The 72,089-nt window shown below is 34.5% G+C and overlaps 3 protein-coding genes and 2 pseudogenes across 4 annotated transcripts; 3 read left to right on the forward strand and 2 right to left on the reverse strand.

The window, feature by feature from the left end:
- Positions 1–740: 740 nt before the first annotated feature.
- Positions 741–2,560, forward strand: LOC108663577 (uncharacterized). The gene is made up of 2 exons (XM_088807351.1): positions 741–1,562; positions 1,751–2,560. Exons 1-2 carry the CDS (start codon positions 741–743, stop codon positions 2,558–2,560), a joined length of 1,632 nt encoding a protein of 543 aa, XP_088663477.1.
- An 8,291-nt stretch (positions 2,561–10,851) lies between these two features.
- LOC108662394 (putative leucine-rich repeat receptor-like serine/threonine-protein kinase At2g24130) lies at positions 10,852–14,680 on the reverse strand (annotated as a pseudogene). Its single transcript, XR_016027109.1, has 2 exons — positions 11,912–14,680; positions 10,852–11,414 (listed from the first exon to the last, which is right to left on the reverse strand). The product of XR_016027109.1 is annotated as a putative leucine-rich repeat receptor-like serine/threonine-protein kinase At2g24130 (transcript).
- A 5,130-nt stretch (positions 14,681–19,810) lies between these two features.
- Positions 19,811–21,444, forward strand: LOC108662415 (uncharacterized; annotated as a pseudogene).
- Positions 21,445–35,992: 14,548 nt separating this feature from the next.
- On the reverse strand, positions 35,993–39,695 carry LOC18595473 (putative leucine-rich repeat receptor-like serine/threonine-protein kinase At2g24130). Its single transcript, XM_007023433.3, has 2 exons — positions 37,055–39,695; positions 35,993–36,509 (listed from the first exon to the last, which is right to left on the reverse strand). Exons 1-2 carry the CDS (start codon positions 39,603–39,605, stop codon positions 36,097–36,099), a joined length of 2,964 nt encoding a protein of 987 aa, XP_007023495.3. The 5' UTR covers positions 39,606–39,695; the 3' UTR covers positions 35,993–36,096.
- Positions 39,696–57,067: 17,372 nt separating this feature from the next.
- Positions 57,068–58,188, forward strand: LOC18595475 (uncharacterized). Its single transcript, XM_018122768.2, has 2 exons — positions 57,068–57,205; positions 57,416–58,188. The coding sequence occupies exons 1-2, from the start codon at positions 57,103–57,105 to the stop codon at positions 58,066–58,068; spliced, it is 756 nt and encodes a 251-aa protein (XP_017978257.2). The 5' UTR covers positions 57,068–57,102; the 3' UTR covers positions 58,069–58,188.
- Positions 58,189–72,089: the final 13,901 nt, after the last annotated feature.

Below are 72,089 nucleotides of genomic sequence, written 5' to 3' on the forward strand. Positions count from 1 at the left end.
TTTTGGTTGATTATAATTGAATTAAGTGATTTTAGTTAAGTTATATTGAAATATAGCAAAAATAAGCTAGAGATATAATTTTCTCCCATTGAAACTGACGCAGGAGCGTCAAGGATTGTATTTTATTAAATTTAGTTTTTGCTAATTTAGTTGATTTAGGATTTATTTTCTTTATTTTATTTAAATTAGGATTCTTTTCTTATTTTTATTTTAATACTTTTAAGAATTAGTATTTGATTAGGATAGTCATGTTCTATTTAGGAATAGAACACCTATTTTATTTAAATTTCTTATTAATTATTCTAATTGTATTAGACAACTAGGAGTAGAGTTTTATTAGGATTTGAGCCTATAATACTATAAATAGGACCCTTAGGCTTAGTTACGAGACATTCAGAATTGAGAGTTAATAAATAATATTTTCTTAAGCATGAGTGCTTATTTTTCTAGGCTCTTTTAAAGAGTAAGATGTTTTAATATCTTTGGCCTAGCCAACCAAAGTGGGATTTTGGCTATTTTTCACCTTAGTGGGGTTTTCAACCTCGCCACGATTGGTGTTTTTCATAACGCCTAGGCGTCTTTACAACGCTCGGCGTCAGTTTGGTATCAGAGCGGGAGGATTATTATTCGTTGCATAAGTTCAGATTCGCTGTCAAGTTTCGATACTCCCTGTACGAGTAATTTTATTTCTTTATAGTTATATCATCATCTTTTTTTTCTACATCACCAAAAAAAATAAAATGCCGCCAAGATGTCAAAATCGTCAAAGAGATGATCACGAGATTGAGATTGCAGAACTACGTCAGCAAATTCAAGAATTACAAGAGCAACTCGCAAGACGTGATGCTCAAATAAACAATAGCAACTCTAGTGATGAAGAGAATGACACCAACCCGTTTCATCAAAATTTTTCCTCTGATGAAGAAGTACCTATTCGTCGCCTGAGAACTACTGCTACCAGAGATTTGGGAATCAAAGTCGACATTCCTGAGTTTGAAGGAAGATTTCATCCTGATGACTTCCTTGACTGGCTCTACACAATAGAAAGAGTTTTTGAGCTCAAAGATATTCCCGATGAAAAACGTGTGAAGCTTGTGGCAATTAAATTAAAGAAATACGCTTCTATTTGGTGGGAAAATCTCAAAAGGCAACGAAAAAGAGAAGGCCGCAACAAGATCAGAACATGGGATAAGATGCGTCGAGAACTCAAGCGTAAGTTCCTTCCTGAGCATTATCGACAAGAATTTTTTATCAAATTTCATAACTTGAGGCAAAAAACAATGACGGTGGAAGAGTATACAATGGAGTTCGAGCAACTTCACATGAAATGCGATGTCCATGAGCCTGAAGAACAAACTGTAGCTCGTTATCTTAGGGGTCTTAATGTTGGAATTGCAGATGTTGTGCAACTACAACCATATTGGAACCTAAATGATGTCATCAGATTAGCATTAAAGGTTGAGAAACAACAATTACGAAAAAGCTCAATGAGTTCATCTAGACAGAAAGATTCCACTTCAAACCGTGGGAGACAGAGTTCGGCAACCATTCCACCTCCAAAGGTAAACTCTTCCAAACTCTAAATCATAAAGAGACTACTTTTACTCGTACTTCTAATGTCAACAAAAAGTGCTTCAAATGCCAAGGATTTGGACATATTGCTTCTGATTGTCCGAATCGAAGAATTATTTCCTTAGTAGAAGAAGAAGATTATCCGAATTGAGAAAAATTAGAACCAGTCTATGATGAGTATGATGACGAAGAGATAGAAGAAGTTTCTGCTGACCATGGAGAAGCTCTTATTGTTCGTCGTAAGCTTAACACTGCCATGATGACTAAAGATGAAAGTTGGCTTCGTCACAACATATTCTATACAAGGTGCACATCCCAAGGGAAGGTTTGTAATGTCATTATTGATAGTGGAAGCTGTGAAAATGTTATTGCCAACTACATGGTAGAAAAGTTGAAACTTCCAACCGAAGTACATCCTCATCCTTATAAGCTACAATGGCTGAGAAAAGGAAATGAAGTTAAGGTAACAAAGCGCTGTTGTGTTCAATTCTCTATTGGAAATAAGTATGAAGACAAAGTTTGGTGCGATGTTATTCCAATGGACGCATGTCACTTGTTGTTAGGACGCCCATGGCAATATGATCGTCGAGCTCACCATGATGGATACAAAAATACTTATTCCTTCATCAAGGATGGAGTAAAAATTATGCTGACTCCATTAAAGCCAGAAGACCGACCAAAGAGACAAGAGGAAGATAAAGCACTCATCACTGTGCCTAGCTTAAGCAAAGCTTATTGTGAGTCAAACCATTTATGTCTCTTATTAGTCTCTAAGGAGAATAAAGTGTCTTCATCCTTATCCAATGATGGTCAAACAAAATTGATCAACCAAAGTTTGGGAAACTTATCGAGAAGCTTTGTGGACAACCATGCCGTTAACAAGACTACAGTTAAGTATGATTTTCCTATCCCTCGATTGGATGACATGTTCATTGGCTCTAAAGTGTTTTTGAAGATGGATTTGAAGAAAAAAGATCAACAAATTTGAATACGACTTGGAGATGAATGGAAAACAACCTTCAAAACAATGGATGAATTGATCAAATGGTTGGTATGGACTATGACAATATATGGATCCAGACATCAATATGGGGTATGTCTAGGCCTACTCGTCAGAGTCGAGTTTTTCTGACCCGAGGAGAATGACGCAGGAGCGTCAAGGATTGTATTTTATTAAATTTAGTTTTTGCTAATTTAGTTGATTTAGGATTTATTTTCTTTATTTTATTTAAATTAAGATTCTTTTCTTATTTTTATTTTAATACTTTTAAGAATTAGTATTTGATTAGGATAGTCATGTTCTATTTAGGAATAGAACACCTATTTTATTTAAATTTCTTATTAATTATTCTAATTGTATTAGACAACTAGGAGTAGAGTTTTATTAGGATTTGGGCCTATAATACTATAAATAGGACCCTTAGGCTTAGTTACGAGACATTCAGAATTGAGAGTTAATAAATAATATTTTCTTAAGCAGGAGTGCTTATTTCTCTAGGCTCTTTTAAAGAGTAAGAGGTTTTAATATCTTTGGCCTAGCCAACCAAAGTGGGATTGTGGCTATTTTTCACCTTAGTGGGGTTTTCAACCTCGCCACGATTGGTGTTTTTCATAACGCCTAGGCGTCTTTACAACGCCCGGCTTCAGAAACCCATTATGCCAAATTTTCTAGGGGAATATTGGATGCTGATCTTGATGTTTATTTGAGGAATTATCATGAATAATGATGAATTATGAGCCTAAAAAAATAATGGGAATTTTTGGAGCAAAAATATAAATTTTTACCCACTAGGGGTATTTTCGTAATTTGCTATCGAGACTGATAATTTGCACCACACTGAGGGACATTAAGTCAATTTGGGTGCAATTGAGGTATAGAAACTGAAAAAAATTAATTTGGAGTTTAAACGAACGCATATATCGATTTATCGAGTAAAAGATCGAAATAGGCTAACACCGCATTTAGGCAAAAATTTAGACATTTTTGCATTCCATATCAAGCATTAGTAATCTAAATTAGTTTTATTTCAATTTAGTACCAATGTGGTGAATTTCTTGATTTTGTACTATGTTAAGGTGGTGAGTCCTCCGATAAAGACAAGGGAATTGCACCCGAGGACCAATAGTTTGAGTATTTCAAAAATCTCCACTCTAGACACGGTGAGTAACCTTACCATCATTTTAATTATCTAAAGTATGTTTTTATTCGGTTTTGGTGAATTTTATGAAAATGAGTTCAAATGGTAAATTTTTATGTTTTGTAAACAAAATGAGTTTAAATGAAAATATTTTATAAATTGTCTTAAAACGAAAGAACGATTTTGAAAATAGAGTAATTGGAGACCACTGATATGTTGTAAATTTAAAATTGAATTAATGGCTTATGTTATTATATTGACATGACTGACTGGGCTGTGTTTTTTATGAATTGTATGAATTGCTTTATTTTACCCTTGCAGGCTGGGTAGTAATATATTAGCCCTGTCATGCTGTCAAAATTTAATTGTATGGTGGGTTTGACCTGCTGCAGTGGGCTGGATTCTGTGGACTAGCCTATTAGAGGGGCACAGAATCCTGTTATATTTTTACCTCGGTTGGAGAGGCGAGTAGGGTAACTCCCGAGGTATAATTTTTAGAGTTCACTTCACGCCAAACCACCACGTGAAGGGGAACTCGGCCAACGCCAAGGAATGGCTATGTTTTCAAAATAAAAACATGACTTTCTAATATCCTTGGCGGACTCAGTTGGGATAGCCCTCGGCCAAGGTATCCCAGATAACTGAGTATGATAATAATTTTTGGCATGAGCCAAGCTTTTTAAGAAATTCATAAGCCATACTGATTACTTGCTTTAAATAAATTGATTTCATTTGATTGAAATAAGTTGAAGGATGATAAATCACAGTTTGATGAAATGTTTTAATAGTCTCATTTTACTCGACTTTAGATATTTTGAGTGATGTTTGTTTACTCACTGGGATTTTATAATCTCACCACCCTCATTTTCACCCATTTCAGGCTCAGAATAGATTGTAGATAACTGATATCGGCGATGATTACAGTTGAACTTGCCACATCCAAAGATTGTAGGTTCATTTCTTTTGATACTTTTGGTCATTCGTGGGCCCACGTGTCACTGTAAATTAAATTCTATACTTTGGTTATCTGTATTACGATATGTAAGAATTTATTTTGCTTTTACGCTATAAAAATTATTTATGCAGTGTTTTTAAAATATCATTTTATGTGAAAATTGAATGTTTTATTGAATATTTTTATTATATTATGACAGTCATAATTTCATTTTAAACGAATGTTTTAGACATTCAAAATTATTTTTGATTATGAAATATGTGTTTTCCACTTACATACTATATTTTTAGATGATTTTGAGATTTTTGAGATAAATGACTAAAATACCCCTATGAGACGAAAATTATTATTTTATTTGTTTAAGTTGGAAACAGTTTGAAATCTTTTAGAATGTGGTATTTGGAAACAATTACCCACAGGGGAAATGAGAGTTGATATTAAAGCCTTGCGGGGTTTCGGTTGACATTCCGGGTGATGAATGTCGATCAAGACGTCACGACGGTTGTCACGGGCTCGATAGGAGTTCCGGGTCGTGACAGAGTATATATTTACAAAATTTGGGAAATTCTTGAGGAACCTTGGTATCAAACATTAGCTCACTGTTACTTACAATCCCCTTCAGAATGGAACTGCAAAAAGAAAAAATAAAACTCTTATGGAAATGGCTAAATGCATGTTGTTTCAAATGACTTTACTTAGAAAATTATGGGCAAAAACAGTAAACACTGCTAATTATACTTTGAATTTGACTTATACGTAACCTCCAAGATTTTCTATGAAATGTGGTACAACCAAAAACCTTCAGTTTCTCATTTTAGAGTGTTTGGTTGTGTCTGTTTTGTTAAAATTGCAAATGAAAATAAATCCAAATTGGATGCCAAGTCACTGCAGGTTATTTTATTGGGCTACGATGATATTTCTAAAAGATATAGACTACTGGATGTCAAAATTGAGAAGTTTCTTATTGGTAAAGATGTTGTGTTTGATGAAGGACAAAAAGTGGAATTGGAAAAAAAGTACTGTTGAAGCTACAAATCAAGTCAGAGTTGCTGGTTAGATTGAACAATTTGAAGGTTATGAATCAGAGGATATAGAAGATGAAAATCTAATTGTACGAGATATAAGAACCTTGGTTGATGTTTATAGTAGGTGTAATGTAGCAGTCGTTGAACCTATTAGCTTTGTAGAAGCATACAAGCACAAAAACTAGAGGGAAGCCATGGATGCTGAAATCAATATGATCAAGGAGAATAAGACTTGGATCCTTGTTGACAAACTTGCTGTAGAATGTGATTGGTGTCAAATGGGTTTTCAAGACCAAATTGAATCTTAATGGATTAATAAACAAGTTTAAAGCAAGGTTGGCGGTTAAAGGGTGTGCACAAGTCTATGGCGTAGATTATCTTGAAACTTTTGCTCCAGTTGTCAAACATGACACTATAAGGATGTTTGTGCATTATTTGCCAAAGAAGGATGGAGAATCTATCACTTGGACATTAAATCAGCTTTTCTCAATGGTTTTTTGTCTGAGGATACACACATTGAGCAACTAGAGGGTTATAAAGAAAATGACTTAGAAGGAAAGGTATGCAAATTGATTAAGGCTCTGTATGAACTTAAACAGGATCCAAGAGCTTGGTATAAGAGAATGGATGAACACTTGAGAAGTCAAGGCTTTGATAGAAGCTTTAATGAACCTACTCTTTATGTCAAGAAATTAGATGTCTTAGTTATGCTTATTATAGCCTTTTATGTTGATGACATACTCATAACAGGGCTTGATCAGTCTTTTCCCAAGCATTCAAAGATCAGATGGTGAAGGTGTTTGAAATGACTAACCTAGGACAGATGACCTATTTCCTGGGAGTGGAATTTATATAAATGATCGACCAAATCATCTAACAAAATATGCCAAAGATTTGTTAAAAAGCTTCAAAATGAAGTTGCACCCGATCATTTGTCTCATTGGTTGGTGCATAATCCCTCTGCCTAAAGAGTAGGGTTCGAATCTTGTCACGACCCAAATTTCGAGCCATGACCGGTGCATGGGCCTACTGGACGTAGTCCACTAAGCCCAAGCAAGCCTACTTATATTACTTGTTTATCATTCCATCCCACGAGTTACTAAAGTCATAATTCAAAATCTCAATTCGAAATGATGAAAACCATTGCTAACTCGTACTGTCATTACTCATTAAAATATACACATATTGTCTACAGTATGTATTCTAATAATCAACATCAGATTTGTCTATACATGTCAAAAGGAGACTTAATGTCCAGCGGAGAAACTCGATGAATGTACAATTACTGAATGCTGAGACACCTACCAATAGTCGAGTCTACAAAGGCACCTCGACCTAGTTACCAACTGCCTCCTGATATGAAAACATGAAGTTGAAAACGGTGAGTATAAACCTAGTGAGTGAATAAGAAAGGGAACAAGCGATAGTAAGGAAGGATTTAAAAATCATGATGCACTTATTTCAAAACAATGCAATTTAATTTAGTGCTTATCACAACCCCTCGGGAATACCCCTACCATTAAATCACTTAATGTAAAGGGTCCATACTCAACTATGGTACCAAAGAAGTGGAAAAGAGCGTAGCAATCGATCAAGATACTAAGCGAAACAGAAATGTTTTTTGCTGTAGCGAGATTCAAGCCATAAAACACAAACTTTCTCGCTGCAGCGAGAACCATGTCTGGTGAAACCCTCGAAACCCAAGAGTTTCTCACTGCAGCGAGATTCATTCTCGCTGCAGCGATAAAAAGGGCACCAGCAAAAATTCCCCATTTCCTCAAGAAAAGGCCATCTTGTTGAAATGACAAAAACAACATAAAACATATATAATTTCCCAAAATTCAACATGTCAAGTTTCACATGCATTTCAATCATAGGCCATATTCATAAGCTTTTATTTCATAAACATAGATATACATGATTACATAGATAACCACCAATATCACCATCATCACACCCAAGTCATGTGCATCCCCCCACATTGTGCACAATCAGTGCCATCATGTACATCCCCCCACATTTTTCACAGTTAGTGCCATCATGTACATCCCCCCACATCGTGCACACGGGCACTATCATCATCCACCTCCCTCACCACGCCATCACCAGCATGTGCATCCCCCCACATCGTGCACACACACGGTTATAATCATCACACAATATCAACCATCATGCACAATATATATATCTATATATATATACCAACATAATGTAGTAATGCAAGAATCCATAACAACCACATGTCACAACATAAAGTCAATTATCAAAGGCTTGTTCCCAAGGCACTTGTTTTTAAGAAAAGTTGTATAAAATCATTCAAATGCTTTATACAAAACAATCATATTCCCAAAACGATTTTAAAATGCAGTTCACTCACCGGTCTTATTTGAGCCTTTAGCCGATCCTAACTTCCCTAATTGTCCAAATGGGATGATGGGGCTTCGTTGGAACCTATCATCACATTAGCATCATCAATTTGTTAATTCACATACTTATAAAGTCTAAAGCTTTCTCTTAGCTAGCTTTCAATTACCATTTAAATGGCTATCTATTTTCACTATCCTAATCACTCTAAAATGAGTGGATAACCTCAACTACAAACATTCACAATTCCCTAAAATATCTACCTGCACATGTTATCCATAATTTTCGTAATTAAAATAAATCATACTTATAGGTATATATTTATGAAAATTTTAAAATTGACACCCCCTACTCACCTTGGTAGCTTGAAACTTTGAAATTCTTTCCAATAAATTTTTCAAGCTATTATGAGAACTTTCTCTCTCTAAACACCTAGCTAGTGAGAGAAAGTATGAAAGTGAGATTTTTCAAGGGTTTTAAAGTGAGAGAGTGAAAGAGAATAAGGATTTCATGAAAAGGTGCACCGAGGCATGAAAATTGGAGCTAGAGAGAGAAAGTTATGAAGTTTCATACCATGCTTCCATGGAGGGGGAAACAAATGTGAGATGGAAGAAGGAAGAAGAAGAAGTTGCTGGAAGGAGAAGATATTTATAGCTCAAACTTATCCAATTCCTTTATAAATTACGAAAATGCCCTTTAGCAAGTTAACTTGTTCTTCTCCAATCCTTTGTGCAATCTTTTTATTCTTTTGACACTGGGATAAGGTCCACAGTGATCTAAACTACTCGAGTTTACGAAAACTTAAAATTTTTACTCAGGGTGCAAAATGACCATTTTACCCTTTTTGTTTCCACCGTTTTAATTTAGTCCTCCCAGCACTCATTTAACTCTAATTTCCTTATATTACCTTCTTTTACCCATGTACAAACAAAGTATGAAGTTTGTATACCAACGCGGTGTCTCCATAATATTTAAAATATTTATTTGCTCGCGCTATCTTTACTTAATAAAGACACGCGACCCCATTAACGTCATTTTTTCTCCAAAATTCTCTCATTCTTCTTCTCCCCCACTTAGATTGACCATATACTTATTCTTCATGAAAAATTTTGACACTGAATAAAATATTTTAATATTATTTTATTAATAAAATATTATTTTATTACAAAAATTTCCTCTTGTCTCCTTGGCACTCAAAATACCTTATTATGTCTCAATTGACTTCCGAATCACTTTTTATTCCACAAATTCTATTTCGATAAAAATATTATTATTTTATTATTATTTTTTCGCATGCGAAATATTTTATCCCAAACAATTCCTTAGGCCTACTTGGACCTTAATAACATTAAAAAACTACTTTTAGAGGCTCATCAAGGGAAATAACGAAATTATCCCTGATTCGTGTTATTGCATCTACTTCTAGTTACGGATCTCTAGAGGTTGAGGTCTCACAAATCCCCTCTTCCCCGATTATATATATAAAAAAAAAGGCTTCAAAATGAAGTCCTGTAAGTCAATGCCTACTCCTTTATCCTCTGGAAATAAATTGAAGAAAGAAGAAGGTGCTGCTGAAGCAAATGAACTAGTGTTCAAAAGCTTAATTAGATATCTCTTGTATAATTGGTCGACCAGATATTATGTTTGCAACCAGTTTACTTTCAAGGTTCATGCAAGCACCCTCTGAATGACATTATACAACAGCCAAAAGAATACTAAGGTATGTCAAAGGCATTGTATGTTTTGGCTTGAGATTTATGAAGATTGAAAGCTGTGAGTTGCAGGGATTTAGTGACAGTGACTGGGCTGATTCAGTTGAGGATTCTAAAAGCACTAGTGGGTTATGTTTCTCATTCGAGAGTGGACTGTTTTTTTGGAACTCTAAAAAGCAGGATGTTGTAACTCAATCAACTGTAGAACTTGAATACATAGCTACTGCAGTTGCTGCAAATCACAATAAGTGGCTTAGAAAAATTTCATCGGACTTGGGGCTCAAACATTTGGAAGGTACTACGCTAAATGTCGACAACAAATCTGCTATTGCTATAGCAAAAAACCCTGTTGAACATGGTCGAACCAAGCATATAAAGGTGAAATACCATGCCTTAAGGGAAGCAGTAAAAAAGAGTGAAATTGTTCTACAGTTTTGCGCAACAGAAGACTAAGTAGCAAATATCTTCACCAAAAGTCTAAATAGAGAGAGGTTTGAGTTTCTCACATCAAGTCTATGTATTTACCAGATTCCAGATCAAGAAGGAGTGTTGGATGATTGATCTGAAATCAGTAGAAGTTTGGCGGGGAGCAACTGAAGTTTAAAGGAAGATGAAGACTGAGGAACAAGAAACGTCAACGTTTTAACTGTACTCTTTTAGCAAGCTGGTGAAACGCAAGCAGGGGAAACTGGTATGCTTACTTCAATGGAATCTGTTTAGTTATACGACATTGCTATATGTAGTTTTCTAATGTTTCGTTTTAATGTGTCTTAACTACCTTGTTGTTTTACTTTCATTTCATTTACTTCTTGTGTCGTTTTGGTTATTGTAAGGCTTTTAAGCCACGTTTTTCTTAGTATTCTTGTAGCCGTTGCTAGAACTGAAATCTATATCTGGATTTCTGTGCTAAGCCAATGTTTTAGGAGGTTTTGCTACTCTCGAGGTTACATTTAAGAGCCCGAGTCATTTTCTGTTTATTTTGAGCTAATACATAAGCTGATGATAAATGATATAGAAATTACTTTTTGCCTATCTCTTAAAAACTTCTTTCTCTGTTCTTCGTATCTTTAATTTTTCCAGAAACATTTATTTTAGATTCAGATCTACCACAAGACTCACCTTGGGCTTCTTTAGATCTCTGCGGTTATTTTTCAAATTTTGTTCAATCATATGGATTGTAAATCTAGTTTATCTGCAAAATAAAACGAATTCCTAGAGACATCATTGAAAAGCCGTTAGTCATCACCTAGAGTGGAAGAAGAAATTCCTAGAGATGAGGCGAATGCCGCAGTAGTATCCCCACTACGGTATCTTTTAAGACGGTCCAGGTCATCAGCAGCATCAAGCATCGTAGGCCTAATAGAGCGAGTTTCCTGAGTGCGAAGAATACCCAATTCAATCATTTCTCTAATTGCAACTTCCCACATCCTTGTCACTTCAGGGGACTGATCTCTTGAAGCTCTGATCAAAGATGAGTCAACCACTTTTTCTACCCTTCCAGGGTAGTGACTCTTCACCCATCTGTGCAAGCTTAAACCAACAACAAACATTTCATCAGTTGGTCATGTTCTGGTCACCATCTCAAGAACTAAAACTCCAAAGCTCTATACATCTGCCCTGATAGATGTTTTGGATCCAAATCCATACTCTGCAGTATACAATTGAATGAGTTACATGTATTAGTTTGAATTTAAGGAACCATTTTTTTATAAAAAAGGAAAAAAGAGAACCTCCCTGAAAGGACTGAAACAATTTTCTACTTTTTAAAAAAGAAAGTACAATGTCTGCAATACCTCTGATACCGATATGTGAAACATGTAGAAAAATGATAATTGGACACGCTAACAACGCTTATGTATGGTGGAGTGTGCTATTTTGATGTTTTTCTTGTAGTTTTATGATGAAATGGTTTGAAATTTGGGATGAAGATATGATTTGTTTAGATTTCTAGAAATATAAACTTGGTTCATGCAGGAGAATAGAGATGATGATGCTTTGACCTTACACAAACTGATCTCGTTGACTATTTCTCAGTTTACCTTTTGTGAATATCACGTTAAGTTTTGAAAAAAAGATCATCTTCTGCCATTGTTTATTTTGGTTTATTCTAACGTCTAGTCTGGAGACAAAAGGAGGAATCAATACCTGGTGCAATGTAACCGATGGATCCATATAACATATTTGCAGTAGAATTTCCCATGTTTCAATAGCCCCAGCTCCATTACCAGCTCCTACTGTCATTACCACAATTGCAATCCCAATGTCCGAAACAAGTGCTGTTATGTCATCATTTAGAAGAACATTGCTGGGCTTTAGATCACAGTGTATGACTCTAACGGTAGAATGGTGATGCAGATAGGCCATCCCCTCAGCAATGTCACTGCAAATGCTCACTCCCTGAATTAGACTTAAATCTGAGGAGCCTGAACCCAAACCTGACTTAGAATGTGGATAGAGACGGCTCTCCAAGCTTCCATTCGCCATATAAGGAAGAACCAAAGCCTTGAAATCGGGTAAACTACATGCTGTTATAATCCGAATGAGGTTTCTGTGCCTAATCCTCTTCAGAACTTAACATTCTCTGTTGAAACTTTTTGTTGAATTTCCAGTCTGCAAATGTAACACCTTTACAGCAATGCTTGTCCCATCTTGAAGAACTCCTCTGTAAACACGTCCATAGCTACCTATTCCAATTAATTTGTGGTCATCAAATCCTCCAGTGGCCTCTGACAGTTCTCTATAAGTGATTCTGGAGAAGTTGTGCATAATTTCTGGTGTGGTGGCTTTCTTGATCTTGCAGTTTTCCTCGAAGAAACCATTAGTTAACACGGCGGATTCCAATCATAAAGCATACTGCAGATAAGAGCGCTGACACAACTATGACTATGATAAAAATAATCAAGAACATATGTGATCGAAACCAGTGTTTATTTCGAGGACAAATGGGTGTACTTGAAGGTGCTCCACATAGACGTGGATTGCCTAAAAATGACATAGTTGTTGCTGAATTGAAGATGCCACCAGAGGGAATCATTCCTTCAAAGTTGTTAAAAGAAAGATTCAGAAATGTGAGATTAATTTTGCTCAGCCTCTTTGGTATCATTCCAGATATTTTGTTGCTCGACACATCAAACGACTCGAGGTTCCTCAGATCACCTAGGGAATCTGGAAGCTGCCCTTCAAGAGCATTGTGAGAGAAATTTATCCTCTGCACTGACGTACAGCTTGATATCTGGGGGAAGATATTCCCACTAAGGTTGTTAGATGAAAGATCCATTTCTTCAACTTTGTCCAGCTTGATAATCTCAATTGGTAAAGGCCCTTCAAGAAGATTTTGTGAAAACTTTATAAATATTCTGATTTCACGTAGCTCTGATATTTCCCGAGGGATTCTCCCTGTTAATTTATTGCAGGACAGATCAAACCTGTACAGGCTTGTGCATTTTAGTAGTTTTGGTGGTATTGGTCCTGAAAGGAGGTTGTTATTGAGAAACAAAGAATTAAGTAGAGGCAAATCACCAAGGCTGCCCGGAATTTCTCCATGAAAGTTGTTGTTTGATAGATCGAGCAGACCAAGATGAAGGAGTTTCTCTAATTCTACTGGAATTGTAATGTTGAAAAAGTTGTGGGACAAAACAAGCTGTTCCAACTTCGACAATTGGCTGAACTCTTCTGAAATTGCCCCGTTTAGAAGATTGGATGTCAAATTCAGCATTGAAAGACTCGAAAGATTTCCTATTTCTGGAGGGATGGATCCGAAGATGCGATTTTCTTGCAATTCTAGACGCTGTAGAGTAGGATGGCCAATGGAGCTAGGCAATCTTCCTCCAAGGCCCATGCCAGCCAATTCAAGCTCCTTCAAATGAGTGCAATTTCGCAATGTAGCGAAGAACGGATAGAGATTGGTGTTGTTATCATGACTGATCATTTTGTTATATGATAAATGAAGAAAGAGAAGTGTAGGCAGGTTCGGTACTAAGTCCGAAGGTAGTTGCCCAGATAGAAGATTGTACTCCACATCTAGATTATACAGTGAAGTATTGGTTAAGGAGGCAGGAAGTTGTTCTGTAAATTGATTGTTGTATAAATTGAGGATCCATAAATTTGGACAATTTCCGATTTCTGCTGGAATTTGACCTGTGAAGAAGTTTAAAGAGAGATCTATAACTTTTAACTGAGTGCAGGTGGAGAAAAAAGAGGGCGGCAGGGGGCCTGTCAAGTTGTTCTTTTGAACAGAAAATAAAGTGAGGTTGGTCAGGAGGGCGAAACTGTTTGGTATCGGACCATTTAAGTTATTGCTATCTAGTATGAGATTACGGAGGTGTTGGAGGCAGGAAAGTTGATGTGGAATGGTGCCGAAGAAGTGATTTTCGAAAAGGTTTAAGACTCGAAGGCCAGTGAGATTCGAAATGAAGGGCGAAATCTTTCCCACAAGTCCAAAGCTAGACAGGTTGATTTGTGACACACGGTGGTGGCGCTTGTCACATGCGACACCAGTGAAGTTGCAAACAGGAACAGCCTTTTCCCAGTTGGAAAGTGTGGATTTTGGATCAAATATTAATGACATCTTGAATTCCAGAAGCGCAGCCTTGTCGTTGAGCAAAGAATGGTGGCGGTGATGATGATAAGCTGAATCCGCATTGCCAGATACAGACACCGAACGTCGGAGTAGAAGAATAAAAAATAATCGAATGAATGCCATGATGAATATATTGCCGCTGCCTAAAAGGGAAGTGCATAAGAAACTACCCTTTGTGAGAGTCACCTCTTTTTCTTCTCCTACCTTCATCTTGCTTCATAATAGTAACAACAATAATAATATAATAAAAGTTGGGGATTTGTGAAGTTGCAACAGAGAGAGAGAGAGAGAGAGAGAGAGAGAGAGAGAAGAGAGTATGATTTCTTTTGAAGTGGTTCACGTGGAGGTGGGAAGAGATTTTTAGTGAGGGAAATTTCAATAGGGATAATGATTTATAGGTGGACTAACATGCTTTTCCGAACTTTCTCGTTATAGCTGGTAGGGATTTGGAACATTGAGTAGATTTTCAACCCACGGGATAGCCATTGAAAGGGCAGAAAAAAATTGCTACAAATGTAATCGATTTGATTGCTTTCTTACTTTAGTAGGACATCAAGCAAATTAAATCTAAGCTAATGGAATATCATGTCATAGAAGCACTGGATATGCTTTCTTATTTTCAGTGGTGAATATAAGTTTTCCTTTGTCTCTTAAAAGGAAAAGGGTTGACATTTTTTAGTGATTAAAAGTGCAAATTACTTGATTAAATCCTTGTGAAACATGGGAAAAATTTTGCTGGGAATTGAGAATTTCCTTGTGTCCTTGCATCATTCAGCAGCAAAATCATGGGTTACTTTTAGTTTGGAGAACTTGCCAACCTCCTGTATTTACGGGGGGAAAATTGCTGCTTGCTAACTTATGCAGAAACAGTTTGGGATTATGCAACCAATTCTGTCTCAACAGTGAAATAACTGTTGTCCTCTTCATAATTAGCTTCAATCTTTAACAAACGACTTTTTGTAAACCATTTAAAGTAGTAGCATAAGTTTTAACCATGTTACTAATAGAATCTAGTGTTAAAAAGTCACAACAAAATCTTAATAGATTTTCTTTTTTAAAAGATAAAAATAAGAGGAAATTGTGAAAAATGACCTTCATAGTAAGGTGACTTCAAAAATGACCGTTTCTATAATTTTAACTGTTTTTAATCAATATTTGACACGACTTGACAAGAATACCCTTTAATCCAATTAATCCAAATGAAGACGCGTCTTAGTTTCTTTCTTTCTGCTCTCTCGGCATTCAGCTTAAAATTCCAAAATTAAATCTCGATTTAGATTTAGCTATCCTTTCGTCCAGCTCTCCAACGCCATCGAGGTCTATATCGACAGCCAACTTTCTCACGATCCCAAAATGCAGAGATGACATTAAGGTATTTGTTATGGGTTCTTGCATTTATTTAAGGTTATTCATAAAAGGAAAAAGTTGGTGGGTAAATTATATGAGTTTGGAAACTTAAATCTGGGTGGGGGTAGCGAAATCAATCAGTTTATAGGCGATGTGTGAATATTTGTTAGGCATTGAGTCACTGGATATTAGGGTGTGTGATTGGATATGAGGGTGTGTGACTGGATATTAGGAATCGTTACCTGTTTATTTGGCATTAGGTGCCTGAATATTTGTTGAGTATTGCGTGAGTTCTTTATAGGCATTACGTGACTGAATATATGTTGAGCGTTGCGTGACAAGTAATACATGACTGAATATTGTCTGACTGAATATTTGTTGAGTATTGCGTGAGTTCTTTATAGGCATTACGTGACTGAATATTTGGTAGCGTTGTGTGACAGGAGTTACGTGACTGAATATTACGTGACTGAATATTTGTTGAGCATTGTGTGACCTATTTGTAGGCATTGCGTGACTTTAGCTACCTAATGCTGAAGGTGATTCTCTACTGATTATCTTCAATAACCTAATAAGCTCTAATGTAATTCTTGAAGTTTATATATAATTTCAGACTTGTATAGTAGCAATAGTATTAGATTTTGGTTGGTCTACCATGATGCCTAAATTAAGAAAAAAAGAAGAAGAGAAAAGAGGAAACGATAACGAATTTCTTGGAAAAGATAAAAGAGATAACATTAAAATCCTTTTTGATTAGTGAAAAAGAGAGAAAACCTTTAAATTGCTTTTTATTAAGAATTTCTTGAAAAATGATGTTTGGCCTGACTTTTGCTTTTAAGAGGTAGATAAGATGAAAGGGCAGGTCGAACAGGTACTTAATAACCAATTCATCCCTCATTCATTGCACTAATGTGGTTGTAGAAAACGAAGAGTCAACTTTCATGCCTATAAATAAAGGGAACCATTAACCATTTGAATCAAATTCAATTATCTTAATCAATCTCAAATAATTGAAAAATGACCTCTAGAGATCCAAGAGTCGAGAAGGGGAAAGAGGCAGCCTCTGAAGAGGAGGAGGCGCCTTTGAGTGTGAGGGACCAGTTGCACATATTCCAACAGGAGATGCAAGTCCTCATCGACAACTTGATGCAAAAGACTTTTGACCTAGAGGCTGCCATCCTGAGCAACGAAAAGATTCTCTTCGAGATAGAGTTCAAAGTAGATGAACTTATGAAGAAATGAACTACGGTTCATTTTTTTTGTATCATCTCCTTGTATTTTCAGGGGGATCTTTTTAATAAAATTTGAATAAAATTTATAGCAATTTTTATTTTCATTGAGCACATATTTTGTTGAGTTATTTTCTTCGTTTAAATTATATTATGCTGAATTACTTCGTGAGTGGATGTTAGGCATTGGGTGACCTATTATTAGGTATTAAGAGAGTGGGTTATACGCGGTGCTTGAATTATGCAATGCATATATTCTGTTGAGACATTACGTGAGTGGTTTGTATGTATATGGAATAGAGTACCTATAGTGACGTGTTGTTATGTATTGCGTGACGTTGGGCCAGTACGTGACTGTTTAAGTTGGCATGACGTTAGTAGATATTAGACATCGATTGACTTATTTTTAGGTATTGTGAGACTGGTGGTGTGTGACTTGTGCAATTCACCTTTTGTTTAGAGGCTTATTATTCATTGAGTGACTTATTCTTAGGTGTTGCAAGCCTAACGGTGCGTGACTGACTTGTACAATTCATGTGTTATTTTGAGGCTTTTGTTCAGTAGTTTTTTAGGCAGTGCGTGACTGGTTTTTATATATTATGTTATTGTAGCGAGAGTGGTGGCGCGTGACTTGTGCAATTCATGTGTTGTTTTGAGGCTTTTGTTTAGTAGTTTTTAGATACTGCGTGACTTTTTTTTATATATTGCGTTACCTGTTGTAGCGAGAGTGGTGGCACGTGACTTGTGCAATTCATGTGTTGTTTTAAGGCTTTTGTTTAGTAGTTTTTAAGGTTTGTGTGACTGGTTTTTATATATTGCGTTACCTATTATAGTGAGAGTGGTGGCGCGTGACTTATGCAATTCATGTGTTATTTTGAGGCTTTTGTTCAGTAGTTTTTTAGGCTTGCGTGACTGGTTTTTATATATTGCGTTACCTGTTCTAGCGTGAGTGGTGGCGCATGGCTTATGCAATTCATGTGTTGTTTTGAGGCTTTTGTTCAGTAGTTTTTTAGGCTTACGTGATTGGTTTTTATATATTGCGTTACTTGTTCTAGCGTGAGTGTTGGCGCATGACTTGTGCAATTCATGTGTTGTTTTGAGGCTTTTGTTCATTAGGTTTTTAGGCTTGCGTGATTGGTTTTTATATATTACGTGACCTGTTGTTATGTATTGCGAGAGTGGTGGCACGTGACTTGTGCAATTTATGTGTTATTTTGAGGCTTTGTTCAGTAGTTTTTTAGGATTGCGTTACTGGTTTTTATATATTACGTGACCTGTTGTTATATATTGCAAGAGCAATGGCGCGTGACTTGTGCAATTCGCCTCTTGTTTAGGGGTGTTTGTTCACTAGTTATTAGGCATTGCATTAATGTGTATTAGACATTGTGACACTTAATTTTTGTAAAATTTCTACGGCAGGTCAAATGTGACTTAGGCATTGCAGAAGTGGTTTCTATGCATTGAGGGGCTATTTTTGATAAATTGATTGATCGTGACACTTATTTTCTGTTAAATTTTAGCTGCTTGCCAAATGTGAAGCTTATGATTACATACAGTGGTCATTGGGTCGATGACACTTACAAGGGTGGTGAGACACGAGTGAGGGGTGCTGAGAGTGATTTGTCATATTCGGGACTAGTGAAGCTGGTTGAAGAAGTTGTTTTGGTCAACTCACATAATAATGAAATTGAGCTACATGCATCGCTCAGCCATGCCGCAGGGGTTTCGCGTGCAGTTATCAGGATTGATGAAGATGTAGTGAGTATTTTGTGAGATGAGAGGGTAGTTGTTGTGTTTGTGACAGTTAAGGCAGGAAATGCAAACGATATTCCACATGAGCACGGTATCCAACATAGTAATCACCAAGAACATAATGTTAATTATTTTGACATACCACACCATGCATTTCCTAACAAACAACCATGGTAATCACGTTTGATGTATCCTCATGAGTTTTAGCAGCCCGGCGCACACATGAAGTGTCTACAAATGATGTCTGCACAATTCCGATCGGAATGTATATCAAACTAAATACTTGGTACTTTGCAACAAACACAGCTGTTGCTCGGAAATGCATTGGGTCCATTGTCATTAGCAAACGACACTATGATGGTTGTGAGTGATGACGATGCATCTGATCAGATTGAAGATGATGTTGAAGAGGACGACACGGCAGATCAGAACGATGAGTTAGGTTATGACTGTGAAGATGATTACGTTTGTGGATATGAAGACCATTCAGAGGACGACAGGTTGAGCAGATCGACATTCCTGATTACAATCATGCAAATGGTGGTACAGGTCATACCACAACTGTTGTGTTAGAAGAGATTGAGTTGGACAACCATGGCAGAATTGTTGAATTAGAAAATGTTGAGGGTGCAGACCCTATTTACTAGAATGCCATCGCACTTGAGAACGACATTTGTTTGCCTGATGATAGTGATCAAGAGAGGGTAAATATAGCGATATCTCGTCAAATGGATTATTCCCGGGCTAGATATGAAATCCTTCCAAATAGTTGGGAGTGAGGAATCCATATCAATGGACGACCACTTATATCGCGAAAAAGTGTTTCTATCGAAGGCTGAATTGAAACGAGTTTTGAGCATGTTGGCATTACAAGAGCATTTTGAGTTTAGAGTTAAAAAGTCATGTCACGCTCGTTTTGAGGTTGGTTATAAGGATAAGGCATGCAAGTTTGCTTTGCGTGCAACGAAGTTGCCTGAGGGAGAATATTGGCAACTTCGGATGTTGTAAAAGGTACACACGTGTACTGTCGATGGTTTGCAATGTGGGTACTGAACTGCGAGCGCTAGGGTAATTGGTGAGCTTATCTCCAATAAGGTGCAAGGAAATTGTGTAATCCCATTGAGACCAAAGGAAATAATGGAAGAGATGAATCGTAATTGGGGATTGCAATGCCTATATGGTAAGGCCTGGCAAGCGAAGGAGTACGTTAAAAGTTTTGTGTTCGGTCCACCGGAAGAGTCATTCCAACTCCTCCCCTCCTATTTCCATATGTTAGAACGTGAAAATCCTGATATTGTCACGTGTGTCACTACTGATGGGGAACAATGATTCAAATATTATTTTTGGGCATTCGGGTTATGTATTCGGTGGTTCAGTGCTGTAATGCAGCCTGTAATTGCTATCGATGCTACACATCTAAAAGGCAGATTCAAGGGTATTCTATTTGTGGCGGTATGCAAAGATACGAATGAGTAGATATATCCACTTGCATTTAGCATTGGCCACGTCGAAGACAAAAAGTCTTGGTCGTGGTTTCTTAACTAATTGCGTTGTGCGATTGGTTGTCTTGAAAATGCAATGTTCATTTATGATCAGCAGCTTGGCATTAGGAATGTAGTTGAGAAAGTGTACAAAGACGCTCATCACGGTTTATGCAATTACCACTTAAGGAAAAATGTTAAAAACAGGTTCAAGCGCGAAGATGTTGCAACAATTTTCACCATGGCCGCCAACTTCTATAGGGTCACCGATTTTGACAGACATATGAATCAGCTGAAACAACTTTGCAAACCTACTTATGACAACCTTATGAGATTAGGCCCTGAGAGATGGGCACGTGCACGGGCACAAGTAAGGCGATACAAGCTAATGACATCCAACACTGCGGAGTGTATTAACTTTTGCTTGAGGCATGCAAGAAAAATGCTAATAAAGGTGTTGATCTAGTGCATCAGAGGCATGTTTCAACGTTGGTTCCATGACCGGCACAATGAGGCATTGAATTTGACCATTCCTCTCAACCCTTGGGCTACTGATCTGTTGAACAAACGGTTCAATGAAGCATGTCACTTTTCCATACAAACAATCGATCGGGTGGAGTTTCAAGTTATAGGCGGGAGTAAGGACAGAGTGGTGAACCTCTCCACCAAGGAGTGTTCATGCGGTGAGTTTCAGTCTGATCTACTCCCCTGCACGCATGCCATGGCAACAATAAGGTATGAGCAATCATGTTTTGTTATATTGTGCATGATGAATTGAATTTTTACATTGTTCACCAATTGTGATTTCATTGCCTTGGCAGTAAGTGCAAACGTGCAGCCATTGAATTCTGCTCAGACTATTACAAGACTCGGTCTTGGGCGAAGGGATATGCAGTTCCCATTCGCCCGGTTGGGCATCTCAGTGAGTGGGACATCCCTGATGACGTTCAACAAATTGTCGTTTTGCCACCAAGTTGGCGAGGTCAAGCGGGAAAATCGAAGAGGAAAAGGATTGCATCAGTTGGGGAAGGCAGCGGACGACGTAGATTTTCACAATGCAAGAGCTATGGTCATAATAGACAAAATTGTCGGACTCAATTTGTAGCTCCACTGACAAACGGGGAAACATCATTTACTCAGCAGACGGCTCGACTACGTCGACCCAAAGCATGTGCAGTTTGTAGACAACCCAAGCACACACGAAATCACTATCCAATGTGGACTACAAATTCTGATAACGTTATAGGTGTCATACCTGAAGATAGTGGCCCTTCAGACGTCAGTTGTTAGGGATTGTTTCGAAAAAGGATGGGAAGAAGAAAAAGAAGATGCTGGAAGTGAGGAGAAAATGGTGGAAAAAATTAGATATTTATCCTATAGTTGACTACAGTTTCCATTATTTATGAAAATGCCATTGCATTGTTGGATCATCAAATTCCAATTACAGTACTTAGCCCATTTGTTGTATCATCAAATTCATTGTACTCCTTAATAATTTGTATTTCATTGTAAACCATTAAATAAAGCATAAAATATTTAATTTAATAATATTTACGTGATTGATTAGGCATCTTGCTTCATATTTTTGCCCAAAAAATGATGTATAATAATAGTAATAGTTGTTCTTAATGTCGACCGTTGTAATCAAAAAACATAAAGGGCATAAGATAGCTTCCAACTATTTTTTTCATATTCTAGTCTTCTCAATATTTATCGATAGCTGCCATTTCATCTTCCAACCATTCCAAACTTAGTTTAAGGGTGAAGGGAAGTTGAACCACTAAAGCTGAACCGTCCTGCACTATCTTAAACAATGGTCGCATCTTCGAGCAGACCCAATGTCCATGACAATGGCCACCAAAGTATGGGTGATGATGAATACTCTAGCCTACGATCAAGGAAGAAATGGAAACTAGATTTTTAACTGCCTGTCGCATCAATTGGTTTTTCAATTGAACTAGATAATGATTTGTGCTCTCCCTTACGGTTTAGGGATATATCACATGGTGGCAAGTATTGGGTAATAGAGAATAACATGACATCGTGCGAGAAAGTGGTAGATTGGGAAAGCTTAGAGGAAAACATATACCTTGAGGGTGACATATCTTCGTTTTTCGATATGGGTAAACTTAAGGGTCTAAGTACCTTTCCATATTTTGATTATAGCCCGACTCTTGTTAGGGAATTTTACTCCAGCATTCGCCAGAGTGAAAATGAATTTGAAAATCCTAGAGATTTTGACCCATTTGTTTTGAACATGTTTTTGGGAGGAATAGAGTTTACAGTGACTCCCTTTGATATTGGGAAGCTCCTAAAAACGGAGTATAGACACGAACAATACAGACCTCCACCATCATATGACCTGTCTCGCATGTGGGCCTAGGTGACAGGCAAAAGAGAACTATACACCACAGAGTCATGTTCTGCTCGTCATTTGAATTTTGCACCAGATAGGTTGGTACATAATTTTTTGGCATCCACATTACAAGGAAGGATCAGTTGTTTAAGACATGTTAGCACTGAAGATCTGTGGATGATGGAAACAATTGGAAGCGAGTTTGGCGTGAATATTGCAGAATATATGATCATGAGAATGAAAAAAGTTGCCATGCGGGAAGAGACGACCCTTCCATACGGGAACATCATATCGACTCTAGTTAAGAAGAAAGTGATATGGAGCAATAGGTATCTAGCTGATTGGACCAATCGCAAGCCTCGTAATCTCTCGTTTCGATGGCTCGTGAAAAGGGGATATGACTTGAGTCTTGATGAGCCATTGAACTCTGTTGAAGGCAGTCCAGTTCATCTTGCCCATGATACTCCATCCAAATAATTGTCTAGAGTTCCTGTTTCCAATGATGTGATGTATAATATGCTTTTGAGGATTGATGAGAAACTCAGTAATCAAATTGTTACAATGCAGGCATTGGAATTGAGGATACAGAATGTTGAGAATCTTCTAATGCAAAGAACAGATATAGCTATTCCGGTAGCAGAAGCGCGGCAAAATCAACTGTCCTCAGATGAGTTTCTCCGACATTAACCTCAGAGAAAAAGAAAGTCAATTGTTATTGGTTCTGGCTGAGTCAACCATACGAGATGAACATTCATATTTGAGAGTTGTGGCTTAATTGGATTATGGATACTGTAGTTTGTATTTCATAATTCACTTGTGATATTTTGTTTTCTTTAACTCGATATTTTGTTATGATGGTGCTTGGGGTTTAGTTATGGTTTGTTATTGTCGATGATAATTGGCTTACCCTTATTCGAAGAACATGACACAAAATAGGTGAGTCACATGATGCAAGATCAACTAGTCACGTGATCCCATATCATTTAGTCATGCGATTCAATAAGAATTCGTAACGCCACACCATATATATTACTCACGCGACTCCATATCAACTAGTAACGTAATTCCATAATATCCAGTCACGCGACTCCATTTTTCTACTCACACGATTTTAGAATAAATACTCATGCCATTCCATAATAACTAGTAACTCCACTCCATATATATTACTCACACGAGTCAATATCAACTAGTCACGCGATTCTACAAAAAAGTCATGTCACGCGCTTCCATATTAACTAGTAATGCGATCCATATTTACTATTAACGGGAGTCAATATCAAATACTCACGCGATTCTAAATCTTAACAGTTCACACGATCCATATTTACTACTAACGGGAGTCAATATCAAATATTCACGCGATTTTAAATCTTAACGATTCATGCTATCCATATTTACTACTCACACGTTTCCAAGTGGATTAGTAACGCGATTCCATATTAACAACTGACGTGATTCAAAATTTAATACTCGCGTGACTCCATAACAAATGCTCTCGCGAATCAATATCAACTGGTGACGCGATTCTATAGCAACTTCTTACAAACCTATGTCACGCAATGCAATTCAACATGTCATATAGGCTATAAAGTAAAGAAGCAAAAGGGGGTTAGCATATGCAAATGAATGATGTTTGACCTGGCTTTTGCTTTTAAGAGGTAGATAAGATGAAATGAAAGGCCAAACAGGTACTTAATAACCAATTCAGCCCCTCTTCATTGCACTGATGTGGTTGTAGAAAACGAAGAGTCATCATTCATGCCTATAAATAAAGGGAACCATTAACCATTTGAATCAAATTCAATTATCTTAATCAATCTTAGATAATTGAAAAATGACCTCCAGAGATCCAAGAGTCGAGAAGGGGAAAGAGGCAGCCTCCGAAGAAGATGAGGTGCCTTTGAGTTTGAGGGACTAGTTGCACATATTCTAGCAGAAAAGCAAATCTAAAACACAAGATGTGTCTCTGAAAGTGGATGGAACTTGTATGAAAGAGCAAACTAAACTGTCTGGTTGAGGAATGAAAAGTAAGATACACAAGATGTTCATATGGAAGAGAAAACCTTCAAGTCCAATGGTGGGGCCGTTGGAACTAGTTGGGGGACAATGGAGGTCCAAAACAACTAAACATGGGACTTGAAGGTTTTCTCTTCCATATGGACATCTTGTGTATCTTACTTTTCATTCCCCAACCAAACAGTTCAGTTTGCTGTTTCATACAAGTTTCATCCACTTTTAAAGCAGCTATCGATATATTCATAAGCTATCGATACTTAGGTAGGTCCAGAACAACTGAACGTTTATTGAAGCAGAAGGATGGGAAGAAGACGAAGAAGAAGCTGCTGGAAGTGAAGAAAAAGTGCTGAAAAAAATTAGATATTTATCCTATAGTTGACTATAGTTCTCGTAATGTACAAAAATGCCATTGCATAGTTGGAACATAAAATTCCAGTTAGATTACTTAGCCCATTTGTTGGATCATCAAATTCATTGTACTCCTTCATAATTTGTTTTTCATTGTAAACCATTAAATAAAGCACAAAATATTTAATTTAATAATATTTGAGTGATTGATTTTGGCATCCTGCTTCATATTTTTGCCCAAAAAATGATGTATAATAATAGTAATAGTTGTTCTTAATGTCGACCGTTGTAATCAAAAAACATAAAGGGCATAAGATAGCTTCCAACCGTTTCATTCATATTCCAGTCTTCTCAATATCTATCGATAGCTGTCGTTTCATCTTCCAACAGTTCCAAACTTAGTTTAAGGGTGAATAGAAGTTGAACCACTAAAGCTGAACCATCCTGCACTGTCTTAAGCAATGGTAACATCTTCTTAAATTCCCTCAACATGTGCTTTAACTTTCATCTAGTTGAGGGTTTAGGGTGTTTAACTCAATATTTTGTTATGATGGTGCTTGGGGTTGAGTTATGGTTTGATATTGTCGATGATAATTGGCTTACCCTTATTCGAAGAACAAGACACAGAATAGGTGAGTCACGCGATGCAAGTGCAACTAGTCACGAGTTGCAAGCTCAACTAGTCACGCGATTCAATAAGAATTCGTAACGCCACTCCATATATACTACTCACGCGACTCCATATCAAATGGTAACGCAATTCCGTAATATCCAATCACACGACTCCATTTTTCTACTCATGCGATTTTAGAATAAATACTCATGCCATTCCATAATAACTAGTAACGCCACTCCACATATATTACTCACGCAAGTCAATATAAACTAGTGACGTAATTGCACAAAAAGTCATGTCACGCGCTTCCATATTAAGTAGTAACGCCACTCCATATTTATTACTAACGAGAGTCAATATCAAATACTCACGCGATTCTAAATTTTAATGGCTTACGCGATCCATATTTACTACTCACACGACTCCAAGTGGATTAGTGACACGATTCCACATTAACTACTGATGTGATTAAAAATTTAGTACTCGCGAGACTCCATAACAAATACTTTCACCAATCAATATCAACTGGTGATGCGATTCCATCCACACCATTCACGCAATTCAATAGCAACTACTTACAACCCTATGTCACGCAATGCAATTCAACATGTCATATAGGCTATAAAGTAAATAAGCGAAGGGGGGTTGGCATATGCAAATGAATGAACGATGTCATGTAAATTGTGTAAAATACTAACAGACTTTACGATATGAATAAGAAAAAAACAATGTTGTTCTTATTGGACCGGTATGCTTATCACATGAATGAATACAAAGAATAATATGTAAATGATACAATGAATACAAAGAATAATATGTAAATGATACAACAAAGAATAATATGGAAATGATACAGAATAATGTTAATGTTAATTACAGAATGAAAAAGAATAAACAAATAAAAAAATTTAACAATTTGAGCTATTGGCAAAAATTTCAAGGGCAAACTTTGTTCGAATGCCCTCTATGGCGTTTGCCTTTAGCGTCTGATCCTTTGAGCCAATCAACCACTGCAACGAGGCTATAACCCAATCCCCACAACTGTGCAAATCTTGCTGTATCGGGGTCTTCTCATTTAACCTATATTTCATCCATGTCAAATCTCGATTTTGACAACGCAAGCTGACAAAGTACCCCGCTCGGTGGCATATAATGGGAATCAATGATGTTAGTGGACTCATCTGCTTATCACGCAAGCCAGAATTCAGTGCTTCTTTCTGACCGTACGATGAGTCCACTAACATCATAGTCCATTTCAGCAAGTTAACGTGCACTACCACCTAGTGGCCGTTGAAAAAGCACGGTACGAGAATTGCGTCAACCTTATGCCATGGCAAACCCCACGAAGGTGTCCCACCCCTTGCATACTCAAGCATATCGTCTGGCATAACCACCTTACTCGGCTTGAATGTTTTCTCGGTGTGGGAAGGTTGCATTTTTTCACTCAGTTGGAGCAAAATAAGCTGTCAATTACGTTATGCATAATAGTTAGATGCAATTAAGTAACCTTAAACCCCATACATTTGAATAATTACAACTCAGTAAAATATAATATACTTACATAAAATGTGGTGTCAACGATCAATATTCTCTGTTTGTAGTGTTGTGGATGGTGCTCGTGCGCCCGCTTACACAACACACTGATGCATGCATCAATCTGTTAGGTGTCCATCAACTCTGTTGGCATCTCCAATCATCGAAAAAAATCAGGACCCTCATGCCTTTCGATGCCCAGAATGTTAACCCTGCAAATTTAAAATAGAGTTATATTAAAATTATAGTATTGCGTACTGTTTAATAAATATCATAGAACCGTTAACCCTAATATGGTCTACTGTTTTCATTTTACCTAGCTTGGTCATTTTTCAAGAAGGACTCATATCTGTCCTTCAAATCATCCTTCGCTTTGCGCTGGACTAATAGTGGGTTAATGTACAGGCTTCGAAGGTATTTGCTGGCCAAGATCACACGTGCATTTTCGGGCTCACGTGGAGGTGGAGCCTCAGCAGAAGGTTTGATCTCACCATGCGGGGGGGCTTCTGCTGGAGTTGGGACAGGAGCAGGATGCACGAAAGTTGTAGTTCCATTACTCGCAGGATGAGGTACCTTTTCGACCTCAAACGGAGGAGGTGGAGCCTCGGGAGAAAGTGTGGGTTGAGAATGCTGGGCTGCCTCTACCGAAGATGGGATATGAGCAGGATGATGTTCAATCGGGTTACCGGGAAGTGAGCTTCGACCCTAAACGATCAAAAAAATCAAACACATTAGAACAATGTATGCATAATACATGTTATAAGTCACGCGATGAATAACATAAAACCTCATACCTCAAAACGGTAGATCAGCTGACCAACAATCCGATCCATCAGCCCTTGTAGTGAGTGCTGGATATGCTCATGCAGTGACTGCATCTGCATCTGCATCGCCCGCTAGATCTCCAACTGCATTGACTACTGGATCTCCAACTGCATTGACTACTGGATCTCCAACTACATTGACTGCATCTGCATTTGCATATTCGTCTGCAATGACTAGAGGTCTTTCTTCCACTGTGTCTGCATCTTTTGTAGCTCTCCCTTAATGCTCGTAGTCATTTGCAGATGCAGCGCCCGGTTGAGCTGTTCAACATGAGGGGTAGCACTTGAAGTAGGAGGAGGGGCAACAATAGAAGCATAAGGAGGTGCAGTAGGAGTAGCAGCATGATGACTAGCAGGAGATGCACCATGAAAAGTTGTAAGAGGAGAATGAGGTGCCTCAGCAGCACCAAACTCGGAATGGACCTTCTAGTCCGTGGTACGTCTCCGCTTAACGGCTCATCATATTGGACTTTTCTCTTTGCGGTTTATTATTTTCCTCCTTTGTTGGGGATCGAATTATGGGCGACCCTCCAACTTCCATAATGGAATGTATTGCTACCCCTTAGAGATATTGACCTCAATGTCAGCCTAGTATGCAGTCAACATCTTTTCTGCTGTTGGCTCCAACGTCCTCACTGCCCACAACTGCACCAAAACATACATTGCCATTAGGTATAACCATTGCTACCCTATGACAATAAAAATAAAAATTAATAAAATAAAAAATATGGTTTCTTTACTCACCCTGCCCTCTCTCTCCAAACTTGCAATATTGGCGTGGAAGCCTGAAGGCCTCTCGTCACATTGCTATTTAAGCATTTTTGGCCAAACCTGTCCGGACTGTAGCTGCCTTTCGAACAAGCTTCTGATTTCAAGTATTGCTTCCAACGCCCAAAACTACTCATCAATTGTGTAACATTTTTACTCACCTCATAAATTCTTATGCGAAAAGAATAATGATAATGATAAACATTAGGCTATGGCAGACTACCTGAAACGCCCATATGAATCCGTAGAGGTGGTAGCGTTTCTTTTCTGCTTCGCCAGCAATAAGAGGTTTGAAACCCCTTAGCAAGTAATCCACGGTCAGACTCCACACATATGTGCCCCGTGGGAATGCATTCCACTCGTCGATGTTCTCGACCAGTGACAACAACCATGGAACCATAGATTGTCTATAGTCTTGACCGAATAAAACATTGGTTGCGATCAAGACAAGGGCCATCTTGCTCGCGTCTCCCTCCTACTGAAATTGGCCTCCTTTGAACGTATCTAAAACTTGTTGGATCTTCACCTCATTCCTTGGTCCCCAATATCTTAAGTGAATACCTCCAAGAAGGGCCTTGTACCGATTGACAATGAGGGCTAGTAAAGGACCAAACTTCAGTCCTGTCACCAGATAGAACTCCCTCTTAGAAAAGTGGGACTTCGTTTTCCCTATTGCGAACCATAACTCTGCCTCCGTGGCGTCAAGTTCATTGATTCTGTGCAGCATTAGATTGTGCACTAGACTGGCGCAGAATAAACTCTTGTCTACTTTGACATCTATCATGTGCCCAAAGCATGTTCTCTTAAAGTTTTTCAGCTTGTTCACTTGACACAACATCTCACGTATCACGTGCAGACGCGACCACTTACAATAAATGTTAAAGCCTGCATTGAACCCCCACCGGTGCCTCGGTACACAAAGCAAGGACTCCATGTTTTCCTGCTCTGTTCCTGTGTTGGCCATCTGCAACATAAAATAGATAACATTCCCATTTTAGTCATGTCAATACTATCATTGTAAATTAACAAAAAAACTAGAGGAATTTTTTAGAAATAGCCTTCCTCATAAGCTCACTTAAAAAATAACCCTAACAATATTTTTAACTATTTTTAAACATCCCTGAAACAGAATAATTAATCCGAGTGTGGAGCATGGATTATTAAGTAAATCAACATATACACATTAAAGCATTACAGTTGACTCAAAATAATACAGAATGAACCCATGTAGATAAATTTCATACAGTTATGACATTCATGCAATTTCCTACAACAATAGTCACGCAATGCCTAATCAATTAGTCACGTAATTACTAACATTAAATCACGCAATGATTTATAAACAAGTCACGCAATTCTAAGAACAACTAATCGAATCACGCATACACTAACTGACGCCATGCCTGAATAATATTCACGCAATAACATAGAAACCAGTCACGCAATGACCTATCAATCAGTCACGCTAAGTTAAACCCTTTTTCAATGACGCAACCCCAACGTGACCCCATGCCAAAATCCACTCAGGCAAAAGGTGCCAACCACCTAAGCACGCCCTCATTCACGCAATATCTAAACCCTCAACCAAATTCCTAACACATACATATCAACTAGTCACGCATGGTCGGTCACCTTTCCACCCCAACAACACCAACAATACCACCTTTATGTTTATATTCAAAAATTTCAAACAACAAAAATATCAATATGAACGTGCAATATGTATAGGTTTATGCTCAAAAACCTTAGCCCTAAATATGAATAATAACCATTCTGTCAAAAACCTCCACATGGTTCAAAATAAAATAAAAAAACTCATAAAAAAATATTATACTTTTCTGAATGTAATGTCAACTTCCTCACACTGCTCAATATGTGAACTACTTTTGTGCGAATAATAACCACTCCAAAAGGCTCCTACCATTGCCAAAATGCTCGAAAGTTGAACTGTCGAGGAATGCTTTTGCAGACTTGCTTCCAAGGATATGTACGGTCTCTAGATGAAAACTGAAGAGTTGTAGTCCATATCAAGGACATGCTTGACCAGTTAATAGGTTTCGGGTTGAGGCGCGGAGCTTAGCGAATGGGTCGGTTTCATTAAGGACAATTTTGTCCAATTTTTTTTTTCTCTTGACTAAAATCAGTTAAAATTATAAGAAGAATCATTCTCAAAAACACCTTATGCTTGAGGCCTATTTATGAAAAGTACCCTAAAAATAACGTTTTTCAATTCGAACTTAAAATTTTCTTTTCTGGTATTCCAGCTGGATGGATGTTCTTGTTGTTTGGCTGATGGCAGTATCTGAACGCGTTTTTATTTGGCAGCTTCACGCACCGGGGAGTTTTCCTGTTTTTGTCTATGGGTAATTGAATATAACCTGTGAATGAATTGCTTTTGATGTACAGAGGATTTTTGTTTTGTTGTGTTCTGTTGGCTAAATCGTCTGAATGTTTGAAACAGATTATGCTAACCTCTGTGATGTGTTGGAGGGTTTGTAAATTTTGGCTTGCTGGGGTTTGCAGGTTGCTCTAGTCCCTGCACATGTTTCTCTTTCTGTGTTCTGCAGGTCTTTTTTCTTGGTGGATGGAGATTAACTTTCTCCTGCTGACTGTATTTTGTTCCTTCTCTAATGATATGAAATGCTTCAACTCTTTAAAAAAAATGAACTTAAAAATTTCACATCACAATCTCAATCTATCTTGACTTACTTTTGTTAAATTTAAATCAATAAACTATTTGAAAGTTACATTTAGCATTCAAATTATATATATAGAGGCATAGACAACATAAAAAAGCGGGCCTAGGATTGGATCACCCTTTTTGCTTAAATATGTGAATGTAATACTAGTTTCTGTTGCAGCTGTTCGGATAGGCAGGGCTTGGTTGAATCAATGTTTATATAATTTCTATGGTAGCTTTGCGAGGTGCTGTAGATGGGATAGAGCTGAGAGTGTTGTTGTTTATTGGATGAGAAACTCATCTTGCGGGAAGCGGAACCAGTCTTAGCGGAAGGAGTTCATATGGCCAGCCAGCGTGCAATCGCTAAACACGGGTTTGATACCTTATTTGGCTTGATGTCTGAATGATCAATTTAGGACAATTATGTGAGATCTTTATGTTTGGTTATCCCTACATCCAAGCTTTTCTTACTTAGGGGTCTTTTTATTATATTTTCTAGCCATTTTATTGTATTTTCTTTATAATAATAAAAATCCAAAATATTTGTTTTTGACAGTTAACAATAAAATTACGTATTTCTCAAAAAAAAAAATATGAATGTCATAATTATGAAAAAAAGTTTAACAAATTTGTGGATCATGATTTGATCAATTAATTTAATACTTTTTATTCTTTTTTCGCTATTACTTTTGAATGTACTCATCATTAGTGAAAAGGTTTCATAAGAAAAAAAGTATCTGGGATTTTTTTAAAGAGGCTGTCCACCTATTATTACTAATTATTTTCATATTGGATGGATCATAAAAAATTTCAAAAAAGGTCTTTTTTTCATGATTTTATTTTATTAGTTTTTGTTTTAGATACTTTAACTTGAGTTTCATTTTGAACAAAATATATTAAAGTCTTCAAATTTGTTAATTTCAAATGCAATCAATATTTATTTGTCTTTTCACATTTTTATTGGCTTAATTTTAAATATATATATATATATATATATATATATATTTATATAGTAAATTGGTGCATGAGTATCGCTTTAGTTATGTACATGTGTACAATCTTCGCAAATATTGTGACTCAATATATACCTTTGTATTAAATGAAAATTAATTTAGTTACTTTAAATAGACAAAACATGTTTTGGCATATTAGAAAAATAGTTATTTCGATATTCAACAAAAAGAAGTAATTAAAAGTCTAAGCAATAATGTTTGTTTTTAAATTTAGAAAATGGTAACAGTAATGATGATTTCATATAAAATAATTTTTTTGCAATCTTTTTAACCTTTTTTTGACCAATCCAAAGTATATTACTGTTTTTTTTTTCTATTGCTTTCTTCGTTGGAATGATGTTGATAAAGGAATGGCATACATTCATTGAGTAACGCCATTGCTGGTGCTGCTGCTATCATAATGTTGGAACAGAACAGACACACATGACACTTGAAGAGCACTAAATTCTTGCATTTCATGAATAGTCAGTTTCAATTTGAATCACTTCCCTGATTTTTGTAAACTGTTTCCCTTTACCTCCCATCAAGCAATTCCATGAAGAATTGGGTGATTTGCAGCTCTTGAAATAGATTTGCCATATCTTACTGATATAGCTCTATATGCTAGAACATCAAGCTAATTGTGTACATAACTCTTGCACTTCTTTATAATGTCAAACCTTTTAATTCTCAGAAAAAGTCTATATTCTGTTTTTCAGTTGTCACATAAAGCATGTTCTAGAAAACCCTGATGACATTTCAGAAGGAATTTGACTACGAAAGCTTCAAGGTTGGCATTCAGTAACAAGACACAATCTTCAAGAACAAATAATGAAGTCAAGTATCGTTGACAGTGTGAGATGACTTCTACACTTGCAAACGTGATTATTGCAAAGCAACGACCCGTTGATCAAGACATGTTGTTGATGAAAGGTGCCATGCCATTACATTTGAAAAGTAGAATTGGAGGTTGTGTCATAGATCACAATTTCTGTCGCTTGTCTCTTTACTTGTTGAAGTGTCTGTCTTCTTCCTGCCTTGTATTATTCTTAATTCATTCTTGCTTTGCTATAATCATTAAGATGCTATAACAGAGGAAGAATAATCATAATATTCGCACTTGATGCTTGTAGAATGTAGTTATTTTGAGAATAATTTATAAGCGGCATACAATTAGACACAGGACTTCTTGTTCCCTCATGCTCCCTTTTGTTTCACCATTAATTCATTTTTTTCATTGAGACAATAGGTATCAGCCGCCTCAATTGTTGATAACTTCCAGAAAGGGTCACTGTCATGGAATGCCATCCACCACTAACATTCTTACTATAGAATCAGAGGTGTGCTCCTATCCAGATTATATATAATTTATTCTAAGTCTTGGTGGGAAGTCCACTTACAAAGTTGTCACACGATAACATGTTCTTCATTTCCAAGATCTGAATTAAAAACAAAGGAATATCAATAGGAGAGAGGATAAAGACTCACCTTTTGCTTCTTTGGATCTCTGCGGTTATGTTTGAAATTTTGCTCAACCTATGGATTGTAACTGTAGTTTATCTGCGAAATCAAACGTGAACATATCCTTCTGATATCAGTTTAAGTCTTATTGAATGTAACTAAGTTGCTTCCTCATGCCTTCTATAAGCCTCTGGATTGGTTTGGACATTACTCTTTGGTCTTTCGAAACATCTCTGAAGTCTGTGATGTATGGATTACTTGACTTAAATCTTAAGAAACTCACATGCTTAGTTTTTTTGCTGATTATTTTTAGGATATCCACTCAATCATATAGATTGTGCCTGAAGAAAAAGAGAGTGAAGCTATACTTCTGAAGCTATTTCCAAAAATTTGGCACCGGTGTTTGCACCTTCAATTTCCATTTTATTATTAGCCTTTCTCACTTAACAAGGCCTATAATGTACAATACTATAGTTAACTTGATAAACTCATTTCAAAAATAACTTTTAATATAAAGTTAATTGTTTTTACTCAACTTTTACCATGACTTGATAAAAATGCTCTTAAAACCATTTCAAACAAATTAAATGTTTCAAATTTTTTTCTCTTGCCATCCTTTTGCTGTGCTTCCCATTCTTCTCTCTCGCCATCTAATTCTCTCTAATTTTATCACTATCACCATCTCTCTCTGTCTATCTCTCGCTATCTTATCATATCGTCGTTGATCTACAAATCAAAGGGTATGACATGGCAAGTAACAATATGTTTTTGGATTTATTGGTTTACATTCATAAAACCTTCTCTTTGTCTATCTTTTGCCATCTTGTCATATCATCGTCGATCTATAAACCAAAAAGCATGACATGGTGAGTAACAATATATTCTTGGGTTTATTGGTGTTGAGTTTTTTAGTGATTCAAGTCTGGTAGAACAAGCTTTGGTGTGCAACAAATTGATTCATGCCTTAACGTGTAACATCAGTAGGAAGAAAGAAGCTTTGGTGTGTAATATCTTATGTTCAAGCTTTGGCCTTGGCATTTAATATCAGGTGAAGCCTTGGCCTTGACGTGTAACATCTACCGTTGAAGCTTTGGTGTGTAACATCTGTTTAGGCTTGCAGTGTCGTTTTGTTTTTCTTTTCTGTTATTTTTAACTGCTGTAAATTCATCTACAAATTGGTATTTTTTGATATTTTGTAGTTATATATCTATCTATCTAAATGAAAAATTCTAAATGAAGGTGAAAGAAAGTGTTTTCCTCCAAAGTTGTTAATCTCTTACTCTGTTCATTTTCTTCTTTTTCTAAAAATTTTCAAAGTACATATTTTTTTTCTAAATTTTCTTGAAAAATCAACTATTGGTTTACATTCACAAAACCCAAAAGTTGATAGGTTGAAGTTATAGTTGAGATGAAATCTATAAGTTAGAAAACTGCACAGAGTTGTTACATGCCATGTCTGTAGGTAACAACTCTAATGTACTAGGTGTGCAACAAATCTATTGAATATTGCATAGTGTGTAACAATATATTTTGTACATGTCTACATGTAACAACATTTTTTTTAAATAACATTTACTAAATTTTTTTAAAACATGACGTGTAAAAATAATATTTTTTAAACATGGTGTGCAACTTGCTAGTTTGTATTTCACTACAACATAATCTCTTACAGTTATAACGTGTAACAACTTTTTTTTTTCTAAGTGTAACAATATTTTTTTGAACATGGCGTGTAATAACAACATTTTTTTTAAAGGTGTAACTTGATCTCTATTTTTATATTTTACTATAGCATAAATACTTGGATTTAAACTTCTTCACGATATAGATAAAGTTTAAAATAAAAAAGAAATTTGATACGGAAAAGAAGAAGTATTGAAAAGTTATTCAAAGTCAACATTAAGCTGGGATAAAATAGATTTGGAGAAAAATATCTTATCCAAAATTTTTAAATTTGGATAATTAGATTTTGGAGTTATTTTATTTGTTACATTTCTTGTAATCTTAAAAAAAAATAATGTGTAATGACTATTTTTTTTCAACATAACATGTAATAACATTTTCTTTCAACACGTGCATTTGAATATGAAAAAGATATATGAGAGGCAACTTTATTAAAAAATCTTTTTTCTTAACTAAAAATAATTAAAATTAAAAAAAAGTTATTTTCAAAAATATTTTATCTTTTAAGGCTAAAATAATCGCCCCAAAAATCTATAGTTGTGTTGTAGCCGTTAGATAGTATTCTCAAACCATCTTTGATCACCCTTCTGATTGATTCCATTTGAAACTTTCCAAAATAGCAACAGTAAAATGTGGTCTATGTACAACAAATTGAAAAGCTATTAGTCATCACTTAGAGTGGAAGAAGAAATTCCTAGAGATGAGGCGAATGTCACAGTAGTATCCCCATTAAGGTATCTTTTAAGGCGGTCTAGGTCATCAGCAACGTCAAGCATGGTAGGCCTAGTAAAGGGAGTTTCCTGAGTGCAAAGAATACCCAATTCAATCAATTCTGCAATTGCAACTTCCCACATCCTTGTCACTTCAGGGGACTGATCCCTTGAAGCTCTGATCAAAGATAAGTCAACCACTTTTTCTACTCTTCCAGGGTAGTGACTCTTCACCCATCTGTGCAGGTTTAAACCACCAACGAACATTTCATCAGTTGGTCGTTTTCTGGTCACCATCTCAAGAACTAAAACTCCAAAGCTGTATACATCTCCTCTGATAGATGTATTGCATCCAAATCCATACTCTGCAGTATACAATTGAATGAGTTACATGTATCAGCTTGAATTTAAGGAACCATTTTTTTAAAAAAAAAAAAGGAAAAAGAAAACCTCCCCAAAAAGACTGAAACAGTTTTCTACTTAAAAAAAAAAAGGTACAATGTGTACAATACCTCTGGTACTGATATGTGAAACATGTAGAGAAATGATAATTTGACATGCGAACAAGGCTTACGTACGGTGGAGTGTGCTATTTTAATGTTTTTCTTGTAGTTTTATGATGAAATGGTCTGAAATTTGGGATGAAGATATGAATTGTTTAGATTCCAAGAAATGACTTAAAATTGGTTCATGTAGGAGATTAGAGATGATGATGCTTTCACCGTAAACAAACTGATCTCGTGGACGGAGAAGAAAAAAAAACTGATCTCGTTGACTATTTCGCAGTTTGCCTTTCGTGAATATCAAGTTAAGTTTTTTTAAAAAAATCTTCTTCTTCTTCAGCTTCTGCCATTGTTTATTTTGGTTTATTCTAACATCAAGTCTAGATACAAAAAGGAGGAATCAATACCTGGTGCAATGTAACCGATGGATCCATATAACATATTTGCAGTAGATGTTCCCATGTTCTCTACAGTCCCAGCTCCGTTACCAGCTCCTACTGTCATAACCAGCCTTGCAATCCCAAAGTCCGAAACAAGTGCTGTCATGTCATCATTTAGAAGAACATTGCTGGGCTTTAGATCACAGTGTATGACTCTAACCGGAGAATGGTGATGCAGATAGGCCATCCCTTCTGCAATGTCACTGCAAATGCTCACTCTCTGAATTAGACTCAAATCCGAGGAGCCTGAACCCAAACCTGACTCAGAATGTGGATAGAGACGGCTCTCCAAGCTTCCATTTGCCATATAAGGAAGAACCAAAGCCTTGAAATCAGGTAAACTACATGCTGTTATAATCCGAATGAGGTTTCTGTGCCTAATCCTCTTCAGAACTTGGCATTCTCTATTGAAACTTTTGGTTGAATTTCCAGTCTGCAAATGTAACACCTTTACAGCAATGCTTGTCCCATCTTGAAGAACTCCTCTGTAAACACGTCCATAGCTACCGGTTCCAATTAATTTGTGGTCATCAAATCCTCCAGTGGCCTCTGACAGTTCTCTGTAAGTGATTCTGGGGAAGTTGTGCATTATTTCTGGTGTTGGTGGCTTGCTTGATCTTTCAGTTTTCCTCGAAGAAACCATTAGTTTAACACGGCGGATTCCAATCATAAAGCATACTGCAGATAAAAGCACTGACACAACTATGACTATGATAAAAATCAGGAACATACGTGATCGAAACCAGTGTTTATTTCGAGGGCAAATGGGTGTACTTGAAGCTGCTCCACATAGACGAGGATTGCCTAAAAATGACATATTTGTAGCTGAATTGAAGATGCCACCAGAGGGAATCATTCCTTCAAAGTTGTTAAAAGAAAGATTCAGAAATGTGAGATTAATGTTGCTCAGGCTCTTTGGTATCATTCCAGATATTTTGTTGCTTGACACATCAAACGACTCGAGGTTCCTCAGATCACCTAGAGAATCTGGAAGCTGCCCTTCAAGAGCATTGTGTGAGAAATCTATCCTCTGCACTGCCGTACAGCTTGATATCTGGGGGAAGATATTCCCACTGAGGTTGTTCGATGAAAGATCCATTTCTTGAACTTTGTCCAGCTTGCTGATCTCAATTGGTAAAGGCCCTTCAAGAAGATTGTGTGAAAAATTTATAAATATTCTGATTTCACGTAGCTCTGATATTTCCCGAGGGATTCTCCCTGTTAATTTATTGTAGGACAGATCAAACCTGTACAGGTTTGTGCATTTTAGTAGTTTTGGTGGTATTGATCCTGAAAGGAGGTTGTTATTGAGAAACAAAGAATTAAGCAGAGGCAAATCACCTAGGCTGCCCGGAATTTCTCCATGAAAGTTGTTGTTTGATAGATCGAGCAGACCAAGATGGAGTTTCGCTAATTCTACTGGAATTGTGATGTTGAAAAAGTTGTGGGACAAAACAAGCTGTTCCAACATTGACAATCGACCGATCTCTTCTGAAATTGTCCCGTTTAGAAGATTGGATGTCAAATTCAGCATTGAAAGACTCGAAAGATTTCCTATTTCTGGAGGTATGGATCCGAAGATGCGATTTTCTTGCAATTCTAGACGCTGTAGAGTAGGATGGCCAATGGAGCTAGGCAATCTTCCTCCAAGGCCCATGCCAGCCAATTCAAGCTCCTTCAAATGAGTGCAATTTCGCAATGTAGCGAAGAACGGATAGAGATTGGTGTTGTTATCATGACTGGTCATTTTGTTATATGATAAATGAAGAAAGAGAAGCTTAGGCAGCTTCCGCACTAAATCCGAAGGCACTTCCCCTGAAAGAAGATTGTACTCCACATCTAGATTATACAGTGAAGCATTGGTTAAGGAGGCAGGAAGTTGTCCTGTAAATTGATTGTTGTATAAATTGAGGGTCCATAAATTTGCACAATTTCCGATTTCTGCTGGAATTTGACCTGTGAAGAAGTTGAAAGAGAGATCTATATTTTTTAACTGAGTCCAGTTGGAGAAAAAAGAGGGCGGCAGGGGACCTGTCAAACTGTTATTTTGAACAGAAAATAAAGTGAGGTTGGTCAAGAGGGCGAAACTGTTTGGTATTGGACCATTTAAGTTATTGCTATCTAGCATGAGAGTACGGAGGTGTTGGAGGGAGGAAAGTTGTGGCGGAATGGTGCCGAAGAAGTGATTTTCAAAAAGGTTTAAGACTCGAAGGCCAGTGAGATTTGAAATGAAGGGCGAAATCTTTCCCACAAGTCCAAAGCTACACAGGTTGATTTGTGACACACGGTGGTAGCGCTTGTCACATGTGACACCAGTGAAGTTGCAAACAGGAACAGCCTTTTCCCAGTTAGAAAGCGTGGACTTTGGATCAAATATTGACCTCTTGAATTCCAGAAGTGCAGCCTTGTCGTTGAGCAAAGAATGGTGGCGGTGATGATGGTAAGCTGAATCCGCATTGCTAGATACAGACACCAAATGTCGGAGTAGAAGAATAAAAAATAATCGAATGAATGCCATGATGAATATATTGCCGCTGCCTACCAGGCAAGTGCATAAGAAACTTCCCTTTGTAAGAGTCACCTTCTCTTTCTTCTCCTACCTTCATCTTGCTTCATAATAGTAACAAAAATAATAATATAATAAAAGTTGGGGATTGGTGAAGTTGCAACCAAGAGAGAGAGAAGGGAGTATGATTTCTTTTGAAGTGGTTCAAGCGAAGGTGGAAAGAGATTTTTAGTGAGGGAAATTTCAATGGGGACAATGATTTGTAGGTGGACTAGCATGCTTTTCTGAACTTTCTCATTATAGCTGGTAGGGATTTGGAACATTGAGTAGATTTTCAACCCAAGGGATAGCCATTGAAAGGGCAGAAAAAAATTGCTACAAATGGAATCGATTTGATTGCTTTCATTATTGAGTAGGACATCAAGCAACTTAAATCTAAGCTAATGGAATATCATGTCATGGAAGCACTGGATATGCATAAGAGAGAGGGGCAGAGAGTTGACATTTTTTTCTGAATGTTTACTGTAGCTGCAACTTCTAGTAATGTTTCAGGGTCCACAGTTGACATTTTAGTGTTGTTTGTGTGGTGCTGCAGATGATATTTCAGTGGTGCATATAAATTTTCCTTTGGTCTCTTGAAAGGAAAAGAGTTGACATGTTTTTCAGTGATTAAAAAGTGCAAATTACTAGGATTAAATCCTTGTGAAACATGGGAAAAATTTTGCTGGGAATTTGAGAAGTTCCTTGTGTCCAGTGTCCTTGCATCATTCTGCGGCAAAATCATTGGTTGCTTTCAGTTTGGAGAACTTGCCAACCTCCTGTATTTACGGGGGTAAAATTGCTGCTTGCTAACTTGAGCAGAAATAGTTTGGGATTATGCAACCAATTCTGTCTCAACAGTGAAATAACTGTTGTCCTCTTCATATTTAGCTTCAAATCTTTAATTGATGACCTTTTGTAAACTAAACATAAGTTTTAAAAAATCACAACAAAATCTTATTTTTTATTTTTAAATAAAAACTAAAGTATATGAATTTGAACTTCTCATCACAATCTCAATCTATCTTGACTTTACCTAAATTTAAATCAATAAATTATTTAAATAGCATTCAAATTATATATATTATAGAGGTATAGACAACCTACAAAAGCAGGCCTAGGATTGGATCACCCTTTTGCTTAAAGGGAGAAGATAACCTACTGATAACTATAGTAAAATTTCTATAAATTAATACTTTTGGAATCATAAAATTTCTTTATTTATTTACTTTTAATATCTTCCTTATCTTTCTTTCTTCTTTTTTCCCCCACTTTTGTCGCTTAAGGGTTTTTTCATCATCACTGTGCCTAATACAGGTAACCAATTAAGTCAATTTGAGCCTTCTGATTTCCTTTTTGGTTTGTTTGATTAAGTTAAGGATGACATGCGCTTGCGAATCAATGGGTTTGTTTTGAAAATGCAAAGGTGGCGAAGGTGGCTGAAATACTGGCGGAGTATGGGACAAAGCCCCATGAATATGCACCTATTGTCAACGCTCTTAGGAAAAGGCCTCAGGCTTGGTTTGATTTCATGATGAAATAAGTCTTGTTGTGTTTTGTCAAAATTATGAAGAGTATGAAAGCAAAGCAAGTGAAAGAGTGTTTATTGGAATAACAGAAGTTGGATTTTTTGATATTCATTGACTTAGTTTTTAATACATAGCAAACTTAACTAGTAAGCTTAGATCAGTATAAGGCACAAGAATACATACTAATCATTAAATAAGTCATTCATTAGATGCATAGCTATCATAATATGATAAGAATCAAGCTGTTTTAACACAAAATGGTCACATATGACCTTAATAGCATGTTTGGTTGGAGGAATGGCTAAGCCATTCCCCCTCTATTCCTAAAGAACATATATTCTTTTGTTTGGTTCTTACATGCTTCAAGGAATAGCCATTGCTCTTGAATGGCTTTTCCTCAAAATAAGTTAAAACTAAGGAATAGCTAAAACCAACACCCCCCATGGTATTAGCTATTCCTTAGTTAAGGAATAACCTCAAAAAATTATAAAGACTAAAATGTCTTTTATAAGTTTAAAAAATTACATATTATATATTATAAAAAATAATATTTGAATTTTAAAAATTAATGAAAATTATTAATATTTGAACCATAATAATGTTTAAATTATAAATAAAATATTAGTATTTTAAAACATTAATGATTAAATTATATATAAAATATTAATATTTAAATTATCAATTATTAATATTATTATAAAAAAGAAAAAAGTTTAAATGATCAATTATATATTATGAAAAATAACATTTTAATTTTAAAAATTAATTAAAATTATTTATATTTTAATCATAATAAATAAAATATTAATATTTTCAAATGTTAATGATTAAATTATAAAAAAAATATTAATATTTAAATGATTAATTATTAATATTATTATGAAAAGAAAAAAGTTTAAATTTATAATAATATATTATAAATATATATTTTAAAATTAAAAATTGATTAAAAGTATTAATATTTTAATCATAATATCATCTAAATTATAAATAAAATATTAATATTTAACTGATCAATTATTAGGATTTCAAATTAATTATAAATTATTAATGTTTAAAAATAAAATAAAATAAAATAAAAAATCATAATAACATTTAAATTATCAATTAAATATTAATATTTGAAAATATTAATTATTAAATTATAATTAAAAGATTAATATTTAAATTATAAATTATAAATATTTTAAATAATTAATCATAATAATATTTAAATTAAATAAATTATTAATGATTAAATTATAAATAAATATTAATATTTAAATTATTAATTATTAATATTTTAATTAAATTCTAGATTATTAATATTTAAAAAATCTAATAAAAATAAATAGTCATATAAATAATAAACGGTATTTTTTTCTTTTTATTTTTTATTCCTTTTTTATTCCAAAGTTATTGTTATCAACCAAACACTATAATAAGTCATAATAATTATTTTTGTCTTATTTCATTTGTCATAGCAAACAAAATAATAACTATTTTATTCTATTCTTATATAATAACCATTTTATTCTATTTCTGTCTATTCCGTCAACAAAACGTAACCTAAGGTTAATAGCATGCACTGATATGGTTTTCAATGCAAGTCCTATTTCAACAAATCCATTCTCAATCCTTATTATTAGGTCAAAACACACATTAAAATACTTACAAATCTTGGTGCGGGCCTTCACTGGCTGAGCCAGAAAATGAAACAAGTGTTTTGTTTCCTGAGAATGAACACAGAGTCAACATTACTAGACTTTGACAAATTTGAATGGCTCCACTGTCACTCCGCAAAATCAAAATAACGCGCCAAATTTGCGTTTGAAATAAAAAGCTGGTTTCCCTTTTCCATATGGAGACGAAGCCCATGTGATCCGGAGGCAAGGGTGGTGGCATTCAACTTGGGCCTTAATATTCAAACAAAACAAAATCTTTTCTTCGTTACAAAGATTTCAACATTGTTCTTACATAGATTTATTTCTTGGGGCACTTGTCAGATATTGATCCAATCCTAAAATATTCATTCTTCATCTCCATTGGTTTATTGAAAAGTAAAGGCAGCTGCTTAGTTTTGAGGACCTTTGTTCCTGTCTAAGTACTATATGTCATTGTAATTAAAGCAAAATTATTATATAATGGAAAGATATACTTGGGTATTTACAATAAAGCAGTATCTCTGCATATTTGACTAAAAAGTTAATTGTAACAATGTGAATAGTAGAAACAGTTAAACTATCACTATCTTTTTTTTTTTATGTTTCCTTTTGGGGGGTTTGCATGAATTGTTGCCATCTTTATCATCCAGGCTGCTTTCGCAATCACTCCATGGCCTTTGCATGCGCAAGTTGTGTGTTTAACTGATACGATGGTTACAACATATTGGGGTTGCCTGCCATTCAAGCAACGATGATTAAGAATAAGCGAGTAGTTGTCTGATTCTGGAGTGAGATTCATTCACTACCCGTCAAGCTTCCCTGTCCCCCATCGTTTTAACAAAATCGACATACATACATATATAGGCAACAATTGAAAAACACTGCTGGTAAATGCAGGTTTGAGCTGGGATTAGAGAAGCCAGAAACCAAGAAGAGCATTACAGACCGCATTCACCATTGCTATTGCTAGAAACCAAGAAGAGCATTACAGACCGCATTCACCATTGCTATTGCTAGAAACCAAGAAGAGCATTACAGAGTGCATTCACCGTTGCTATTGCTTACATTTGGGTGGATTGGTGCCACACCTTCCTTATATGTTCTTTCCAAGAGCTAGGGATGCTGTGGCTGCATTAGTGATCCTAGCGGCATTCCTGTTCTTCTGCTAAGCCAAGGGTTACTTCACCGGCAACAAACCCGTAAAAAGTGCTTTCCAAACTGCTTTCATTGGTGCCATTACATCTGCTGCTAGTTTTGGCATGGCTAAGGTTGTCCATCCATAGGTCATACCCGTAAAAAATTAAATTAATTTCAACACTTACATTAACAATAATATTAATTATATATTTTTATTTGTTTTTATATTATGAAATTCGTAATTGATTAAATGTTTTATATTTAAGACTTTATTGATGATTTTATCATAATATAATATTTTGAATATATTGTTTAATTCTTTATTGAACTCAAAATTTGTAGCTTTAACAACTGGGGGTTGGGATCAAGTGATGTGAGGCTCACAGTAGTCTCCAGAGATGGCTATAAAGTGTCAATGGGTGTGCACATAAGAGTTTTGTTTGAGAAAAATAGGTTCTTTGCTGAGAAGTTGAGTCAAAGGAGAAAAAAAAGGAGTTTATCAGACAGTGGAAATCAGTGAATGTGATGATGTGGAGGTTTATGTGGAAATGGTGGTTTTGACGTATTGTGATGATTTGAAGAAGAGGTTGGTTGGTGAAGATGTTAACAAAGTGTTGGTTTTGCTGAAGGTATTATTCATTTTAATTCTAATTTATTTTGCTTCACTGTAAGTTTTTAGTTGATGTTAATTACAAAGTTTGGTTAATTAGTGGTTTTCGGATTTATATTTTTTTATGTTCAATGAGTTAAAAGAATAATATTTGAGAATCTTTACAAATGTTCACAGGATCTATAGTACAGATCAAATGTTTATGGTACTATTTGTTGATTGTTTTGTTTAACCAAATGCTTGTAAGTCTGTTTTAATTTATTTTAGTTCATGCAAATTCCTTGGAGTTATAGCTTGTTGCTTAAGTTTTTATTACTTTGGGGACTATGGTAGATGAGTTGTTTTCACCAAGATCAAATGCTATGGGATTTAGTTATGATTGATAGTGGTCAAACTTTATCACTGATAAGTTTGAAATAGATGTCTGTTTTTTGGCCAAATTTTTCCTCTCAATTGTAGCAGAAGAGAATTATAAAAATATTCTGTAATTTGTACTTTACATTGTTTGCCATGCTCTTAACCCCAGCTTAATTAAGATTAAGGCATGTTTAGATGTTGAATTTTGTTATTTTGTATGTCAAAAATTAACTCAAAAAGTAGGGTTTAGGGTTTACCTCCATGCCTTTTAATTTTCTAGAAGTTAACTGATACATTCCATTTTCTTTGCAGGTTGCTATTGAGTTCCCTTATCTATATGTAGAATCAATAATTTACTTTTCAATTTTCTACTCTATGGCCTCATTTGGGTGGACTGCTTTGAAATTTATTTGTTACATATTCTTTATGTATTTAACTCTGTTGTAGTATTGATAATTCTATTTTATAGAATTATTTTATTCTAATTTTGTTATTAAATATTAGTTAAGTTTTCAATTTTTAATTATAATTTATTTATTTTTAGTTGTTTTTATAATTAGTTTATTTTTAAGTGAGTTATTTTAATTTTATGTTATTCCTTTTAATTTGGTTATTATTTATTAGTTTTTATATTTTTTGAAGGATTAAAAGTGATTGGACTTAATTTTTGAAAGTAAAGTGGTGAAAGACTTAGAATCTACTTGCATATATTTCAGTATTTTAGTCATATCTAGAGCTACAGAACTCCAAATGATGCGATTCTTAGACCATTGGAAAGCTAAGAGATAGAGCTACAACGTTTATAAAGATTAATTTACCCAATTCTGCCTCTAAGATAGATAAAATTGAGTTGGACAATGGCTGGACTTATTGTGCCGGGAATGAAAAATTGTAAAGATTGACAATTGATTTTTTGGGCCTCTCATTACACTTTTAAGTCGAATGAAACCCTAGGTCAGCTTAAAAAACTTTAAGTTAAGCTTATTAGTAAAAATAAGATATGCTTAACAGCATTAGGAAAAGAACTTTTTGGAGATTCAAGAAGCTAGAAGTTGAGGCTAAAACTTGGAGATCAAGGCGGCAAATATTGTTTTATTTTCTTCCTTAGCTTTTATTGTTCTTGTTACTTGCAATGGTTGAATTTTATACAATGTTATTTTATTTTGCAATTATGAGGAGCTAATTTTCTTTTTTTGGGATTGCAATTGAACTCACATCTAATCTAAGTTTTTAATCTCTTTCTTACTTATTTTTAATGGGATTTGAATTGTTTATTCTAATTTGTTCTTAATGCTTTTAATTGCTTGGCCACCAATTAAATTGATCTAAGAACCTAAACAAACTTGGGAAATGGAGTTTAGAGTAGACTAAAATTGGGATAACATATGATTATATTAATTGATTTGTGTATAAGATAGGGATATACTTATAAGCCATATGTAGCCAGATTAGAGCCTGAACTTAATGAGTTTGTTTTAATTTCAATTCACATAGAGATATAGTGTTTTGGTTAAAATAGATATGTTTATAAGATGAGTCGGGAGACCTTTATAAATAATTTAGGACTCTAGGTTAGCAATTCAACCCATTAAAATAAGTTAAGGAAGAGAGGTAAGATTTAGATGAAGTGTGAGGGATATTGTAATCCTAAGCTTGTTTGATTTGATATTTTCTTTAGTTATTATTATTTTTTATTTTTCTTGTTGGTTTAAATTTTAGTTAATTAGTTTAGTTGATCAATTAATTTTGAGTGTTTGAATAAGATTAAGTTATTCTAATTTTAGTACTTAGTAAAACTTTAAATCAATTCTCTGAGGGATTGATACTCTGCTTGCTTATATACTATCTATTCGATATGTATACTTGCGTAGTAGGATTTTAACTAACATGTATTTCACCTTTTGTACTGTTTTCTTTACTCTTCATCTTACCTAATTTGCTACATGTTCTCCATTCATGAACACTCATTTAGAGTTTTTGAGAGATAAATATGGATGTCAAGAATGTTAATGATCAATGTTCTATTCTTATGAGACGTAGAGATGTTTTCTTACATTCAATTGTTGGATTTGATGGCGAATTAAAGACTTTGTGTCAACATTTTGTTGATGTCATTGTTCCATGTGATGTTTATGATTCACAGTTCATGATTTGAGTTGTTTATTAAAATTTATACATCCGTTGCATAACGCGGGATTATATCTGGTTACTTTTGAATATACTCATCATTATTGCTTCAGAAGAAAAAAGTATCTTCGATTTTTTTAAGGAGGCTGCCCACCTATTACTAATTATTTTTAAATTGGATGGATCGTAAAAAATCTCAAAAAAATTATTTTTTTTCATGATTTTCTTGTATAAGTTTTTGTTTTAGATGCTCAACTTGAGCTTCATTTTGAACAAAATATATTCAAGAATTCAAATTTATTATTCCTAATGCATCAATATTTACTTGTCTTTTCACAATCTTATTGGCTTAATTTCAATAAATATATATTTATATAGTAAATTGGTGCATATGTATTGCTTTAATTATATACATATTTGTACAATCTTCACAAATATTGTAACTCAATATATGCCTTTGTATTAAATGAAAATTAATATAGTTTCTTTACATAGAAAAAACATGTTTTGGCATATTAGAAAAAGAGCTACTTCAATATTCAACAAAAAGAAATAATTAAATGTCTAACCAATAATATTCTTGTAATTAAATTAAGAATATGATAATAGTAATGATGATCTCATCTAAAATATTTTTTCTGTGAGCTTTTTATTTTTATTTTTACCAACCTAAAGTACATTACTGCATTTTTCTATTGCTTTCTCCATTGGAACATCATAAGGGAATGGCATACATTGATTACATACTTGTTGCAACACTATCTCTTTCTTTATCAAAAGAACCTTCTATAGATTTGAATATACTTTGTATTAAAATTTTAAAATTCTTTTAATAAATGTGATATTTTCTTGATTTTAATATCAAAAAAATAAAAAATATCAAAACTAAATATGAAATGTAAAAAAAAAAAGAGTAATAAGTTTCAAAGAAATAAAAGAAAACATAATTTAAAAGAGATTGACAAAAAAAATGAATGAATAGAGTATATGAAAGTGGTGTATGTGAGTGTTGGTGAAACACAAAAAAGGGGATATGCAAGAAAGAAAGTTGGAGTACGTTTGGAAGTTTTTAACTACAAGTGAAACTAAATAAATAATTTAAAAGATGAAATCAATTTTATTAGAAAAAGAGAAAATCTTGTATTATATAAAACTATCTTGTTACAAAAGTAAATGTTATATATATCTATATATATAACTCAAATTAACTAACAATATCATAGTATAACTCTTGACTAGATATTATATTCTAACTAGGTAATAGCATTGTATTACAACTTTAAATATTCTATACAATTATCTTAACGTTTCTCCTCAAACTCAAGGTAGGCTTCTACATGCTAACTTGAATTTGGAAACTAAGTTTTAAAATCGACTAGGAAGATAAATCTTAGTAAAGATATCAGTAGCCTGATTTAAAGAGGTCAAGGAAGCAAGATGAATAGTCCCCTGCATTACATGATGATGCACAAAATGACAATCAATATTAATAAGCTCCTTGCACTTATGAAACACATCGTTGTGAGAAATTTGTATAGCATTATAGTTGTCACAGTGAATGATAGTGGTAGAAGTCTAGGTAATGCCCATATCTTTTAATAATCGAAGAAACCAAAATAACTCTAAGTAGTATTTGCAGAGCATGATATTCCAATTCAGTGCTTGAATGGGTTGTTATAGTTTGTTTCTTTGTTTTGCGAAGAAACTAGAGAATTACCCAAAAAGAAACAATAACTTGTAGTTGAACGACAATCTATAAGATGACATGCCCAGTCAACATTAGAAGACCCAAATAAAATTAGAGAAAAGTGTGCAGATTAGTGAAGTCCAACAAATAGTGTGCCTTTAATATAGCACAAATACATAGAAATACTTAAAAATGAGATGATCAAGGAGCTGTTATAAATTTGCTAACTAAATGGACAACATAAGCAATATTAGGTCGAGTCACTATGAGACGGATAAAACTCCCAACTAGTTGACAATATAAAGTAGGATCAATAAGAGGAGTACTATATATTGGAGTAAGTTAGCATTATGCTCCAAAGGAGTGGAGGCAATCCTATTATTAGCAATACTAGCTCAAGAAAGCAACTTTTTCTTCAAAGAACCTATCATCAAACTTATTTCTTCAAAGAGCCTATCATTTTTTTTTTCAAAGTTATTTCCATCATAAGTCCCGTAATCAACTTTTTCTTCATTTTCTTTGTATTCATTTCACCTGGCTGAAGAATTTGAAGCACTCTACGATCCACCTATGAAGCACCCTACTAGAACTTAGACAGAAAATGTTATATTATCAATTAGCCAAAGATGACAGTCTAAGTGAAGAATGTAGTGAAGTTGCAAAATAAATAAGAGACTTGTCTATGCCTCACAAGACCCTTTTTGATCTTATAAATTTGTTAAGAAATGCAATTCTGAAGATCATATTTGTTTTCTTAGGATTAATGAGCAAACAAATTGTTCGAGGTCTTTTAAGAAAGTGTTGCATTTGATAGATACCATTACCGATTGCTCAAATTACAATAGCATAAAGCAATCCCTTAGTTTTGTACTATATATTGCATTTTGATGGGTGCTTGATTTCTTTGTAGTGTATAATTCAAAGAAATACATTTTCAAATAATATTAGAAAGCAAAGGGTTGTTGACCTTGTCATGTGTTACTAAAAATGGTGGTCTAATAAATTGAAAATAAAAAGCATCATAAAGGGACATCTTTATATATATATATATATATATATATATATATATATATATATATATATATATATTGCCTACTTTTTCAAGACATAATATAGAGAGGAAAGCCACCAAAAGTATGAGCAAAGCAATTGTCGATTCACAACTTGTGGTTTCAATAATTGCTTGCGATTTCAATAAGGTGAGTGGTTGCTTTGATAGTGACTAAAACAACTGCTCTAATACTATGTTAGAAAAAGAGAAAATCTTGTATTATATGAAACTATCTTGTTATAAAAGTAAAAAAAAAAAAAAAATATATATATATATATATATATATATATATATATATATATATATATATATATATAAAGCTAATCCTATTCATAATCTAACTCAAATTAACTACAGTATTGTTTTATAACTTTTAACTAAATATTGTATTCTAATTAGGTAAAAAGTACTGCATTACAACTCTAACATTCTATATAATTATCTTAACACTCCCCTCAAACTAGACCACTTTGAGTTTGAAAACTAAATCTTGAAATCGATTAGGAAGATAAGTCTTGGTAAAGATATTAGTAGTCTGATTTGAGCAAGTCGCAAAAGCAACATGAATAGTCCCTTGTTTTACATGATGACACACAAAATGACAATCAATATGAATATGTTTGGTGTGCTTAAAAAACACATCATTGTGAGAAATATGTATAGCACATGGTTGTCACAGTGGAGGAAAGTGACAGATGTTTGGGCAATTCCCATATCTTTTAATAATCGACAAAGCCAAAGCAACTTTAAAGTAGTATACGCAAAAGCACAATATTCAGATTCGGTGCTTGAACGGGCTATTACAGTTTGTTTCTTGCTTCATTGAGAAATTAAAGAATCACTCAAAAAGAAATAATAAGTTATAGTTGAATGACAATCTGTAGGATCACCTGCCCAATCAACCTCAGAATACCCAAATAAAATTAGAGAAAAGTGTGCAGAGAAGTGAAATCCATGAAATAATGTGCCTTTGATATAGCGCAAAATACGTAAAACTGCTGAAAAATGAAATGATCGAGGAGTAGCCATAAATTAGCAAACTAAATTAACAGCATAAGCAATATTAGGTTGAGTCATTGTAAGATAAAGCAAACTCTCAACTAGTTGATGATATAAAGTAGGATCGGTAAGAGGACTACCATTTATTGGAGTAAGTTTAACATTATGTTTTAAAAGTGTGGAGATAGTCATACCATCAATAATACCAACTCGAGAAAACACCTTTTTCTTCAAAAAGCTTATCATCAATCTTTTTTCTTCAAAAAATCTATCATTTTTTTTAGAGCTCTTTCCATCATAAGTCGCGTAAGTAACTTTTTCTTCATTTTCTTTGTATTCATTTCACCTGGCTAAAAAATTTGAACCACTCTATGATCCACCTATGAAACACCTTGCGAGAAATTAGACAAAACATGTTATATTATCATGTAGGAAAAGATGATAGTCCAAGTGAAAAATGTTATGAAATTGCAAAAAAATAAGACATATGCCAATGCCTTATAAGAACCCTTTCGATCTTCCACTTTGAATGGGGTTAGATTAGCCCAGACTAGTTTCCACACATTATTGTACCTTCAATATCTTACCGTTATTAGTTTGCAAAAGGATTTCAAAGTATAGATGCTGCTAAGTGTTGGTTTCCAAATAACTTCATCTTCTAGATGTTGACTGATATGGTATTTCTTGATGATGTCTATGAGTAGCTACCACTATTCTTGTTCCCAAGCAAAAGATTCTCTCCTCAATCTAATATCTCACAACCATTCATTATTATGTCATCTCCCGAAATCTTTGATTCTACCCTTCTTGTTGATAGTAAGAGCGTACATCCTTGATACCCTCATTTAAAGTCTTAGACTGTCAACCCTAAAATCTCTTTAGAACTTCACCTACAATAAGACCAACATTTGAAGTAACTTGAAGAAAATATTTGTTAGTCGGGGAAAGGGGAACAGTGATATTAAACCTCATTTTGGAACATCTTCTACTATTATGTTCCATGGGAAGAAGGTTACTTAGGTCGCTGTCGTTTTTGCACACAATCACTTTCCTCCACAAGTTATTTTTCTCTTTACTAAATCTTCAGATCCACGTGTTAAGAAGTGCACAATTCTTCACCTTAAGATCAATAATTCCTACCTGACCATTATCTCTATAGTTACACACGGTCCCCCAATCAACAAAGTGAAATTTCCTTTTGGTAGCGATGCCACTCCATAAAAACCTTCTCTGAATCTTATCAATTTCATTATTCACAGTGGTAGGTATTTTAAAAAGTGGCATGAAAAAAATAGGAAAGCTAGATAGAACGAATCGAAGTAAAGTGATTCTGCCTCCTAGGGACAAAGCCTTTGACTTCCATCTTGACAATCTTGCCTCAAATCTCTCTATCATTAGTTTTTAGATTTTACATGACTGCTAGTTAGCGCTTAGCGAAAGTCCAAGATACTCCATCAAGAGTTCTCCCACTTTACAGTTGATTAAGGTAGCCCAGTTCTCCATTAAATCACTATCCACCCTAACTCCACTTAAACTACTCTTGTGAAAATTGATTTTGAGTCCGAAAATCACTTGGAAGTAACGGAGAATCCTCCAAACGTTTAAAAGTTCCTCAATATCTGGTTTGCAAAAAATGAGAGTATCATCTGCAAACTGCAAGTGAAAAATGGCTAGGTTGCTCCCTTTTATGCTAATCCCACTATATATCCTAATCTCTTCTGCCTTTCGCATCAATATGCTAAAAACCTCCCCAACCATGTCAAAAGAAAAAAAAAGGGCGAAAATGGACAACTCTGTCTTAGCCTTCTCTGCAATTTAAAAGGTACTGTAAGGACCTGTTGACTGGAACCGAGGCCGAGGCAGTAGAGATGCATACCTTAATTCACTTCTTCCATTTTTCCCTAAAGCTTAGCTTTTCCATTGCAAAGTCCAAGAACCCTCAATCGACACAGTCATATGCTTTCTTGAAGTTGACTTTTAAAAGTAACCCTCCCCTCCTATTTTCTCTTTCTTAAGCATATCGATGATCTCATTAGCAATCAAAAAGGAGCCTGTGAGCTGTTTGCCACTAACGAATGCAAATTGCTAGACCCCAATCACTTATCCTATCACCATCTTCACTCTATTCGCTAGAAGCTTCGCAACGATTTTATACACCCCACAAGGCTGATCGGTCTATACTCATTTATCCTTGTTGGATTTACACACTTAGGGATAAAAGAGATGAAAGATAAATCAGTGCCTCTGGCTAATTCGACCCTGCAATAGAGTTCCTCCATCAAATTCATAACTTCACCCTTCATCACCTACCATTGACTCCTAAAAAATTTCAAATTATATCTGTTTAAGTCCGGAGCTTTATTACCGTCACATCTATAAATAATTTCCCACACCTCTTCCTCTAAAAATGGCTTCTCTGGGAAATTCTTGGATTTCTCACTTAATCTATGGAAAAAACCCTCTATATCAGTCATTCTAAGAACTTGCCTCTTTCTATAAATTTTCACAAAATGCCCTTTTATTTCATTTTTGAGGCCATTTGGCTCTTTGATGACTTCCTCCCCCACCACCAATCTCTCAATCTAGTTTTGTCCTCTTCTTGCGAACGCCATGGCATGAAAGTACTTTGTATTATGGTCACATTCCATTGCCCACTTGATCCTAGACTTTTGAAGTCACTCATTTTCTTCCACCTTGTAAGCCTTCCATAGGTCAACCCTTAGACCAAAAATTTTCTATCTCAAGTTCACATTTTTGGGTTCGTTTTGCCAGTCCATGCTCAGTGCTTGAATTTCATGCTTTATTTTTTTAATTATACTTTGTGACTCTCTAAAGTTCCTACTTTGCCATTCTTTTATTAAAGGTTTCAATCTTTTGAGCTTTCCCCATATTCCTCTATTACAACCCTCATTATTTCTATCATTGACCTAGTACTCAATGACTAAGTCTTTGAAACTTTGCTCTTCAAGCCAGTAGTTAAAGATACAGAAAGGCTTAGGTCCCCAATTACGATCCACTTGCCCTAAAACGATTAGGTTGTGGTCAGAAAGGGAAAGAGGTAAACACCTTTGCACAAAAGTACAAAAATTGACAATAAGCCTTGAATCAATCAAAAGACGGTCTAATATGCTGAAAGCCACCTCATTCCCATTACTGCACCAAGTGAATTTAGCCCCGGAAAATGGTAAATCTTAAAGCTCAATCTCGTTAATAAATTCCTTGAAGTGAGCTAAAAATCTGTCAATATCACTCCTATCGATCTTCTCCTTCTCATTTTTGATCGCATTAAAGTCTTCACCCAAGCATCATAGCACATCAAACCTCTCAACTACCTCAACTAATTCCCTCCACACTTCCTTTCTATGTCCCTTATCGTTGGGCACATACACATTTCCAAAACCGCATTTGCTATCCATCCCATTGACCTTACCCATAATTAACAGAAAATGTTTATGTTCCACCACATATTCTACTAAGAACTTGTTTTCCTGCCGCATAGTCAGAAGCCCAGCCGACCTCTCTTCCACTTTGATATGGCGACCCTCCACATATTCTTAGGCCAAAGCATCTCAAACAACCTAATTTCCACATTTTGAATTTTAATCTCTTGGATAAGCACCACCCGAGGCTTTACTTGTTGGATTGCCAACCTAATTGCCCTTTTATTCTCTCATCTTCCCAAACCCATAATATTCCAAGTGAGCAACTTCATTGAAAAAAACTAACACACATAACATACCTCCATCAAAACCCTTTTTGGGTCATTTCACTTGTATAGCCTTCATTTCCAATACTACAAAGGCATTAACCACCACTTCATCAAATTTGTTCAAACTGACTCCTAAACTCCTAGTTACAGCCCATGACTAGACTACCTCTTCGTTGATTACCTTATTTCGATTCACTATGTCTTCATCTGATAAAGAGGTAATGCTTATCTCTAACCTCTCGTACACTGGACTTTGTAACATTCGATGAATTGAGTTTCTCAATCAACTTCTTTGTAAGGACGGTTCACTTGTAATACTGATTAACTGACTGCCTTTTACAGATTATTCCACCTTTTTAGATTTCCTTTATTTAAGCCTATCTGAGCTAGTCACAACTACTGGTTCATATCCATTCCCTAATTCCCCCATTATCTACCTTTTATTACATCTAGCATGTTTCAATTTCTCCAGCCTAATTCAGAAATTCGAATCTTTGCCTATAGTTAAAATTGCACCTAGGCCTTTTATTAAACACTTAACGTGCCCCCTCAAATCTTTTGTGTTTTTAATCTCAAGATTATTCAAAACATGCTCCTTTTACACCCCATTTGTTACTCCCTATTCTCGGTTTATCGAGGGTTCTCTTATGGCTTCCAAAACTTCTCATTCTTGTTGTCTTGACCTCTTTGCAAACTTCCTCTATATTTACCTCCGCACCAACTTGAACAACCATTCTTAATGTTTGAACAAGTAAGCTCCCTATTGTGAAAATTTCCCTTACTTTTTTTATCTCAACCGTATCTGGAATAACCTTACTTTCCTTATTTGGCTCACATTCACACTGCACTAGTGTAGAACCATCGCCTTTGTTCTTCTGAATTTTCCCCTTTTTAGGACTCATGTTATGTAGGCTGTAGTAAAATCTTTTGCTCAATTGGAAAAGTTGAACACGTACCCCAACATATTGAACTCCATGATATCTATCAGTTGATAATATAAATAAAAATCTATACAAATATATGTGTCCCATCATAAAAGGTAATTTCAACCACCATTTATTACTAATTTTATAATAAATGATATAAAATAATAAGAGCATGCTTGGTTGGGGGGAGTGAAATAGCCATTCCTCCCCTATTCTCATTCTTAAGATAAAACTGTATTTTGTTCAATAGAATGACTATTTTTCAAAATAACCATTCCAAGAGAAGCTTGAATAGCCATTACTAAGGCCCCCATTGGTAATAACTATTCCAAATTGTTGGAAATAAGAAAATAAGTTGATTAGACAAATATACCCTTTTACAATTTAAAAAATTACCTTATAAAAAATACTAAACCTATTTTTCTCTCTCTCTTCATCACTCCTTTTCTCTCTCTAAAGCACAAAAGACACAAAATTTTTTACTTCATTTTCAAAAAAAGGGAAATGAAAATATTTAAATATTATTTAATATATTAATATTATTTCACTATAATAAATATTATAAAGCATATTACATGATATTATTATTTGAATATAATAAATGTAATAAAGAATATTATTTAGTATTATTTAAATTTAATGAAGAATATATTTTATCTTTTAATATTGAATATTATTTAATTATAATAAAAGATTTAATTATCTTCTAATACAAAATATTATTAAATTATAATAAAAATATATTTGTATTTTTATGAAAATATTATTTAATTATAGTAAAAGTTATTATGATTTTATTGCTCAGAATATTTTTATCTTTCAACAAAATAAATTCTTTAATTTTAATAAAGAGTATTTATTTCTCATCATAGTTTTTTTTGTTTTTTAATTAAAAAATCTTTAAATGTTAATAAAAGATATTTTTACCATTTACCAATTATTTCTTAATCATTCTTAAAATTATTTCTGCTAACTAAATAATGGAATAAGTAATAATAACTATTCTATTTCATTTTCATGAATCAATCTATATAATAACTATTCTTCCTCTATTTTATTCTCATTCTATTCTTTCTAGTAAATCATGCATGCTATAAAAGAAATAAAAAATTCTGATCTTGGAATCATGAACTCAGCACTATAAGTTTTTCACGTGTGAAATGTGATAAAACAATAATAAAATCCTATTTAAGAGTTCAACCTTCAGTGGAGTTCAACTTTCTGGTAGGAATGTTGACATGTCAACGCGTTCCTAGCAGAATTTTTGTCTAGTCAACACAAACAATATGCAGTAGTAGCAGTAGTATATTCTGGACTAGACCAGGCCTTCAAAGGAGATTATTATTATCATTGGCTTTAAGACAAAAACATTCATTTACAAAGAAAAAGTATGTACGATGAAATAGTCTTTGCAGTCGACAGCAGTTTGACTTGGTCTGATTTTAGATTCTGTTTCGGCACAAAATGGCGACGAGTATATGGCTGTCCTTTGAAAGTCTTTGCAGTAAATATGGCTCTCCCGGTAGGACCTGGCCCAAGTTCCGGGACCAATATTCGACAAGACTTTACGACATGTCCTATTATATTCATTAATTAATATGCAGGAAAACGGTACTTTAAGCTTGCCTATAAATTTAGCTTTAATCGCTTCGGTTATTTGATGTGATAGATATAGATAATTGAAGATTTATTAATATGGCAAGTTCAACGACCATCATGATGAGTTCTCTTCTTCTTACTTCTCTAGCTCTTCTGGGTCTTCTTGCAACTGCTATTAAAGCAAGACCCTTACCACCAGGTAACAGAATTATATTACTCTTCAACTATATTTCTTTCATTTAGAGTAAAGACTAAATATAATCCTAGTTTTCAACTTTCATGGAACTTGGTTTTGGAAGTTGGATCAGTTCATGCAATCCTAACTCTATTTTGAGTTTGGGTTTTGCTCAAATGGTGAGTTAGAGCTTTATATCTAACAGACTTTAGCTTTCTCTCCTTTGTTCTGCAGAAAATTCACGCAACAAATTCATGATCATAATGATCAATAATGTTGGGAATTCAACAAAAACCAGGGATACAACAGGGATTGATCACTGCGACCACATGACAGAATTTTCAATCGAAGGAAAGATCACTCCTAGGCCGCCATCTCCAAAATCATCACCACCAACTCACCAAGTAATGTCATATCCAGCTCCAAAGCCATCAACACCAACTCCCCAGCTAGAGCTTGTTTCTTCTTGTGCTGAGGGGAGCCCATGCAATAGTTTAATATCCTTGTCAGCTAATTTTGGAAAGAACCCAAAATCACCACCATCTCCTAATCCAGCACCATCAAAACACCAAGGAGAACTTGAGCAACCAATACAACAAAGGTCATCTCCAGAATTTCAGCTCATCTCCATGTTTACTAATTTCGGAAAGACCCCAAAATCACCACCTTCTCCGAAGCCAGCACCATCAAAACATCAGGGGATAATCGAGCAGCCGATAACACAAAAATCCCGACCAGATTTTCAGTTGATATCCATGTTTACTAATTTTGGAAAGACCCCAATATCACCACCATCTCCTAAGCCAGCACCACCAAAAAATCAAGGCATGATCGAGCAGCTGATGCAACGACGATCACCTCCAGATTTTCATTTTGCTTCATATTGAGAAGTCATTACATTTTTAATTAGTTTGCTTTCTGTAAAATTGTTTGTGACAATAGTTATAGTCTTCACCCACGCAAGTGAGGTTCTCTTGTATTATTGTTCAATTAATGTACCAACATTTCCTGTTAAAATAGAAATTTATTCTCAAAACATATAGCATAATTAGCATTATATTCAGTAGAGGAAAATATTGCTTATTTTTGCCAATTTAATCTCAACATAATGTTAATTTATGCCTACAAAATTATATAACTTTTGAAAAGCTTCATGAAGATCATATAACTATCTCAAGCTTCCTTCTCAAAATCTTTCAAAAAAAAAAAAAAAAAAAACTTCGCTTCTAAAAAAAAATCTCAAGCTTCTTTTTTTTTTTGTTTAAATCAACTTGTCAAAAAAATTTATACCTTTTTCCCATTTTTCTCACCAATTTTAATTTATTTCAATTTAATTATTGAACTTTTTAAATTGTATCTAATATGATCACCATGACATTTTATGCTCAAATAAATAATGAAATGATGACACAGTATTCATTTAACCGATCACGTGATTTTAAAATTCTATTGAAAATTTTTTTCTCCTTTTTCTCTTCTTGCTTCTTTTCCTTTTTCTCATTTTCTTCATTATTTTTGTAGATGTCCATGCTAACAAGACCAAAAACTGAAAATTAAAAAAAAAAAAAAACTCACAAAAGATGAAATGAATTTTTAAACGACGTGGGTTAAGTGATGTGATGATTACATATTATGTCATTATTTTGTTATTTATTTTAGATGAAATCACTTACAGTGATCATATTTGATACATTTTTAAAAAATTTAGTAATCAAATTGGGACAAATTAAAGTCTAATGAGCAAAATTGGAAAAAGGTAAAACTTTAATGACCATCCATAAAATTTACTCCCCTATCATTTAAAAGTTTAAATTCCACGTTAGAGGTTTCTGGATTAAATCTTAAAAGGAGAGGGATATATAAGATTTAAGGAATAAGAGAGGTTACCTCCGACGAGAAATCCAAAATCATTTGTACCAAAAGAAAAGAATAAGCATATATATTGAGAAAATCAATGCATATCATGCAAAAAGAAAGTAGAAAATTAATATAATTATTAAATATGTAAGAAAAAACTCAGGAGAAATTCTGTATTTGTATTTTCTTATTTAAGAGTATCATGGATTGTATTGTATGATATTTTTAGGATCCTTCTGGAATTCATTTACGTAAATGGAGGCCAATATTTTCAAACATTCATTCATGATTGATGATTATCTAAGAAAAACTCAAACTCGAGTTTATCAAATTAGGCTGTCAAAAAAGTATAAATGTTAAATTGCTCTTATCTAATTCAAATAGTTAATCAAGTTTGAATGCAATTGGATTGGGCGTCAATTGATCTGAGGTTTCATAAATTGTAATATATCTATGTTCAGTTATGACAGCGCTCACTTTATCAAGGCCACAACAAGACAAGGCTTATGACACAGGATGGGAGGAATTAGCTAGCCTTAGGACCACTTCCTCACCAAACTCGTATATTACTATTTATATACGTAGACCACCATCAGGAATACAATAGTTAGCAGTGAATTAAAAAAAAAAAGAGAAAGATTACATGGACAAGTTACACTTTGCAATGCTATCTTAATATTTAGCAGCTGCAGCTGGAAGTTTATACTTTCTTTTTGTGGGACTAATTTGAAACCTTTTGATGCTTTAAATAAATTTCAAAAGTTCTACAAAGTTTTTATGGTGTTTTCAGTAAATATGACTTTGACATTATATGGAAAACTAATCCTCTCCTATGTCATAAACTTCATCCGGTAATCGAGCTCGAGATTTTCAGATCAAAATATCTCTTGAAAATTACAAGAGACTCTTTAAATGTAATAATGTTAAGAATCAATTTTAGTATTACTTTTAAATTTTCTGTTTTTGTTAAACCAAACGATTATATTAAAGTATAGCAAATGATACAAAGAATAGATCATTAAAGACTACTCTTGCATACTAGAAACGATTACAACAACAAAACTTCCAAACAAATTAAAACACCAGACACACCCCTAAACATGTGTACAAAGTCATCACCTTAGACTTCCACATCAAAAAATAAGTAAGAAAATATAGCTTCAAAACCTTCGTCCAAATTAGAACCAAGCCACAAACATTTCCTTTCTGCCCATACCCAGGTTTTATTTAATTACTTTACTAGAGTTGATTAGCTCATATCAACATCATTAAACGAAGAACATTTTTTTGGCAAAAAGGAAAAACAAAGAACACTTTCTTTTTATTCTACACTCGGGCTAGCTTACGCAGGAAAGCTATCAATTGATGGAGGAAAACCTAAGGCTTATGTTTGAACGACTTAATTTGAAGTCAATAAACAGTGAGTTAGACCTAACTCAACTTTGTTGGCTACGCTTGAATACTTGGAACATGTGTTTCATAAAAGAAACCTCAGAACTTAGAACAATTCAAAGTCTACCCTGTCAATTTTTTTTTTGAAAAACTGGTTTCGTCAATTCATAATAAAGATAACAAAACCAGGAAGGGATCAGCCTCCAACCACCAACATCTATCTGCAGAAAAGCATAAAAACAACATAATCTGCAGATCCTAGCAACCTCAAGAAGGCCTAGCTTGATGAACCCTTCTGGTTGATGACTGTAAATATCTTCAATAAGATAGCCATTTAAAAATGCTGATTTTACATCTAAATGCCAGATCTTCCACCCTTCTTGAGTAGCTAAAGCAATCAACAGTCTTATAGTATCGCGTCTTGCCACTAAGGCAAATTCTCCCAGTAATCAACACCATATATCTGAGAGTATCCTTTCACTACTAGTCTTGCTTTAAACTTATTCACTGTTCTATCAGCATTAAGCTTGGTCTTGTAGATCCACTTTGTACCAATCACATGCTGATCTGTTGGTTTGTCCACTAATAACCAAGTACCATTCTTCTTAATCATTAGCATTTCTTGTTTCATAGCTTTGCACCCACCTATTATCTTTTGCAACCTTTGTATAGTCAGTGGGTTCACATATTGCCACATTACAGCTAGCATAGATATCTTGTAAGGACTTTATGCCTCTCAATGCAAGTATTTCATCTTCTAAGTTCTCTTTTGATTCAGTTTCACTTTGAACAGCATCAAGATTAAGAGTATATCTGTCAGAACTTATCACAAGTGATTTCTGCCAGTCCCACATAGAGCTTTCATCAAATCTCACATCCCTACTCACTAAAAACTTCTTAGTCTCCACATTATATAGCCTATAGCCCCTGGTAACTTCACTGTAAACAATATGAGTGGCTACAATATTCTTCTCATCTAATTTAGTTCTTTTGTTGTTTGGAATCTTTGCATAGCATATACTGCCAAAGATCTTCAAATGGCTAACTGATGGTTTGTAGTTAAACCAACTTTTACAAGGGGCCTTACTAATTACAGCTCTTGTAGGAGTCATATTTAGCAAATAATTGATTGTGTTAACAGCCTCTGCCCAAAAAGTCTTTGGTAAATTCTTCTGAAACAAAAGGCACCTAGCCATATCCATGAGAGTCTTGTTCTTCCTTTTTGCTACCCCATTTTGTTGAAGGCTGTAGGCAGCAGTAAGTTGATGAACAATACCAAGCTGAACCAGATGCTTTTCAAACTCAGCAATAGTAAATTCTCTCCCATTATTAGTTTTAAGGATTTTAATTGAAGTATTTGCCTAATTCTCAGCTAACTTTCTAAACTTCACAAAACTCTTGAAAGCTTCAGACTTATATTTTAAAAAATACAACTAACAGAACCTAGTAACATCATTTATGAACAACAAGTAGTACCTGCTGCCACCAAGTGATTCAGTTTTCATAGGTCCTCCCAAATCAGAGTGAATGAGTTGCAACTTGTTAGTAGCCTTCCACTTTCTCTCTTTTGGAAATGAAGTCCTACTCTATTTCCCAACCTAACATGTACCACATAACTATTCAGGCTTTGTAACTTTTGGCAAACCTTCAACTAACTCCTGGGATGCCATATGACTCAAGGAGTTGTAGTTAACATGTTTTAGTTGCTTGTGCCACAACTCTGACTCATCAATAGTACTCACATATGCCTGCTGTTCAATGTCTTTCTAGTTAAAAGGGATAACACTTATTCCTCATTTGAACAGTAAGTACATTATCACCATTAGAATCAAACACTGTGCAGTGCTTGTTCTTGAACAATAAGACATAATTGCTTTCAGCTAGCTGACCAACACTAAGCAAGTTCTGACTAGCCTTTGGAACAAGATATACATTTGAAATATACTTGCTACTTGACTTAGTTTCTACAGTAACTATTCCAACACCAATGATCTTTAGGAAAGCTCCATTTCCAATATCCACCCTTGCCCTATAACTCTTGTCAAGTGTGGTAAATTGGCTCTCATCATCAGTGAGATAATTTGAACAGGCACTGTCAATCAACCACTCAGACTTCTTAGCTAATTCACCTACAACTTAAGCCATAAACAAGACTTCATCAGCCTCTTCTACTTGCTCAGCAACTGCAGCTTTTTCAGCCCTACATTTCACATTAGGCTTGTACCAGTAATACTTTGCAGAATTTGTGGTCTTTTTGCAGTAAGGACAAGGTTGATACTTCTACTTTTGTTTTCCAGCTTTACTATCAGCAGTTTTTTATTTTTGTCTTTTTTATCAGTCTCATTCTTCCTTCCATTTCTACTATTGACTTTAAGATTTTTAGTTTGTGTTATCAGAGCACTTTCAATCACACTCTTCTGCCTATATGCCCTTCTCTGTTCAATACCCGCCAAAGCATTTACTAGTTCTTTTAAAGTAATTTGATCAATGTCCCTAGAATCCTCAAAAGAAGAAACCTTAGATTCATACTTTTCTGGAAGACTGACCAGCATTTTGTGCACCAATTTTTTCTCTATAATAACCTTACCCAACAATCTAAGCTGATTAACTAAGGTCATCATTTTTCCAAAAAACTCCCTAATGGTTTCATCAACTTCCATTCTAAGCATTTCAAATTGCCTAAACAAGTTCAGGGATTGAATTTGTCTGGTCCTGTTATTGCCAAAAACTCATCCTTCTAATGATCCCACACTTCCTTAGGACAGTCCAAATGCATAATCCTAGAGAAAATTTCTTCAAAAATAATAGATTGCAAGCAAGAAAGAGCCTTGTACCTTTTTACTTTACCCTCTTCAAACTGTAAAATTTGAGCAAGAGTGGGGTTCGCATGCTATTGAACAAGGTCTTCTCCAGTCTCAACTACCTCTCAGATATAGTAAGCTTTAAGGTAGGACTTCATCTTCACTAATCAAGTGGCATAGTTTTCACTAGTGAAGACTAGTGGAGCTGAAGTACTGAATCCCGTAGCCATAAAGGAAGATAAAGATAAAAAAAAGCAAAATACTAGGCAGAAGGATGAAAAATAAAAAAAAGCAACAATCCCTTAAAATCTGTTCACAAGCTCTGATACCATGTAGAGAAGTGGATGATTTTTGAAACAAGAAAGAAGAACAGAGGAGAAAGGTAGTGAAGGAGAAAAGAGAAAAATTTGTTATCACAAAAAACAGTGCTTTCCAGACATTTCATTGATAACAAAAAAAAAAAAGCCAAATATATAGGCTATTACAAGAAAAAGAAATAAACAATTTTAAACAAACCGGTTGAGGACATCTGGCTTACATAACAAATTGAGAAAATAATGCACAAGGATCTGTGCTTATGTTCCCAATGCCAGCATACTCAGACTAACAGCTCCCCAAAAAGGTATAGTATAAAGAAACTCACATTTGGTAAAGTAAAGTAAACAATAACAAGTAAAAAAAGCTAGTAAAATACTTGAAACAGGCAAAAAGAAAAAAAACGAATTAAGTCAAAAGATTAAACAACCATAAGAAAACTCTCCTTCCTTCAGCTCAAATCATTTCCCGTGAATTGCCATTTTAGACTCTATACAAGATTGATAGCAAGATGAAACCAGTTTCAACAGATATCACTCCCATTCATTGCATACTTGCTTTTTGAAGTCTCAAAATATTCCATAGAACCTCTCAATTTGTTCTTGACTTTTGAAGATTTCTTTTTCTTTCTGCTGACCAACTCGGCCTTTTTGGTTTTCTCGGGTGCCCCCTCTCTCACTTTGAGTTTCCTCTTACCCTTTCCCTTATCGAATTTGTCTTTATCACCATCAGCTCCTTTGTTTACTTCCCTTGCATCCCCACTAATGTTCTTGCACAACACCAAATCATGCCAACCTGCTAGTGCCTCGTTGCCAACCTCCTCTTCAATCTGTTCACATTCATGACCTACCACCACCAACACTAATTCTGGCATTACCATCACCTCTTCTCCCATACTTTCCTTGATCTTTAATGCTTTAGAATGATTAAGTTACTTATTGAGAGTCTAAAAATAGATTTTAATTTTAGCACCTTCTCTCGTACAAGCTCGTTAGTCTAAAAGCATATGCTAAAGAATGTCATATAAATTTTATTCTAAATATTAATCAAATATGGACACTTATAGTACATTTGGTTTACTAAATAAATTAGGAATGAACAAAAATAACTAAATTATAAGAATAGAATAAATGATTTATAATTATTTTATATATAGTTTGATTCGTGGAATAGAATAGAAGAGAAGAGGAATGTAATAAATATATAATTAATTAAATATGTATATTTTCCGAAACTAACTCAATGCAATGAACATATATGATCTTCGACGGTTGTTCCTATGGATGATCAACAGAGAAAGGCGTTGACAAGTTAAGAAGAAGAGCCTTTGATCATTGAAGTTGATTATGGCGGACTGAAAGTCTCACATCAGTAAACAAATTAACAAACACTACGTATATACATTTGTCACCTGTCAGTACTAATTCAAGACTCTAAAAAAATGGCAAACCAAGTAGCTACATAAGATAAAAGGAAGCAGCCAACTGTTGTTAGGTGCAAGAACCTTCTTTGCTGCTGAGAAGAAGACTTTGTTGTTTTTAAACTGACGACCGATGGTTTTAAAAGGAGGAATATGACAAAACTCACCCAACTCTAATATTTCAACACGCGCAGTCCACTCCTGTTACGTACGATGGCCAAGTTCCTGTTGGCCGATGGACAAGCTCAAGTCAAGTACGTGGAAAACGGGTAGGAAGAAGAAATAATCAACCTTAAACACACAAGTTTTGACTGCTGGAGTTTCATTGGGCTTGACTTTGCATCCTTAATGGCGTGTTTCTCACTTTGTTTTTCAAATGATAAAAATTAGGGAATATCGAACTTACCATGACTTGTCATAAAATAAACAAAGAAAGCTTGAAATCTACATATTATCTACTACATGTCTTTTAATAAATACCTCATTTGCACTCACTTCCATGTGATAAACACATTAGGAAAGTGAATATATTGAAGAGTGCTTCCAAAAATGAACTGTCTCATTAATGCTTTGTTCTTTTTGGTTTTCTCAGGACTGCTTACAACAGATGCTCAAGCAAACACTTTACCAGGTAATGCATATCTATATATACTTCTTTGCTTAAGACATAAATTTATTTTTACATGTTTTATCAAAGTACTATATATAGGTATAACAATTGTTAATTAGTTTGTATCTGATCTTAATTGCAATCTACGTACAGAGATCTCAATACTGAACAATGACTTAATAATTGCGAATGCTGGTAGGACCTCAAGCCTACAGCCTCCATCTTCAACATCATCAGTACCACAACCAATTAAGGAATAAGTAGTGCGACAAGTCTAGAGAAGAATTATGAGAAAACACTCTATAGAAATTCACCAACCCCAGCTCTCGATCCATCTAGAACATCAATCTTACAAATTATAATTGATATTGGATGGGTTATGAGTAGTCCAGTACCTGATCCAAAGGCATCATGGTCACCAACTAAGAAGCTAGACAGAACTACTCCAGATGAAATTGCAACTCCCTGCAACGGGCTCGTACGTTCAATCTCATCAATTTTATTTTTACCTCCTGCGTCACCAACACAGGCAATTCCAATAGCCCATAAAAGAGCACCTCCTTCTCCAAGGCCATCATCAAAAGCTTTTCAGATAGGAATAAGTTCTTCTTGTCTAACTGGAATTCCATGCAGCAGCCTGAAATCCATGGAAATCAATGATTATGAACAAACACCCTCAAGCTCATTAATTGCATCTCCTATACCTGCAACGCCAGGAAAACCAATTTATGAAACACCGCTATATCCTCCTGCAACACAAAGGCCATCATCAACAATTGATCAGCTAGAGATGATTGGGAGTACTACTACTCCATCCGACGGGGTCATATCCATGATAACGGATCGTAGAAAAGACCGTCATGAAGTTTCTTGATTTCACCTCCCCATCCAGCAGCTCATCATCATGGTGTCAACTTTTTGACCAATTGATGCATTCATATAACATCTCCTCTTTAATATATATACTATGAGTTGTCGTTTGTTTCAGGATAGTGGTAATTCTCCATTTTACTACTAAGAGTTTAGGAAGTGTCTAATGTAGTCATTCCAGTGTTTACTTAACTCTTTCTATATTGCATTCAAAGGTCTTCTAGTATTAAGATAAAACCAAACGAAGAATTTCAGTAAGATATAATAATCTAGTGATTCTTCAAGACTCCATTGAGGTTCTTTTTGATTTCCATTTTTGATATTTTCTTTAAAAAAATAAATGGCGAAAAGACAAAAAAAAACTGATTGCACATGCTACATGTTAGCCATATGAACGAAGAGTATTTAGAGCAAAATGGATTATATTAAAAATTAGAAGTGAGCTAAAATGGTTTCTGTAGCCATAGCTTGGTTGCATTTTTCAATCTCCAAATTTGATTAAATTATACTAAATTTGACTTGTACACTACAATGATATGATTAATTAGGCTGATGTTACTTAAAAAAAAAACTAAATTTTTCGTAAGAATTTCTTTCAATAAAAAAATATCTATGCTATATATGAAAATTATGTCCAAAGGAAGTCTTAAGTTGACATTTGGCTTGCTTCTTTTTGGACATTTGGCAAGACGATCTATACTTATATGGACGGGTGAAAATCTGAGAACGATATTTTGCTAGCAAACAAGGCAAAGTGGCCTTTTTTATTTTTAAATTAAGCTGAAGGGAAAAACGATTAGGTTTTGTCCTTGATTAATTAAAATAAAAGCACGAGAATAGAGATGAGAAAAGAAGTCTCTACAGAGTTCCTTTGGAGAGAGAAGAGCAATGCAATAACGTTGATTATTTCCTCGATTTTAAGACTTATAATCAATGCAGTTGTCAATATTTATATAAAATATATATAAATTTTTACTATAATGTTTTTTGTTTCTTAAATTTAAGGATAATTCTTGATAAGACTTCACGATGAGAATACTAAAGGACAGCAAAAAGAAGGATGCTTACCAACAGATTGAAACGTTTGCATCCACGATGATAAAGGTTATTTCATTCGATCAGTAAAAGCTTTTAGTGTGTTGTTCCTTGTAGTGTCCTGTCTGGTTTAAGATGAAGTTCAAATATTGTAAATAATTGATTTTGATTATTACCTATTCTCTTTAAAATTTACTTTACAATGTAATGTTATACAGAGAATAATTAAAACAACTAAAATAAGTAAAAGACTAGCTCTCAAAACAACTACTTCACGCGGATAACAATGAAACTAATTCGGAATAAATGACATGATTTATAGGTTACTTTTCTCTTGTGATGTTTTAGAGAGTTTGACTTGGTGACTCAGATATGAAGCTTGTTAAGATGTATTCCTCTTAATCTTTTTCTTGAAGTACAAATGTTTTTCCTTCATAACTTGTTCTCTTGTACCTTTTCAAGTACACTTCTTCCCTCTTGCCTTGTTCTTATATAACTTTTCATGTATACTATTTCCCTTTACCTTCAAATCAAAAACAAATCTTATTATATTAGTAATGGCTATAAAACCCATACTTCAATATCCACATTATCAATTTCTAACCGTTACTCATTATATACAATAAAATTACCACTTTAATATTACATTAATGAGTTGCAGTAACGATTAACTATTATGTGCATTAAAGCTCTTCCTAATAAAGCCATTCATTACGTGCATAAAAGCTTATTATTATGTGCATTAAAGCTCTTCTTAATAATGTCATTCATTACGTGCATAAAGCCTATTCTTGAGTAACTATTAATACTATATATTGCCTTCACAATTCATTTGGAGGAAGATTTTCAGAGCTTGTACAACACATTTTCACCCAAAGTTTTCCTCTATAATTCTCTTATACTCACTAATTCTTCACCTATTTCCTTCTACTTTCCATGACACTTAGTATTTCAGAAACTGATCCAATCTTCCTTTTCGCAACTTTCAATTCATCCTTTTACTTGTTTGCAACACTTTCTTTCCTTTTCACAAGCTCTCACAATTAAATATAATCAAACAATTACATAGTGTTTAATTTTTTTTGAAAGGCTCCAGAGTTTTATTTCCACGATATGTTTGTACAATCAACTATTGAATATGAACAAAACCTAGTCAAGAATAATGATATTACAAAACTCTATTCCATAAAACAACCTTTTTTCTTTTCTTAATGTCATACAGAGAATAATTAAAACAACTAAAATAAGTAAGAGACTACTTTGCAAAACAACTACTTCACATGGATAATAATGAAAGTAACTTAGAATAAGTGACATCATTTATAGGTTACTTTTACCTTGTCATGTTTTAGAGAGTTTGGCTTGGTGACTCAGATATGCAGGTAGTTAAGAGGTCTTCATCTTAACCTTTTCTTGAAATATAAATGTTTCTCCTTCTTAGCTTGTTCTCTTGTACCTTTTTAAGTACTCCTCTTCCCTCTTACCTTATTCTCTTATAGCTTTTCATGTATATTTTTCCCTTTACCTTCAAATCAAAAATAAATCTTATTATATTATTAATGGCCATAAAACGCATACTTCAATATTCACATAGTGAATTTCTAACCTTTGCTCATTATATACAATAAAACCACCACTTTAATATTCACATAATGTGTTACAGTAACAATTACCTATTATGTGCATTAAATCTTGTCTTAATAATGTCATTCATTATCTGCATTAAAGTCTATTCTTGAGTAACTGTTGGCACTATATATTGCCTTCACAATTCATTTGGAGGTAGATTTTTAGAGCTTGTGCAACACATTTTCACCCAAAGCTTCTCTCTCTACTTCTTTATACTCGCTAATTCTTTACCTATTCCCTTCCACTTGCCATGACACTCAGTATTTCAGAAACTGATCCAATCTTCATTTTCGTAGCTTTTGATACATCTTTTTATTTGTTTGCAATACTTCCTTTCCCTTTTGCAAGCCCACACAATTAAATATAATCAAACAATAACATAGTGTTTAATTTATTTTTGAAAAGCCTCAAAGTTTTATTTCCAAGATTTGTGAGTACAATCAACTATTGAATATGAACAAAACCTAGTCATGAATAATAATATTACAAATCTCTCTTCCATAAAATAAAAAAACCTTTTTTCTTTTCTTCCAAAATACCAATTTTTTTTAAAAAAAAAAGAAAGAAAGAAAATTTGTTATGAAAATAGAAAATAATCTTAGAAAAATCATCCAAGATCTTATACAATTAATAAAAGAAAGAATCAAAGAAATCAAGTCCACTCACAAAAACAAAAAAACTTTAAGTGATTAGGTCTTTTGATGACCTACGTCTACAAAAAAAAAAAAAACAATAAAGAAAGATTAACTAAGAAAAAAAGTCAAAAGATTATAATATCGTTTCAAACTCACAGCCCTTATTCCACTTACACTCAAATCTCTCCTTTTAGATCTAAGTGCTCACTAAACTCTCTCTTAACTTAATAAATTTCCTTAACCCTGTATAACCTTTTTATAGGGTTAAGTACAAAAGTCTTATTGTAGTCTAATTAGAATTCATATTATAGTTTAACTAGAATTAAAAACTATCTCAACAAGATATCCTAGTCTAACTAGAATAATGTCATTCATAACGTGCAACCGTTGGCACTATATATAGCCTCACAATTCATTTGAAGGAAGATTTAGAAAGCTTGTACAACACATTTTCACCCAAAGTTTCTCTATCTAATTCTCTTACACTCACTAATTCTTCACTTATTCCCTTCCACCTGATATGACACTTAGTACTTCAAGAATCACTCCAATCTTCCTTTCCACAGGCTTTGTACATCATTTTAGTTGTTTGCAACACTTTTTCTCCCTTTCACAAAGAACCCTACATAATAAAATATAATCAAACAATTACATAGTATTTTATTTTGTTGGAATGGCCTCAGAGTTTTATTTCCAAGATATTTTTGGTCTAAAAAAAGAGAGCTAGAAAGGGGTGAATAACACTTAAAAATATTTTTGAAGGAAATCCTTTAAGTTTGAAATCTTTTGGAAGAATTGAGATGGATGGTTTGAAAACAAAACCTTTTGAGGTTAATGAATACCAAGTAAAGAAAGGTTAAGAGAAGTGGATAAAGCACAATATATATAGTGGTTCAGTCCACCTGACTTACATTTATTACCTTGATCTTTTCAATCAAGGATTTCAACCCAATTTCACTAAAATTAGTGAAATTAACAATTTCTACCAAGTTTTTATAAAGTGAGCTTTCAACCCAAGCTCTAATCCCTTACAACAATCCCTTAAAGCGCCTTGCACACTCTAATCAAATAAGAAATAAGAAATAAGAATAAGTTGGAGTACAATTGATCACCTAGCTGATCTAAGATGTACAAGCTCAAGCTCAAACACTTTTATGGAAGGATGAGAGTGAAATACAAGTGTAAAGAGAAAGTTGTTTGGTCTTTTATGCTCAAAATCACTTTTGGTAGCCTCTCTAATCCATTTTGACCTTTTGAAGCCCTTTAAATACTTGGAGGATAGATTCTAGATGTTTGAGATAGTTTTGGGTCAGTTCTAATTGTTATTTTGTTTTCGAGTGGTTAAATTCAAATTCCTGATAGCAGCTCTTTAATCAGTTAAGGATGAGCTTTAACTGATTAAAGCTTATCTGACCTATAGTCTGCTTCACAGTGTTAATCGATTAAAGATGACTTTAACCGATTAAGAACTTTTTATTTTTTAGACTTTTTCAAATGACGTTTTTCATCAATTTTCCTCCAATTGGTTAGCCCTACCTTTAATTGATTAAAGCTTATCTTCCTTCATCGTTAACCGGTTGAAATAAGCATTAACTGGTTAAAAAATCTTCAAATTTGAATTCTATCATTTGGTGTTTTTCAACAGTCACCATCATTTTGAATTTGAATTTTGGCATTTTTTGGTGCTTGTAGACATAATTGTTGACTATATCAATTTCATTTTTATTCATATTTATTTTATTCTTGCTTATGCTTATGGTTGGTCCAAACTTAGCAAGTCATATAAATGGGCTTAAAAAGATCTCATACTTGTTTGGGCTTGTCTTAGCCTGTAAATGTTGCCAAGCCTTTAACTAAATGGCCATTAAGACCTAGAAGTCAAGCCCAACATTGAGTTTGCTAATTAAAACAAGCCTAATCAAGTTTAATTAAATGAAATGGATCAAACAGAGATTAAAACACAAACCAAAGACTAATGCAGGATTAACCCAAAAAACATTTTGGAAAATAAGAAAGAAAAGGAAAAAAAAAAAAGGAGAAAAGGAAAGAGAAAAGAGAGTCAGTTGTGAGAAAGACAAAAAAAAAAAGGTTAGTGGAATGAACAAAAAGAATGTGGAGCAAGGGCTGCCAAGCAGAAACCTTGCTGCATTGAGATCAACTAAGCCTGAGAATTGCGTTTGGCAGGCCACCTGTCTACTGGCAATCAAGGAGGGCAACCAAGGAAAGCAACCATAAAAGCTACCATTCTCCCTCTACCTTGAAAAAAAGAAAAAAAAAAAAAAGAAAAACCCTAGTGTAGTAGTAGGAAACCTTTGAAAAAACCTAGAAACCTTTTTGAAAAGTA

The sequence above is a fragment of the Theobroma cacao genome, chromosome 6, assembly GCF_053813885.1.
Source record: "Theobroma cacao isolate CCN51 chromosome 6, ASM5381388v1, whole genome shotgun sequence".
NCBI classification, from domain to species: domain Eukaryota; kingdom Viridiplantae; phylum Streptophyta; class Magnoliopsida; order Malvales; family Malvaceae; genus Theobroma; species Theobroma cacao.

Coding starts and splice junctions, on each gene's coding strand:
- LOC108663577 (XM_088807351.1), top strand. CDS start 741: ATGCCGCCAAGATGTCAAAATCGTCAAAGAGATGATCACGAGATTGAG. Junction 1,563..1,750: donor CAACCATTCCACCTCCAAAG/GTAAACTCTTCC, acceptor GTCTATGATGAG/TATGATGACGAAGAGATAGA.
- LOC18595473 (XM_007023433.3), bottom strand. CDS start 39,605: ATGGCATTCATTCGATTATTTTTTATTCTTCTACTCCGACATTTGGTG. Junction 36,510..37,054: donor CATCGGTTACATTGCACCAG/GTATTGATTCCT, acceptor TGTATACTGCAG/AGTATGGATTTGGATGCAAT.
- LOC18595475 (XM_018122768.2), top strand. CDS start 57,103: ATGGCAAGTTCAACGACCATCATGATGAGTTCTCTTCTTCTTACTTCT. Junction 57,206..57,415: donor AGCAAGACCCTTACCACCAG/GTAACAGAATTA, acceptor TTTGTTCTGCAG/AAAATTCACGCAACAAATTC.